The 72089-nt window shown below is 38.0% G+C and overlaps 1 protein-coding gene across 1 annotated transcript; it reads right to left on the minus strand.

Annotated features, from left to right (window-relative positions):
* Positions 1-314: 314 nt before the first annotated feature.
* Positions 315-52332, minus strand: LOC127412174 (extracellular tyrosine-protein kinase PKDCC-like). Its single transcript, XM_051648328.1, has 7 exons — positions 51298-52332; positions 32905-33027; positions 17150-17424; positions 16954-17033; positions 15570-15677; positions 5884-6057; positions 315-1745 (listed from the first exon to the last, which is right to left on the minus strand). The coding sequence occupies exons 1-7, from the start codon at positions 52051-52053 to the stop codon at positions 1651-1653; spliced, it is 1611 nt and encodes a 536-aa protein (XP_051504288.1). The 5' UTR covers positions 52054-52332; the 3' UTR covers positions 315-1650.
* Positions 52333-72089: the final 19757 nt, after the last annotated feature.

Raw genomic sequence — 72089 nt, forward strand, 5'->3', positions numbered from 1 at the left:
AACAACAGACACCAAAAGAGCAAGCTTCTTTCTCTCACAAATGTATAGGCTTCTGCTCATCTTCTCTTGCTTTACATTTTAATGCAAGTGCATCTCTGCTGAGGGTTGGTCAATTACCAAACATCATCTTGTCCCCTATATATTTTCCTTATTTGTGTCAGTGACCCAGCAGCAGTCATGATGCTGGGAGAGCTAAATTCAGTGGCCTTCAAGAGGGAGTTAGCAAAACAACTGCAATCGCTTACAGCAACTTAAATAACGGGCAAAATGTTGATTTTTAACACTTATTAAAGATGCACAAATCTCACACAAGAATGACTAAGACACATTTTCTGTTTTCAGTCACATGACTTTATATTAACATATAAAAATATCAATCTCATCAGCACCATTACAATTATATATACACAACACAAGCATAAGATGCATAAGAAAACTTAAAATTTTTATCTCAGTGCTTTCTCTGAAAGCAGAAATATCTTGAACTCCTTCACCTGTCAAGTAATAATTTGATGTGACATTTCCTTGGGAAACTTTATCACACAACAAAGGGATTGCTTGACTAACCACCAACATCCACCATCTGAAATTGAAGTATCACAATTAACCCTCTCAAATTTGTTGTTACCAGGTCGAAATCGAAATTTGCAGATTTTGTGGAATGGATTTAAACATAGTGAAATTTGTTAAATGGAGCTGACAGTCTGATAGTGACAATAAAATTAGCCTAATTAAAAATAATTACTAATAATGGATTTCTGCCGAGCTTTCTGTAGAATTATGCGGCCCCAGATTTCGTATGGGTCTGGTCATTACATTCTGTCATTAAAAACATTGAAAAATAAAACAGAACAGAACATAAAAAGGTTTAATGACAAGAACAGAGGTAAGAAAACAAATGTTTCTTTGATTGTAATAGCACAGATACAGATATTGCTGATCTTTTTGAAATGTTTCAGCAAACTAAATTCTTCATTAAGAAGAAAAAAATATATAATTCGAAAGAAGAGGCATTTACATATGTTAAACCAATAAATTACATGTTTAAGCTGGTCTGAGTTAACTTTTGGGCACATCAGTTGATAGAAGAATTTGTTGCATGTGAGCAAATATTTTGCGACATTTCCAAAAATCAAAGCAAAAGCTTTTAAAAGCTCAAACAAATAGACCCTGTTTCATGTGGGGTAAAAAGTGCTGAATATCATGGAGAATAAAGGAGGAGTCTGTGGGCAGGGACAGAAAGAGGGAATGAATGAAAGATTGACAGAAAGAGTGAAAGAGAGATATTGACAGAAGATTTCATTAAATACACACGTGTGCTCTTAAACCCTTAGACTATCTTGTGTCTTGTGATGACAAGCACAAAATACCACTCTCTGCATCTCTGCCAGGTATACATTCACAGTCTCAGGGAGGGAACTGAATGTCCATCCCCAGCTTCAGAGAGGCAGTATTGCACTTTGGTTGGGCCGTAGTTCACAGCTAACATCCACCTGAGTGAGTCAACAAGAGAAAATCAAACTTCCTGAAAGGTGTTTTCTCTTGTGACCTTCTTCCCAGAATCCTGAGCGACAACATAAGTATCTTCAGAGGGAGCCAATCAGGAGATACTGATGATGTATGACTGCTGCTATATGCCGTTCTCTCTGTTCAGTGCTCAGGTGTCCCCTGTCGTATGTAGGTGAGTTTACCTGGAGCCGCTTTAATGCTGGCTGCACCGGTTTTGAAGAGTACGAGCAGATGATCTGCAAAGATCAAGAAAAGAGAAAACAGGTTGTGTAAGAGAGAATGGACATTACCCCATTTACACCAATGTTTGTATCATTAGCTATGTTTCCATCAATGTTTTTATGCGCATTTTGCGATATTGCATAAAAACTACTGGATGGAACACCAAGATGTGAATAAAATCTCCAAAATGCACATAAAAAATGTATACACTCGTTTGATGTGGATAAAGGTTTTATTCGATAAGAAGAAATGTGCATAAACTATGATGGAAACACATTTACCGAATAAACTCCAATTAACTAGGAATACAAGTTAAGCATCAAAAAAGTAATGTGACTGAATATCTCGTTCATAACTGGACTAAACAGCGGACCAATCATTGCACCTGAAATGCTGCTCTGGTCACCCTGAAATAACGATGCCTGGAAAATCTAAAGCCTGCATAGAGTTTGCAGAGCAAATAAGTCAAATACAAACTTGAACTGTGCCAAAGAGCAGATTTACACTTAAAAAAAAAATATTATAGATCCACACAGCAAAGACATAAGGGAGGAACGCACACACATAGTGCTCCCAGAACTGTGTGACATGCTGTCGCTCCCAGACACAGATGCAGTTCTTTTCAATGTTTTGTCTATGTGCTCTAAACCGCAAGTTTTTTATTAATAAAAGAATCACAGTGGCTACAATTTCTCCGGAAGTGGGGATTTTGTTCTTTTGAACATATGGGATTGAAACGCAGCTTTATTCGGACATTGTTTTTGCTATATTATGTTTTTTCGCATTAAAATAAATTCACAAGTTGGATGGAAACATAGCTATTGAATCTGAAACTCAACTATAATATGAATAAATTGACCACAAAGTTTTGTTTTACTTTTAGTTTTTGATAAGTTTATTATACATTTCAAAAGCTTTATGGATAAACTTTATTATTACTATTACTATAATTACTATTGTTTTTCTAAGGATTATTAGGGCCCAAGCACTGAAAGTACAGGGGCATGCAGGGGGTGCTCTGTAGTGCCACCTAGAAGATGGGCATGTTCGGAGGGCTCTGTAGAACATCCCTTTTGAGCTACTGTCACCAAACTCTGTACACATTTAGATCTCATCAAGCCGGACAACTTTAGCACTGACAGTCATAAGCTCTGCCCAACAGGAAGTCAGCCATTCAGCCATATTTAGGCACACATCAGAGTCGTCGGCCATTAGGGCTGGGCAAAGTTGCAGGGGAGCTCTGTAGCACCCCCTTTAAAATGGGTGTGTAAGATGGCCTCTGTAGCACCCCCATTTTCACCTACAGTTACCATACTTGGTACATATATAGTTCTCACCAAGCTGGACAATTTTCATAATTATAGTAATTAGCTCTGCCCAACAAGATGTCGGCCATTTTGGATTTTCTGAAAATTGCAAGCTCTGAACTTTTAAATACTCCTCCTAGGTGACTAATGATACTGTCACCACATTTAGACAACATTAGAATAATGTTTAGAATAATGTCAAATGCCAAATGCATGTGTCCACCTTGCATTGTTTTCCAAAAGCCACCGGGTGGAAATGGACCAGTTGTGCTTGGGCCCGTCCACGCTGCTTGTAGCTATATTTAAACATGAAAATGCTACTAGAAAGTGATAACACTTCAAGGCCCTGAGGAATTTGATGTTGTAAACATATTTAAATGAAATCAGTTTACATACAATACAGCAACTTGCTGCCCATAAATACTACAACCTAACAATAAAACCTAAATATTCTGTAAATATAAAACACTGAAAAATAAACTAAAACTAACATTCCTAGACTGAAAACTAATGAAAACTAAACTAAATGGAAAGGAAAGAAATAAAAAAAATAAAGAAATAATAATAAATAAAAAAATAAGTTAAACATTCTCAAGTGTACAGTGCTAAATACAGATGTTTAAGTACTCAAAAAAATAAAAAAATAATAATAACTCTGGCTGAACTTGATTTTATCATGGACATTGGGTCCATGTGCTTGAAATGAGTTTTCTTAACTCAAAATTACTATGTAATCTCAACACAAACACTTTGTGTAGAAAGAGCCTAGCTGAATTGGGTAAACCCAACAAAATTATATGTGTTAATGTAACTCAAATAAATCTATTTTATTTATTTTGAACTAACAAGTAAAAGTGAATGTTAGCATGCTAAATACATGCTTTTTGGAAGCACTACAGAGTGTAGTTTAGTAACTATGCTATGGTTAGCACAGAATTTGCTAAATGAATTGAGCAATCAATTTCATGTATGACATCTACTGTACCTGTCCTCATCATTAGCTCAAGCTACACTATTTACCATAATGGTAATCCCACAAACTACAACATAGCAGAAACTCTTCTAAATCTCAACATAACAAAACATTAAACATTAACAAGTATCCCCCTTTATATTCATCTTGTACAAACACAGATAAAATTACATTTCATTTTAACATTTACTCTCCCTATCGAGTACCATTAACACCACAAAAAGTATGCATGTAGTCCCAACACAAATGGATTAAGTAAACTTTCATTTTACAAATTTAAATGGATAAAATGAAAATAAATTAAGTTGTGACAAAATTTTCTACAATTGTGTTGCTTTAGTTTAATTTGTTTTCTTTTTTTTTACATTTTAATTAAGAAAATTGAACAAGCAGCAAAAATCCTTTGTGTGTGTGTGTGTGTGTGTGTGTGTGTGTGTGTGTATGGCATTCTGAAGTGTCTCAGACAATGCCAATGTCAATCAACCATTGGTTTAAAAACAAGAGTTTTAAACCGGTTTTAAACTAGTTACGTGTGGCTTTAAAAGAAAATAACTGTCGGATTGAAAAATCTGGAAAAGCCAATACAAATATGCCATGGAACATTTTCAGTGTGTCTCACATCAACATGTAGTGACAGAGAACATGTGAAGCACTTACTACAGATACTTGACTAAAATAACAATGAGCATTCTGTATATTTGATACAATTTAAGTATATTTAGGCACAGCACAGCCTTTTTTGTTCTTTAAAACATGCAGTGACACACTAACAGTGGCCTAAGTGAAGAGACCCTCCCCTCGAAATCTTATCAAATTGGTCACAGGAGACGCATTTGAGCCACATGTTACTACCAGGTGTAAACGGCTGTCTCAGCTGTGATCAGTTGCGATCGGATAACCCAAGAGGGATAAACAGAGCCAAGGAAAGTAAAAGGAAGACAATACGAATAGGATATGAGTGAGAGATGGAGAATGTAAATCAGAGAATTAGAAAAACAGAGGGAGAACCAGAGAGAGGTGGAAAATATGAGGAGAAATGTGAGAGTACTGTGGGTCTGGACCCAGATTTTACATTGGACATCAAGTGGCAACCAAACACAGTGCAGAACTCATATTTAATGTAGTCTGGATCTTATTTTCTTTTACCTTGCATAGTTTTGTCCATGGTTGTTGAGGATGTGGATATGTCAAGCAACCCGTCCATTATTACATTATGTACGTAATTTGTCCAGCTTCTACTTAGTGAGAGATGAATTTGCACCAAAATGCAATAGGGTTTGGTTGAACGCACAGCCTTTAACATTAACAACACAAGATATGGGAATAATTTTGTTCTGACACTTAATAAATCTATTTATTATGCTATCCTAACTTTGCACGAATGTATGCATGGTTTCATTTGCATTTGCATTGTTGTTTTACTTCTCTGCATCAGAACAGACCTAAGAATAATTTTGGGTTGCGACGCAGAAATTAAATGCATCTGGTAAAACAACATTACACACACATTCACATAAATCCATTCACAGATTTCCCTACAATAACAACACACCATACTACATTGTATGCTGAGCAAAATTAGCATTATTATGAGTTGAAATTATGTGAATAACACGTGTCCTAACCAGGTGCAAAGCAACAAGTGATATTCTTCCATGTTAAAATTGTAATCTTAATCAGTTGGAATTATTTTTATTGAACACTGAGTTTCATAGTTGTATTTTCATAGAGCTCATTATTTATATTATTTTCATGGAGTGAAATCTCATTTGTACAAATTCCTGCTCCACATAGCTCTACATTAAACACCAAATATGTTCTGACTGGCTGTAATTTTGTCTTGTTGTACTGAATTTCACCTCGAACCATTACCTGTCCAAGTGCTCTGATTGGTCATGACAAAGGCCCGGCACTGGGCGTGGCTCTCACACACGTCAATAGCTTCATCGACGCTAAAGACTGACAGCATGCATCCATCGTGCTGATAGGATGGCCAGCAGCGGTAGTTCTCCGCGGCTATTGAGGCACCTGACACACATTCATACTCTGTCAAAAGAGAGAAAGATGAATTAGATACTGGAAAGATGTTTGATTAGCATATGAACACTAATTAAAATACTAAAATTGTAATTAATCTATTTTGATGATAATGTATCAGTAAATACCCTATTTATAAATGGGCAAATAATAAACCTAACCAATAGATATATAAAAAAAAAAATGATACTGAGAAGCTACACTTAAATCAAAACATTGCACCCATTTAAATTAAATGTTTTATTTAATTGAATTTCTTTGGTGCTACAGTTGAACCAAAAACACAATGCACAAATTTAATTTAATTTAATTAAATTTAATTTAATTTAATTTTATAAGTTCAGTTCATTTAATTCTTCTTTTATTTCTTTGGTGCTGCAATTAAACTTAAAACACAATGCACCTAATTTAATTTAATTTAAATGTGTCCTCCCTTATATTGTGCTTCCTCAGAAACTCACTCTTAACACATTTTAAATGCCACTCAACGTGACCCTGGACACAATACATGCCTCCGTCACCGAGCAACCACAGCCAGAAGGAGGCCGAGAGAAAGAGACGAGCATATACAAAGAGAGAAATAAATAAAAGGTGATGTGAGGAGTGACGGCCAAAAGAAAACTAAACTAACAACGTCCCTCCCATGCCTTCATCTGTCCACGCCCATACATTCATCAACCATGGCCTCTCTCTTTCTCTCACTTGTCATTGTCTTTAACAATGTACAATAACTACAGGAAACTGGTACACATGCCTAACGAGGAACATATCAAAAACAAATGTTATGTAAAGGTAGAGTTAATGTTGTGAACATTCTTAAAATAATGGAACATCCTTATGTTTTTGGGTGAATCTCACAAAAAATTTCCATGTCAAAGCTTATTTCATGAATAATGAATTATGTAAACTATAAAGTATTTATTCATCATGATAGTATTGTATTATATTACAATATTACAACATTGTATTACAGTAATGAGGATCAAACTGCATTATGGTAAGGAGAGAAAAAAGTGCTTAATTGTCATGAAAATATTGTCACAGTGTAAAAAAACCTTAATGGCCCTAAATTTATTTTCTTTACTTTACTTTTTTATTTCTTTATTTTCTTTATTTTTTACTTAACTATTTTCTTTATGCAAAATGTATATATATATATATATATATATATATATATATATATATATATATATATATATATATATGTGTGTGTGTGTGTATATACATATGTAATCCTCATTACTGTAATACAATGTTGTAATATTGTAATATAATACAATACTATAATGATGAATAAATACTTTATAGTTTACATAATATATTAGTATTTTCACATTACAGTAATGAAAAATGTACATTATGGTAATGATATTGGGGGTGGAAATATTGAAAAATTTGGAGAGATTTTAAATTTCAATATGGCCAGGGCTTCCAAAGTGGCGCTAAAGAAATAGAAACCAAGTGAGTGATAAAATGTCCTGTTGCTCATCATGGTTGGAAAACATGGTTTTTGTTGCTTGTCACTTTACTGTGTTGTACCTGGTAAGGACATGGTGTGATGTTCAAATATCGTGAACAGTAGAGCATAGATGAAGCAGTATTCTATATATATTTAACTCACTATAGGAACTTTACCCACTATGTAACACAATTTTTGTTCCTGGGTAGTAAGTGTTATTTCCTAATTGCTTATGCCTCAAAAGTATAGAAAATGGCTATTATTCCCCACAAACTTTGCTTTTGTGACCAGGACAGTGATATTTTCAAATTTACCTATTTCCAATGAGAAAACGGGCAAATTTGTGTCTTTTCATTCAAATAAAGTCAGAAAAAAACAACATATGAATCCAAAATCCTTCTTTATCTGTGGTCCGATGAAGACACCGGCTTTGAACTTTGCCTCAGACAGCTTAGGGAAGAAGTCTTGAAGGTACTTGAAGGCTGCCGACTCCTTATCTAGAGCTCTGACAAATTGTTTCATAAGGCCCAATTTGATGTGCAGTGGTGACATCAGCACCTTCCGGGGGTCCACCAGTGGCTCCCAATTGACGTTGTTCCTCCCCACAGAGAACTCGGTGCGCTGTGGCCAGTCCCGCCTGTGGTAGTGCGCCTTGGTGTCCCTGTTGTCCCAAAGGCAAAGATAGCAGGGAAACTTGGTAAAACTGCTTTGGAGACCCATCAGGGATGCCACCATTTTGAAGTCTCCTATGACCTCCCAGCCGTACTCATCATACTTCAAGGCATCCAGCAAGGTCTTGATGCTGTTGTAATCCTCTTTGAGGTGCACCGAGTGAGCCAGGGGAAGAGACGGGTACTTGTTACCATTATGGACCAGCACGGCTTTGAATATTACTTTAGTATAAATACATGTTAATTTGGATTCATATGTTGTTTTTTATTCTGACTTTATGTGAACGAAAAGACACACATTTGCCCGTTTTCTCATTGGAAATAGATACATTTCAAAATATCACTGTCCTGGTCACAAAAGCAAAGTTTGTGGGGAATAATAGCCATTTTCTATACTTTTGAGGCATAAGCAATTAGGAAATAACACTTACTACCCAGGAACAAAAAAATAAAATATAAAATAAAAAATTTGTTACACAGTACTCACTGTCACTTTGTTTATGCACAAACATGAGTTCAGTACACTCTGAAATGTCAAGAGTAACTAACGAGAAGAGTTTTGAATGAACAGACCACTGTAACGCTGCCAACATTCTCTTCACAGCAGCAAGAATGGCCAAACCGGTCTTTTATTAAGTGTATTTTTTATCATAAAAAGCACAACTGTCTGTTTCTCATCATGTTTCATGTTGTATCAACTTAACATTACAAGATGGGATTTGTATTAACAAAATACTGTTCATAATAATGAATGGATGACACAACAGTATTGAAAGTCAGATGTGCTCTCATAGATCAATGAAAGTATATACACTATATTGCCAAAAGTATTCGCTCACCCATCCAAATAATTGAATTCAGGTGTTCCAATCATTTCCATGGCCACAGGTGTATAAAATGAAGCACCTAGGCATGCAGACTGCTTCTACAAACATTTGTGAAAGAATGGGCCGCTCTCAGGAGCTCAGTGAATTCCAGCGTGGTACTGTGATAGGATGCCACCTGTGCAACAAGTCCAGTCGTGAAATTTCCTCGCTACTAAATATTCCACAGTCAACTGTCAGTGGTATTATAACAAAGTGGAAGCGATTGGGAATGACAGCAACTCAGCCACGAAGTGGTAGTCCACGTAAAATGACAGAGCGGGGTCAGTGGATGCTGAGGCGCATAGTGTGCAGAGGTCGCCAACTTTCTGCAGAGTCAATCGCTACAGACCTCCAAAGTTCATGTGGCCTTCAGATTAGCTCAAGAACAGTGCGTAGAGAGCTTCATGGAATGGGTTTCCATGGCCGAGCAGCTGCATCCAAGCCATACATCACCAAGTGCAATGCAAAGCGTCGGATGCAGTGGTGTAAAGCACGCCGCCACTGGACTCTAGAGCAGTGGAGACGCGTTCTCTGGAGTGACGAATCACGCTTCTCCATCTGGTAATCTGATAGATGAGTCTGGGTTTGGCGGTTGCCAAGAGAACGGTACTTGTCTGACTGCATTGTGCCAACTGTGAAGTTTGGTGGAGGGGGATTATGGTGTGGGGTTGTTTTTGAGGAGCTGGGCTTGGCCCCTTAGTTCCAGTGAAAGGAACTCTGAATGCTTCAGCATACCAAGAGATTTTGGACAATTCCATGCTCCCAACTTTGTGGGAACAGTTTGGGGATGGCCCCTTCCTGTTCCAACATGACTGCGCACCAGTGCACAAAGCAAGGTCCATAAAGACATGGATGAGCGAGTTTGGTGTGGAAGATCTTGACTGGCCTGCACAGAGTCCTGACCTCAACCCGATAGAGCACCTTTGGGATGAATTAGAGCGAAGACTGCGAGCCAGGCCTTCTCGTCCAACATCAGTGTCTGACCTCACAAATGCGCTTCTGGAAGAATGGTCAAAAATTCCCATAAACACATTCCTAAACCTTGTGGAAAGCCTTCCCAGAAGAGTTGAAGCTGTTATAGCTGCAAAGGGTGGGTCGACGTCATATTAAACCCTATGGATTAAGAATGGGATGTCACTTAAATTCATATGCGTCTAAAGGCAGATGAGCGAATACTTTTGGCAATATAGTGTATGTAGCTGTCTGTATGAATTCAACAGCTGCGAGTAACTAAATTTGATCCAACCAGGAGTGTAGGAACAATCTGAAAAGGGAAAGGAGCAGCAACACTTAGCTTTGCTCATGGAAATTATCAATGCATTGTGACATTTGTTCTGTACTCCTAACTAATCTGCTGAAAGGCAGACTTTGGTATAGGCACTAAAACTAAAAAAAATATCTAGATAAACTTGTCGTTGTTGAATGACTAGTCAACCATCTTAACCCATTCCCAGTGTTGGGTAAGTTACTCTAAAAAAGTAATTCATTACTAATTACTAATCACATCTTCTACAGTGTAATTAGATTACTGTACTAATTACTCAGTCTGAAAAGTAATTGCATTACTTATTACTAATTACTCTGTAAAACCCTTATCAACCTTGACCAGATGAAAAATACAAGGATAGATATGAAACTGTTCTTTTAATTCTTTCAAATAAATCATATAAAATCAAATAATTTATTCATGAATTGGCCAAAGAATTTAAGGGGGCAGCGTTAAATTAGAAAACATACATTTTAACATTAGACATTAAATTTTGATATTAAATTCACTATTGTTTTAAATAGAATTATTCTATAGTCTATTCAGTATTTAACGCAATTACATCAGAAGTAACTGTAATTAAATTACTGAAAAAAATTAAGAGTAATCACTTTACTTTTTTAATGAAAAAGTAATTTAATTACAGTAATTAATTACTTAGTAATGCATTACACCCAACACTGCCCATTCCTAATTGTGACAAGACCCAGCAAGCAAACCTGTTTTGTTAACTCATTTAAGCTTTTTAAACTGAACTGATGACAGTTTTTTCATGATAATGTACATCTGATCAAACCATTGAAGGACAGTTTTGTTTACACTGGCTGAGCAAACACCAACTGCTGGTCAACCACACTTTGAAATCCAGTCAGTCTGCATTTGCACAATCCATGTGCAGCACATTTACTGTGTGTTGTTTGGAAACAGAATTGCAATGGCCACTTTGTCATGGGGCACATGCCTTTGGTGATCCTGGCAAAAATACTAACATTGTGGTCATGTATTTGTATGCGTTCATGAAAAACGATCCCACTGTGTCCACCTCCAAGACTTGTGGACAGGATATATCAGTAGAAAGCTATCAAATTGGCACCGCCGCATCACTGTAAGGTTTGTAGCTGGTTCTAGGTAGTGTTTTGAATGGTTTGGAGAGATTCTCTTGATTTTTATGCTCTGTGCGTCTTTGAGAAGGGTGTAACCAATGTCTAAAATTAACATGCAGGGTCAAAAATTACTCTGCATGTAAAAAAATCAAACCAAACCAAACCAAACCAAACAAAACACAAAAAGAAAAGAAAAACAAAAAAACAAAACAAAACAAATAAAAAATGTCCCATCTTGTTTATCACAAGTTTATTTATAGTGCCTTTTTTTCCCTCCAGAACTCCATGTGGCAACACATAAGTAAAATATTTCACACATTAAGCCACCAAAATAAGGTACCAAATTACGAAGCATCGTCACATTTTTGTGACAGGTGCAGTTTCACAGAGAGACAGAGACTGTGATGCTCAGTATTTCCATTGTCATAGAGACAAAAATATATAATTTAATAAAGATAATGCAAAGCACAGTTTCATGGCCTTTAATAAATATTTATGGCAAGTACATTTTCTAATTTCACTCACCACTGGCAGGTGTGGCAAAACTTTTGGACACTGAATGTAACATAAATTCAAAGCTGCTAGATTAGTCTAAAAGTCCTCATTCACAGCAATGTGACAATGGTCCTAATAAAAGGAGAGTGGCCTTTTGAAGTCCCATAATAACTGTGTACTACAAATGTCCCAGCTACTCAACCATAAATGTCAGAATTTCTGAGTTTCCCTCTCTCTATTCCCTCTTCCCTCTCTCTCTTCAAGGATATGGCTGGATGGTCTCTACTGATGTAATTCACTATTTCTTTTGGAAAGATTAGCGAGCTCTGAATGGAGGCCACTGGGCAGGCTGCCTCCGATGAGGTCGTTATGATGAGTTTAGTGTCAGGAGCGTGGTGTGTAGGGGGGGAATCACTTGACAGAAAACTAGGTAGAGCTAGAAGCTATTAAATAAGAGCAACTATTAGATACTTTATTGCCCTAATTAATGCTTTATGGAGCTCTCGCTTTCAGTTAATGTTTCTGTTAGACACAGGAGCAATGAGAGAGAGGAGGATGTAGTCAGCCAGAGACATGCTGGGTTTTTAATAAACTCAGAGCATGTTAGGCAGGAGCAAATTCTGTAGGGAAGCCCTGTCTGTATCCATGCATACTCAGAGTGCTGATAGGCTGCCAAAGGACCCTGGTTTACAAGAATGCCTAAAATGCCTAGCAGTGCATAGTAAAGATAATTCGTAATACTACATACTTATTTCAATAAGAGAGATTTAGAAAGGCTGTTCACATCCAATGTAAATTGCTGATATGTAATGTATTTATACACATATTAAATAAATATTTAACTATTGTTTAATGGCAAATATCATATATAAAGTATATGATGAAATATAAAGGCCTATACAATTTAATGATGCCAAATACAATGTACACAAAATTGCTAAATTTAAATTAACACGCATATTTGGTGTAAAGGTGTGTGTGTATATACACTGATGAGCCAAAACATTATGACCACTCATAGCTAAGCAAATAACGATGATCATCTCCTAACAAGGCCACATGTCAAGGTCTGGGTAGATTAGATGGTAAGCAAAAAATTAGTTCTCGTAGTCAACGAGTTGAATGCAGGAAAAATCGGCAGGAGTTAAGACCTGAGCAACTTTGACAAAGGCCAGATTGTTATGGCCAGATGACTGGGTCAGAGCATCTCCGAAACGGCAAGGCTTGTGGGGTGCTCCCGGTCAGCAGTGGTGAGTACCTACCGACAGTGGTCCCAGGAGGGACAAACGACAAACTGGCGACAGGGTGTTGGGCACCCAAGGCTCATCAATGCGCGAGGGCAACGAAGGCTATCCCGTCTTGTCCGAACTGACAGAAGTCTACTGTGGTACAAGTCACAGAAAATTTTAATGATGGTTACGGGAGGAATGTGTCACAACACAGTGCATCTCACCCTGCTGCATATGGGGCTGTGTAGCCACAGACCGGTCAGAGTGCCCATGATGACCCCTGTCCATCGTTGAAAGCGCCTACATTGGGCACGCGAGCATCGGAACTGGACCTTGGAGCAGTGGAAGAAAGTCACCTGGTCCGATGAGTCCTGTTTTCTTCTACATCACGTGGATGGCTGATGGCACCAGGATGCACTGTGAGAAGACAACAAGCCGGTGGAGGGAGTGTGATGCTCTGGGCAATGTTCTGCTGGGAAACTCTGGGTCCGGCCATTCATGTGGATGTCAATTTGACACGTGCCATCTACCTAAACATCGTTGCAGACCAAGTACACCCCTTCGTGGCAATGGTATTCCCTGATGGCAGTGGCCTCTTTCAGCAGGATAATGCGCCCTGCCACACAACACACGTTGTTCGGGGATGTTTTTAGGATCATTATGAAGAGTTCAAGGTGTTGCCCTGGTCTCCAAATTCCCCAGATTTCAATCTGATTGAGCATTTAAGGGATGTGCTAGACCAACAAGTCAGATCCACGGCGCTCCACCTCGCAACTTACAGGACTTGCTCTGCTGCTAATGTCTTGGTGCCAGATACCACAGGACACCTTCAGGGGTCTTGTAGAGTCCATGCCTCGGCAGGTCAGCACTGTTTTCATGGCCAGCAGAAGACCAACAGAATATTAGACAGGTGGTCATGACTCATCAGTGGACCGGATTTTTTCCATTTTGTCTGGCAAACTTTATATCATTCCCAGACACGTTGACCGGCACCAATTTTTTTTAGCGGAAGCTCTGGTTTGTATTCGTATGTTTGTGTGTGTGTGTGTATATATATATATTACAGTAACAAAAATCATATAATTTCTCACCTTGGCTAATTTATTTCTCTTTATTTTTTTATGACTATTTTCTTCGATTTTTCATGGCACGGAAGCGTTCTGGTGCCAAAGTGAAATCAAATGGGTCCAGCGCTTCTCTTTAGAAACATTTTTTTTATATATTATTTCACAGACAGAGACCTTATTTATGTGTGCAATTGCGTCATTTGAATGTAACCTCTACCTAACGTACGTCTGCTTTATGTTAATATTTTTACCGGACATTGTGTCCAACAATTTTTTACTTTATCGGACATTGGGAAGTTTTAACGGTCAAAAACTGGTATTTACCGGCTAACGGCAACCCTGATACTATAATTACAATAAATCAGCCTGACAGCATAAGGCTAATACATTTACAATCAGTGCTGAGAGACTGTGAGAGACTTAGAGACTGTTTTCAGCTGAAGAAACCAGTAAGAATGGAAAGAGTTAAATGGCCCTGGAGAAGATGGCCCTCACTTGCTTAATGCTCTCATCCATCAACAAGTGTCTGTGTCTGCTTTACACCACCAATGGAGCATGGAAAGGAAGAAAGGAAAACAGAGAGAGAAAGAGAGAGTAAGAGGCAGACAAGCTGCAAAAATCAGAACGGGAGAACAAGAACTTGCAAATTGGGAGTTTGAAGAGGAAAAAAAAATGCAGGTGTTCAAATGATAGAATAAAGACAAATGGAAAAAAAATAGGGGTGGATAAAGGAGGAAAGCAGCAGAGTTGTTTCTCAGTGTGAAATGGCTGTTTTGTCAGTCAAGCCTGTGAGCAGCCCCTCTCCTCACCAGTTATTTAAACTCTAATCTTCTTAATCTCCGCTCATTTGTCCTTAAATGCACACAAACTCTCTCTCTCCCTTTGTCTACACACTCTGAAAAACTGTTTCATACTGTGGAGATTTGTGGCAACCTGTTTATTGCCAAAATTCTGACTCTTGCTGCCTTTAAGTTATGTTGAAATGATTGTATTTACAAGATGAGCGCACATGAACATAACCACAATGTTGTAATTACCAGTGGGAAACTCTGGATTTTCCTTGTGCTGCGCATGGGGTGTGTTAATGAAAGAATCATGGAGTTAAAAAAAAATCAGTGTTGGTCAATAAATAATGCAGTATTCTAATATGCAATAAAAAAATAAAAAATAAATAAAATAACCACACACAAAGTACACAAATATTAGATGGAATTTAAATGAATGTAAATAAATATTATTAAATTTAGTTAGTCAATTAGCTTGGTAGCATGCCAATTCTAACTCACATTTCGTGCTTGGCGGGTATTAATTTTAGACACTGGTCGAAGGTAAAAGGTGTGTCTGTATTTGTCTGGGTCACTCACCTGTCTTGTGTGTCTGTGTGTTATTCTTGAGGTAATGTCCATTCCTGTACATATCCAACACCTTTTCGAGGTGAACCAGAGTCTCATCTGTGTCCCAGATAAGCTCTCCTGATACACATGTAAACAACAACAATAAACATTTAAAATTCTCCATAGTAAGTCAATTTCATGCCTCCTAAAATGGCCACTGCATGATACTGAAAATGGTATTTCGTGACACAGGTCTTGTGAAAACATAGAAAGAGATAGGATCAAGGCTGAGCCCACCCACACTACCCGCAGCTTCATGGACTGTTGTGTCCCAGAAAAACTGATTTCAAATGCTTTCTGACATGCTATTACACTGATGAACATGCTGATAGAGTGCCCAAACCAAGGAATTAAGGGCAGAGACAGAAGACATGCAGAAGGGAGAGAAAGATAAATTTTGGGATGTGAAGAGGAGGATTTTTTTGTGAAGGAGAAGAAGGCTGAAAAAGGAAGTGAAGATTAGGACAAGTAATTTGTGGGTGGTTTGGTATCTGGGAAGGGAGCCGGTTTCAGCAATGTGGTATCCTTGCTGGGAAAGCCAGCTAAAACAATTTTATGGCAGTAACTTGTTTGTATGGTTTCTAACTGGTTTACGCAGACTAAGCTGACCAGGTAGACAGTCCTTTCTATAGCTGGTCTAGATGGTTGTTCAGCTGAAATACTTGCTGGTGGATCTGGTTTTGACCGGGTAGACCATCTATTATCTAGCTGGTCTAGATGGTCGATAAGCTGAACCACAAGCAGATGGACCTGGTTTTGACTAGTTAGACAATATTTGGTCTAGACAATTGATCAGCTAAACTATCAGCTGCTGGTACTGGTTTTGATGGGGTAGACCATCTTTGGTCTTCCAGCTGCTCTAGATGGTTGATCAGTTGAACTACCAGATGGTGGACCTGGTTTTGACTAGTTGGACAATATTTCACCTAGCTGGTCTAGACAGTGGATCAGCTGAACTATCAGCTTCTGGTACTAGTTTTGACCATATAGATCATCTATCATCTAGATAACTGAACAGCTGAACTGCCCACTGGTGGACCAGGTTTAGACCAGGTAGACAATCTTTGGTTTAGCTGGTCTAGATTGTTGTTCCACTGAACTACCATTTGGTGGTCCAGGTTTTAAACAGGGTAGAACATCTTTGGTCTAGATGGTTGATCAGCTTGACTACCAGCTGGTGGATTTGTTTTTGACAGGGTAGAACATATTTGGTCCAAGTTGGCCTAGATGGTTGCTGTTAGACCACCTTGGACAACCAAAAAACATCTACGAAAACCAGCTTGATCACCTCAAGCTAATAGGCCTAGTTTTTCCAGCAGGGATGAGAGATCTTGAAAAGCAGAGCCACACTTACCTGTAGAATTAACGATTTTGTCCAGAATGGGTCTCAGTGCTGAGGGGGCACTGTGAGGTAACAAGTAGGTGAAGAAAAATCTAAAAGAATGGAAAAGCCAGGTCAATACTTAAATCTCCCTTTCAAAACCCCAAAATACACAAATGAAGCACAAGTTAGCTCAGATGTCTGAAATCTCAGTCCATGAATCGCTCACCTGTAAGCATTGTAGAGGTTTCTCTTTTCATTGATACCCAGACAACGGCAGTTGTGGCAGGGGAGGGTGAAGTTGCGGGCAGGGAACTCCATGAGACAATCTAAGGGAGAAGAGGGCGAGCAGGGTGTCTCCTCAACACTGGCGTCATCCAGGTCGGTCACTTTCAACACTCCCGCAACCAGGACGAACTGCCGTGGCCTGAAGTCCAGCAGGGTGACAGACCCAAGTGGAGAGTGGGCCAAGTAGTGTAACAGCCGCATCAGACTCAAACAGATCTATAGATCCACATGGAAGCATGAAAGTGTAATGTAAATATGGAAAGCAAATCTTCTCTTTTTCAATGCAAACCAAACAATGCCCATCTTTCATCTTTTCACAAATAAACATTTCATTGTGGGCTTTGTTTAAAAGTCTTTCTCTGAATTTTGTCTTTATGCCATCACAAGCTGATTTTGATTTAACAGTTATTTAAATATAAGATAAAATTCATAGGAATCAATTCACACATATGATGTTTTTGAATAAAATCATTTTAGGATGTAGAAAATAAAGGGGCTGAAGAAGCTGTGCAACCGGACAAATCCAGAAATATGGTGTCCGTCAACTGAATGCATGTTGCAATGGACTGCATCGGGGGCTTAAAGTATAAATAGATTTGCTGATTGTAAAGGTGACCATCTAGTTTTGACCTCCTGTTATGCAATTTGAATTGTTTTTGTTTTTACAAACTGTCCTGGGTAAGGACATTATCCCAACCCTTGGCCTCTGACTTTACTGTGTCCAGGTTCAAGATTTAATGGCCAGTGCAGAGCTTTCTTTAGTAGAAATGCATGCAACTGCTCCAGATTGGGCATTGACACTGTTACCCTGTCAGTGGTAAAGCCAGGTTCGGAATTTGATCGCTTTGTGTGACATGTTTACCGAAGACCGATTAATTGCCTTTGTGAGGAATATTAGACTCTGATGAAGTTATGACTCTGACTGAGTTCTGATTTTGCATCACAGTCATGCAGTGCGAATGCTCCTTGGACAGCCAGATAAGATAAAACACTGTCAATGCTGTCAATCAACATAATTTGGCCCAAAGTCTTAGCTCAGATATGTATCGTACAGTCAGACATAATGTCACGGTCCAGTGTGCCATGGCTTTTACCCAAGATCTTACTGGGACTGTTTCGTACAGTCTGACAAGCAACAATTTTAAAGGGGTCATGAATTGGAAAATCAAACTTACCATGATATCTTGACATATAAGAGTTCATAGCACTATAAAAACATACTGTAAATTTCAGAACCGAAAACTTCTTCGTTAGTCCAAAAAAAGGCTTTACTGAAACCAAGGTGCCAAAATGGCTTGTTCTCTACTTCCTCCTCACTAATACGTCATAGTGAGGTATTATATCAGCACAGGCCAGCCTCTGCATAAACAGATCAATGCCTTCTTTATCGTCGACACTGCTTAGACCTGCCCACCGGTCTTGTGGTTAGAGTAGAGCGGTGAGATTATTTCTGGAGCAACAGGAGGTGTCACGATGGCCACAAAGATGTCAAGACATTGCAGTGCCAGGTTGTGGGAAACTAGATCTCTTCTATTTGCTATGCAAGTATCCCAACATTAAGAAAGAGTGGCTGACGTTTATTTTTAATGAAGTCCCGGATCGCGTCGTCAAAAACTCGTTTGTTTGTTCGCTTAATTTTGCTGATGATTCTTTCACAAACAAGACACAGTTCGAAGCAGGGTTTGCAGAGACTTAAATTAAAAGTTGATGCAGTGCCAACTATATTGGACCCGACAGTGATGTCGCAACAAACAAGTGTGAGTATCCATGTTAATTGTTTTGCTTCGTATGTTACAGATTGTTAGATGTGTACTGAGTATTTGATTTGATCCTAGTGATTTTAGACACTAGTGTATTAGTTTTAATGCACAGGGATCTCTAAGCAGCATATATTTTCTTGTTCTGTTGGCATGATGGCATAACTGCCACAGATGAACCTAAAGAGTATTGATATCAATATATTTAGACAATCTCTTTCAGTTTTAATGAAAACAAGGCTCATTGTAATGAACAACGTATGCGTTTGTCCTACACTGAATATATTATGAAAGATGAATATATGACGAACGACAGTGCGACAAACACCGGTGAATGTACCCTGTATACGTTTACATGTTGCACAGTAAGTGTATCCTTTCACAGTTATAAATGTGATAGCACCATGTATTTACACTTTATTTGGTACTGTCATGCATTACTCAGCATTTGTAAAACACAGAAATGTTTCACCATTGGAAAATGCCCCAACTATGTAACAAGATACACACCATAGTGTCGCGTCTTGGTTTAAACAAGAATAAAAGTAATACCTATTACACAAATAGACAAGTAAATTACAGTGATTACTTACCACGCTGTCACAGACTGTGTTTGTTGAGGGGGTTAATTCGGGATCAGACTCTGGCTCAAACATGTATGGATCAATTCCTCCGGTTGTCATTTTTTTAACCATCCGAAGTTTTCAAAACAACCCCACACGCGCGTAATAGCGGGGGTGTTTACACTTATCCACATGCAAAGATGTTACCCAATCACAGCAGTGGGCGTTTACACTGAAGTCTTCTAGAACACATGCCCCCAAAAATGGAGCATTTGAATCAGAGGCACAAAAACTAGATAGAAAATTACCAATTATTCCTAAATTATGACTACTTTTAATGAAAAAAATCACACTAACATTATAAGTGGACCTCAAGGAACATAAAATAAAATAAAAATCCAATTCATGACACCTTTAAAGGACCGTACAAATCACAAAATGTGCACCTGGCTTTAGTGCTCCAACTTTCCAGGTTGGGGGCATGTCAATTAAAGAATTATGGCGACTAGTTTCACTAGTGCTAAAAAGCTTCCAGGGTTTCCTAAGAACTGAAAATGAAAAACTAAAAAATAGGTGGCATGTGTCTTGGAAGCACCCCCTTGCTTCAATCTCCACTTCCTGACTTATGGGGCCACTTGAGTGTGTGAGTGCTGTTGTGTGTGTGCATGTTTAAGAGTGTGCGAGTGTGTTCCTTGAGGATTAGCCCACTTATTGTGAATGAGGGTTCGAGGGGTGCTGCTGAAGCTCTTGCAGCTGGTGAAAGTGTGAAAGGACATCTCCAATTCAGGCAACACCTCCATCTACCATGTTCTTCAGGCCAGAGTTCAGAGGATTAGACGGCCGTAGGGAAAGAAGAGGAGGATAGAGACACAAAGAGGAGAAAGATGGGTGAAAGAAGGAAAGGAGAGCATAAAAGAGAAGCAAACATAGAGGAGATGAGGGGGTGGAGGAGACACTGCCTATGCCTTTCACAACAGACAAAAGCTGCTTTTAATACACTCCGGATTAGCAACTACTGGGAAAGGTCAGCCCCCGCTTACTGTGTGACTGCGTGTGGGTTTTTCTCACTCGACATAGCAGGCAACCAGTTGCTTTGGTAAAACCATTGAGAAAGTGATTGTAAGAGAAGGTGAGGCTATCCAAAATAACAGATTTGTTTTTCAAAAATGCATTTTTACCATGCAAAAAATGTTGGGGTAAATTAAATAATGCCACTAACTTTATTCTCAATTATTCATTCCTCAGAGCAGATTTAAAAAGTAAACAACAAAACATATATTCACCGATCAGCCACAACATAAAAACCACCTACCTAATATTGTGTAGGTCCCCCTCATGCCGCCAAAACAGTGCCAACCCACATCTCAGAATAGCATTCTGAGATGCTATACTTCTCACCACAATTGTACAGAATGGTTATCTGAGTTACCGTAGACTTTGTCAGTTCGAACTAGTCTGACCATTCTCTGTTGACCTCTCTCATCAACAAGGTATTTCTGTCCACAGAACTGCCACTCACTGGATATTTTCTGTTTTTGACACCATTCTGAGTAAATTCTAGAGACTGTTGTGTGTGAAAATCCCAGGAGATCAGTAGTTACAGAAATATTCAAATCAGCCCATCTGGCACCAACAATCATGCCATGGTCCAAATCACTGAGATCACATTTTTTCCTCATTCTGATGGCCTATGTGAACATTAACTGAAGCTCCTGACATGAAACTGCATTATTTTATGCACTGCACTGCTGCCACACTATTGGCTGATTGAATAATCGCATAGATGATAGTTGGTGCCAGATGGGCTGGTTTGTGTATTTCTGTAACTGCTGATCTTACATAAAGAATATAAACGTAAACACTTACGTTTATATTTACACACACCTGTAAGTTGCGAGGTGGAGACGCTGTAGATCGAACTTGTTGGTCCAGCACATCTCACAGATGTGCAATAGGATTGAGATCTGGGGAATTTGGAGACCAGGGCAACAACTCTTTATCATGTTCCTAAAAACATTCCCAAATAATGTGTGCAGTGTGGCAGGGTGCATTATCCTGCTGAAAGAGGCCACTGCCATCAGGGAATACCATTGCCATGAAGGGGTGTACCTGGTCTGCAATGATGTTTAGGAGGTCAAATTGACATCCACATGAATGACTGGACCCAGGGTTTCCCAGCAGAACATTGCCAAGAGCATCACACTCCCTCCACCAGCTTGTCATCTTCCCACAGTGCATCCTGGTGCCATCACTTCCCCAGGTAAATGGAGCACATGCACATGGCCGTCCACATGATGTAAAAAAAAAAAAACAGGACTCATTGGACCAGGCGACCTTCTTTTACTGTTCCAAGGTCCAGTTCTGATGCTTGCATGCCCATTGTAGGCACTTTCGATGGTGGACAGGGGTCATCATGGGCACTCTGACCGGTCTGTGGCTACACAGCCCCATACGCAGCAGGGTGCGATGCACTGTGTGTTGTGACACATTCCTCTCATATCCATCATTAAACTTTTCTGTGACTTGTGCCACAGTAGAACTTTTGTCGGTTCGGACCAGACAGGATAGCCTTCATTGAACTCGCATATAGATTAGTCTTGGGTGCCCAACACCCTGTCACCTGTTTGTGATTTATCCCTCCTCGGACCACTGTCAGTAGGTACTCACCACTGCTGACCGGGAGCACCCCACGAGCCTTGCCAATTTAGAGATGCTCTGACCCAGTCGAGCATCTCCGACCTATTCTGACATTTTGTTGGACATTTTAGTCGGAGGCGCAGCTGTGTTGTTTAAGCATGCTATGAGATGTAGGCAAGGGAAGTGAGCCAGCATGCTGGTCAAGCTCCGACAGCATGGCTTTTGAACAGCGCTGCTGAGTATTCATCTAGGGAATCTCCACTCTCTTCCTAACACAACGAACGAACTACATCTCCTCACTCGTACAAACAATGACTTGTCAAACTCTGCTGCCTTGTGCTTCACAGAAACCTGGCTGAATGAAGCCATTCCAGACAGCGCGATACATCTGCTGGGCTTTCATCTGTTCAGAGCGGATCACATCGCGGAGTTAACAGGGAAAACTAGAGGCAGCGGAACATGCTTTTACATCAATGAAAGTTGGAGTACAGATGTAACAACATTAAAGAAGATGTGCTGTCCTAATTTGGAAGTGCTCTTTATCAACTTTCTATTTGCCGCGGGAGTTTTCCTCGTTTATTCTGGAGCGTTTATATACCTCCACACACGTGCGTGAATGCAGTGCTGCAACAGCTGGCTGATGAGATCACAAACATGGAACAACAATACGCGGACTCACTTATTATTATTCTGGGAGATTTTAATAAAGCTAACCTCACCCGTGAACTGCCAAAATACCGACAGCATATTACATGCCTGTAACAAGGAAGGACACCTGGAACTGGATTCTTCAAACACAGGTAAGGAACTTTTAATTGTCCACTTCACTGGTTTACAGCTTCACAATAACACATCAGCTTCACACTAACACATCAGCTTCACAGTAAAGCTCTCAACCCAGTCTCTCTCTCTCGATCTGGCATGGTCCTTTTATGCCGCTCTCCCCAATCTCACTACAATTAGAGACAGGTGTTAGTCATAATTTGGCTCATGTGTATGCACCCTTACCACTCTCTCTCTCCCGACGGACGCTCGACCACGCTCCCGCTGCCACAATGCCCCACCAGAGACAGAAATACATTGGATCATTGCTACACAACAATAAAGGATGCATATCGCTCTGTCCCTAGAGCAGCTTTGGGACTCTCTGATCACTGTCTGGTACACCTTTTTCCAACCTACAGGCAGAAACTAAATTCAGCTAAACCTGTAGTAAAGACTGTAAAGAGATGGACCAATGAAGCAGAGCTGGAACTACAAGCCTGCTTTGACTGTACTGATTGGAGTGTATTTGAGGTTGCAGACACCAATCTGGACGAGCTCACAGATACTGTAACATCATTGTAACAGATGTTCATATTTGGATCAAAAGGAGGAAGCGGGAGATGGCTTTGTCTGTTTATATTTATCCAACATACCCTACCTCTTCTGTCATACATTCCCTTGCATCTGTATATAACAGATTTGTATTTGTACATACGTATGTATATATATATATATATATATATATATATATATATATATATATATATATATATATATATAATAATTGTGTATTTCTATATATACTTATATTTTCTATTCACTCTTTATTTTTATTCTATTTTTTTTTTTTTTTTTTTTTGTATTATTATTATTATCTCTATCTTGTTGTTGTATTGTTTGCACACTGGAAGCTTCTGTCACCAAGACAAATTCCTTGTATGTGTAAGCATACTTGGCAGTAAAGCTCATTCTGATTCTGATATATATTTTTTTCAGTGAAATATTTACTTACAAATAAGTGCTGCTTTTCCTTCTTATGTTTTTGAGTCAATTATATGCATTAGGGTGCATTTAAGTATTTTAGTGAATTTAGTGTAAATTTATGTGAAGTTTAATGCACTCAACCTACTTGACATGAACATAAATCCGCGATCGGCCCATCGTGCCTAGATTTAGGGTCGATCTTTTTTGCAGCACGCAGGGAATCACACATACACAGCTACTCTAATGAATGAGCGCTTGCTCAGGCCTTGATTCATGACAGAGTGGCCTTTGGTGTTGTTGGCAGTTCTAAGCATTCATGAATTGAAACTTTCAGACATGCTGCAATTTAGATGAACATGACGGTTTGTTTTTAAAAATGTGTAAGAATTACACGTGTATGAATATTAAGTTGCTCATTTTCTAGAGTCGTTATGGTAGTCATCCTGACTCACTGCACAGTGAGCAGGAAGAGGATAAAGAGGCTGCTAATGGTATAAAAATGAATTAAACAACAAATAAATGCAAATACATGATACATGATGTAAAGTGAGTCATGACAATCAGACGTTGTGTTGAGCAATAGAGACTGTTTGTGCACTTTTAGCTTCACTCTCTTTAACATGAGTGCTCTCATGTCAATCAAACATGCGGCTCTCCAGGTGCTCTCTATAATCACATCAGTCACTCATCTCAGCGCTATTCTGTGAGGATCCCAATTTAAATCAGATTAATATTAGTCACAATACCACTAATAACAGATGTAAGTATTTAACCTTCAATAACGACACTGCGTCTTCACACACTTTCTTAATTCGTGATTTGTGTGACAACAAGATGCCAAAGACAGTAAACAATCATAGATATTAATGATTTCTCTGGAGCAGTTTTAAAGCTTGTAATGGATATATTTTTCTTATTTTTCTCTGCTGTGTGTGATGCTCTCGTGGTTTTTGGTTGCCAGTATGTCACAATGACCTTTTGATATTGACAACAGAACTATTAATAACTGTTTTCAATACAAATAAATGATAGCAATTCACAATTAATGTAATTTTAATGTAATTTTGGTAACACTTAATAAAAAGGTTTCATTTCTTTAACATTAGTTAATGCATTTGGTAACATGAACAAACAATGAACAATGTATATTTTAAAGCATGTATTAATCAATGTAGTTAATAAAAATACAATTGTTCATTGTTAGTTCATGTTAGTTCATAGTGCATTAATGTTACTAATACAACTTTTGATTTTAAAAATGTATTAGTATATGTTGTAACTAACATTAAGTTCATTAGTTCATGTTAACTACAGTAATGTTGTTAAATAATATTAACAAATTGAACCTTTCTGTAAAGTGTTACTGTAATTTTACTGTGTGGGGCATAAACATAACTGCAGCATATAACTTGCAAAAGTGTGGCAAAGGGCACTTTAAAAAAAAATCAGTATCAGCCGATCTTAAGTGTTAAAAAAATCGGAGATCGTATCGGCCTCAAATTTCCTGATCGGTGCACCACTAGTGCTTAATATGCAGTTGTTGCCTCTAATTTCACATAGCTACAGATATTTTTTCATTTAAGGCCAGTTCGGCTTGTAAAAGAGCAAATAAACATATTTTTGATGAACTCTTTCATTCTTTCTTGTCTTTTGCTTAAACAAAGAAAAAAATTGGTGCATCCTTAAGTTTAACTATATTAAAGTATGACTTATTAAGCTAAAGTTTCATCCAACACCGATCCATATATACAACTTTCCCTGTACATAAATATGAAAGCATGCGAATGTTATGAATGCATGCGAATGTTATGAATGCATGCGAATGTTTGCTTTCTTGTCTCGTGTTTGGTTTAGCTGGTAAGGAGGCAGTAGTGTGTGTGTGCAGGCGTGTCTTCGCTCCTGGGCCCGTGGAGAGAGGAGCTGGTGTTGTGTATACGACATAAAAGCGTTCGTCAGCACGCAGAGGAAATGGCTCTAGACCTAAATGAGCTGTTTGGAAGTCAGCGGATTCTACAGCCTCCCCAGAGTCTATTAGTGCCTTATACACAATTCACATGTTGCTAAAGCATTGCTTGAGTGATTTTTCTTTGTTCCACATGCACACAGAGAAAGAGTCAAGCAGTGCAAATGGAGTGTGATTGCAAAGGAAGGTCTTAAAGAGACAGGATGAATGAATATTTATAAACCTGGGGAATGAACTTAACTCCTTGGCTTTGTTAAGACAGGCAGCAACTATGATATTATGAAAAACTTTGTGTTCAGTGTAAACAAGCAATTCTCATAAGAAGTCCAAATATAGCTAAAATACAAAGAACTGAATGATGAAATGAAATAAGAAGCAATAACTAGCATACAAAAAACAAAACACAAAGGGGGGAAATTTACTAAGAATGAATTATACCAGGTAAAAACACTGGTTATTTGCACATGCTGTCTGCGCTGATATAGCACAATCTATAATGAGCCTAATTTACATAGAAAGGAGGCGTGTTTGCGTGGAAAAGAATGAAAATGACTTAATTTAAATACTCAAGGTGAAATTCCTTTGATATCACTGAAATATAATGAAATCACTCCAGAAATTGAGCCTAACAAATAAATATTAGCAGAATACTGAGGTATGAGTTATGGAAACTTGCAGCCTGCCACAAAACGGAACTGGTAGTGTTGAAAGTGTTATGTCATGCCAGGTAGCCAGACACACAGTGAAATCTTATTGGTCTAAAATCCTTCTCCACATAAAAGCACATTAAACATCAAATATGTTCTGATTGGCTGTGACTATATCACATCGCTCAACATTTTCACGTTTATCAGACATTTAGATCCCACTGTACATCCATCTAAATGACTTTAAATATGAGTGTGTACAGTAATACATACAAATCTCACCATTTAAGGTAAACGTTCTCAGATTATCCACAGCGTATGTTTTAAACAGCTGTCTGTTATCAGACAAAAAGCTCATGCACTGGGGATTCATTCTGTTTAGTTTTCTCTGCACAGAATGCGCTCTGGCCAAAGGAAGTTAAAGTAAATAATTATGGGGGGTTGATAGTGATCAGCAGGGTTTATCAAGCAAGAGCCATTCTGCAGTAAAAGTGAAAAGTAAAAGTGGCAAATTCAGTTAATAGCTGCAACTTTTGCACACAGTATATCAGCACAAAAATCTGTGCCTTATTCGCTAATCAACCCACAATCCAGTCTAACCATATGCTATCTGCGCTGGTATAATGCTGTGCCATGCATATTTAAATTTTGGGTTAGGGTTAACCCTAACCCTAACATAACCCTAACCTAACCTATCCCTTGTCATTAGCCACTTTCACACATAAAGCATTTTCCAGAAAATTACTGCAATTTTCAGGTTAGAGGTCATGTGTGAACACAACCCTTTTGAAAATAGGTAAATATTATCCGGCAAATTCCCTTAATGAGAACTTGTATCATTAGTACCTATAATTGTCCATTTTGATTGTATTTGTGGACAGCACAGGTGGTACAATTACCAGTAAAGGCAAGCCAACGATTATCCTGAAATTTACCTGGCTGCATGTGTCTATTGTCATTCCGTCAGCTCAAACAGGCCTCAATATTAAAGATTGTGTTTTATTCAAACTCTGCACTATTTGCCTGGTGAAATTAACATTGCACTGTTACCACATGTGGAAAGAAGGCAATAAACAGAATTTAGTTTAAAAAAGGCACCTCTGGGCAATTTCTAGTGATTATGGCAAGTAATTAATTTAGTAACTGAATCAAAGATGGAAAAGAATGTCATAATCGGGTAAGTATCCATACGCGTGGCATGTTGATGAACGAATTCAGGTTCACAAATTTCTATGGCATGTTTGTATCTTTACCTGATTTGCATAATTCCTTTGGTGAATCCATTGCAAAAAAACAATGCAGACAGAATGAGCAAATAAACATCGCTATCAGTGGGCACAATTCATTCATAAAGAATTCCCCCCTAACATTTTCAGCGGCTCCTCCCTTCTCTGCACTGGTGCACTGCAGAGAACGCCCCTGGGCGCGTCGGCAGAAAAAAAGAGAGTATATTTTCTGAAAGAGCTTTTTCCTCTAAAAGAGTAAATTTCTCTAAAAGAGCGGCACACACGGAACGTCTTTTTAAAGATGCGTCTTTTTAAAGATGCCTTTCCAATTGTGTGTTATTTCTGGTTGCGGTCGTTATCTCTCAACTTTGGATTGTCATGATCGCTGTCTTTCGTGTCTGGGCGCGACCCACACGGAGGCAGTGTTTGTGGATGGTTCATGTTCTCACTGCGAGAACATGACCATGGCAACGTTGCGGTCGCGGCTTGCTTTCATAAGAAAAGTCACAGGCTGATGCAGAAATGACGGACATGCTTTCCCGGGCGGCCGCGAGTATCGGGTTAGAGTGGAACACTCCTCTCTCCCCTGAACCCTCGCGGCTTGATGATTGGTTCCTGGGCTCGCGGCGCCGCTCAAAGCAGCCACGCCCCGTTCCAGTGCCTTTCTTCCCGGAAGTGCACAAGGAGCTGACGAAATCGTGGGAGGCACCTTTTACTGCCCAGCCCCGATTCCGCAGTTACCCCGCCCTCACTACCCTCGATGGCGGGGCGGCCAGGGCCTATACGGCGATTCCCCCGGTGGATAAATAGACCTGGCGCGGATGCCCTAAGCTCCCGTCCAAGCCCTGTAGGCTCACGTCGTCCCTGACGGCTAAAGCCTACAGCACTGCTGGACAAGCCACCTCTGCCCTGCATGCCATGGCTCTCCTACAGGTCCACCAAGCCAAGGCATTGAAAGAACTGCACGAGGGTAGTTCCACCCCAGATTTGATGCAGAAACTGCACTCGACGACCGACCTCGCTCTCCGAGCGACGAAGGTCACGGCGCGGTCTCTCGGGCAGACGATGGCCACATTAGTGGTCCAGGAGCGCCACCTTTGGCTCAACCTGGTAGAGATGGATGTGGCCGACATGACACGGTTTCTTGCTGCCCCCATTTCTCAGGCTGGCCTATTCGGCAACACCGTCGAGGACTTTGCCCAGCAGTTCTCGGTGGTGAAGCAGCAGACGGAGGCTATCCGGCACATCCTGCCCCGGAGCGGCTCAAGATCCCGCACCCCGTCTGCTCATCACCAAGGGCGTCCCCCTGCGGTGACTGCACCGGCTCCGCCGCAGCAAGCAGACGCCACCCAGTCGGCCGCTAAGAACCCACGGAGGTCATCAAAGCGCCCCTGAGACGGGCGACCCAGGGACGACGAAACCCACTCACCTGGAGCTGGTAAGAATACCACTCCATCCTCCAGTGGAGGGCTGGGTGGAAAATCTTTTGTTGCCTTTTTGTTTGATTTCGCTGCATGCCCAAGTGGCTGCGGTACCCAACAGTTCAGCAAAAGAGCGGTTTCCTTCCTCCCTGGGTCACATACCCAGTGTGCACAGTCGTCATCACGACTACCGTCCACGGGTTTTTCCTTGCAGGATTGGTGCTCCAGCGGTGGTCTTCCCGCCCCTGAGCGCCCAGCTGTGGCACACAGCCGCCCCCGATGTGGCAGTCTCCACGGGTTACGAGGACAGACCTCTTCCTCCCCCATCCCAGGCTGTTCCGGGGATGGTCACAAGGAGCCAGGTAAGTGCTTCGATGTCCCTAGACTCAGCACGGCCATGACGTGGTGTGGCACCTCGAGCTCCGCCCCGCCGCGAGGCCCCACCTGCCGGTACGTCCGATGACGTTGTCCCCTTGGTCCCCCTTGCATAGAACTTGGATGCATGGCTTGCGCTTTCCAATCCATCGCGATGGCTGATCCTGACTGTCCGACTTGGCTACGCGATTCAGTTCGCCAGGCGCCCGCCCAGGTTCAGCGGTATCCACTTCACCTTGGTCGCAAGGAAATCGCTACCCTCCTATGGAAGGGCACAATACCTGTCCCTCCGGCCGAGATGAAGAAGGGGTTTTACCGCCCCCGGTAGGGCTAGGAGCCCATTCTACCAGGGGTGTAGGATAGCCGGCTTGGTGTATCGCTTGCACATAGCGCCTTCCACCTCCTTTTGAGCTGAAGACGTGCGTCATTAATTCCCAGTAGTGTTCACAAACTTTGTTCCCTGGTTGACTTCCTCCGAGCCCTGTGGCAGTCGAGTTTTCGGAGAGATTCGCTGCCGGCCCAGTACACGTGCTAACTAAGAGTCCTGTTCTGGGGAACGAGAAGTTGTGTCGATGTAGTGACACTAGGGGTCACTCTTGGGAGCCCGAGACACCTCTGGTCTTTGATAAAAGGCCAATGAAAATTGGCGAGTGGTATGTGCATGCCACTCCCCCGGACATACGGGTATAAAAGGAGCTGGTATGCAACCACTCATTCAGGTTTTATGCTGAGGAGCCGAGACAAGGCCATTTCAGCGGGTAGTTCAGCGTTGTGGCAGGAGGGACACAACGTCTCGTTCCCTCCATCAGGGAACGGAGGTTACACAAGTAACCATGACGTTCCCTATCTGTCACTCACTCGACATTGTGTCGATGTAGTGATACTATACGAAACGCCACAACTGGCTGAACTGTGTTACGTGAACTGGTGGTGTGTGGTGGGCAGACCACTGTGTGCCTCATAGCCAGCACACCAGGTTGACACGTAACCTCCCCTGACATAGTTATGAGTGTCGAATGGCCCTTTGGGGACAAGTCGACTGCCCAAAAGATAGAGACAGGCTAACCCAGTCGTGGCCTCTTTTCCCCTTCTTTTTTCCACTCCCAAAAAAAGAAGGGGGATTATCCGACTGGGCCGCCAGTTCTAATCGGGGGGTGTCCCTCCCAAGGGGAAGACACCGTGGAGACCACACCTCGCCCAAAGAGGTGGGGGGATATTTAAGTGGAAAAATACGTCACATGGTCTTCAAGGCAGATCCTACCCAACGGGGGAGGAGTTACTACAAACATGGAGACTGGGGCAGAGGGGCTCTGCCCAAGGAAGACACAGTTTGCCAACAGGGAAAGGAATTAGCGGAAGATATATATCACATGGGGTTAGCCTTACAGGGAACCGACACATGCGGAGCACCTACCCTCCATCAGGGAACGGAGGTTACACAAGTAACCATGACGTTTTCCCTTAAGTCCTCGTGATGCACCATCCCACTGAAATCAAATTATTTGCAGAGTTATCTGACACACCATAAACTCTTTTTGGATCTTTTTTTTTATTACAGTGAAGAGGGAACATTAAGAAAGGTCCACCACCACTCAACGTGTCCAGAGTACATGCTCTAACCACTGCTCCGCAGCTTAAAATGTTTACAGTGCATTATGTAATGGTTAATTACATGAATTGAATTTCATGCATTTCAGAAAATATGTATTCTGTAAATATATACAATATGTCTTGTACAAAGGAGTTAACATGGTCAGTGTCACAAATTTGCTTACATTTGAATTAGTGACCTAAATAGTGGAGAATCTTCTTTGTTCATCATATTTCTTCATGTTACATCATAACTGTTTTAACATTTCTTAATTTAAAACTTTATGTATTTCCTAGTTTAAATGAAAAATATTCCAGATTTGGTCAAATATGGTCTCAGACTTTTGGACCCCACTCTATATATAATATGTTACCAACGTCAACAATTATGACTTTTCCTAATAGGGTTACTCTGTTACCAAAATTTTAATGTTGGTACAATACCAGCCCTGCTCCCTCAGTAACGATACAAAATCGATACTTTGGCAACAAATAAAAAAAGAAAAAACCTCAGATTACTGATGAAATCACACAGAAAAGGACTGCATAAAGTCTTACAAATTGCAAATTCTGCATTTTCCATTTAAATTTTTCTGGATTCCATGTTTTATGTTTTAATTAAATGTTATTTTCAAAACAGTGTTTAATCAAATAAATGCATAAAGCTTTAACCAAATAATAGAATAATAATAGAATAATTAATTTTCAACAAAAAATAATCTTTTTTTATGGGTCAAATAAAATGCTGCACAACAAGAGTTTCACAGTAAACTATATTAAAACATCTGATTAACTGGCACAAGGCTGCTACAGCTAAATCACAGTGTGCTGATATTCAGAATATTCATACTGTTTTTGTGATATTGCTTTCATGCAAAAATAATGATAATAATAATAATAATTAAACTATTTATTATTAAATGATTGTTATTAGTAGTATTATTGCTATTACTTTGAATATTACATTTTTCTATACAATAGTAATATTTTTCTGCCGTAATGTTCTCAATTTCACGCATCCATTTAAACAGAACTTTTTTTTGGCAGGACTTTTATTTTGATGGCCCTTTGAGTTCCTCCGGTGTGGTCCTTTTTAATAAGGTCCGCATTCTATATAAAATGCTGAAAACGTTGCGAGCTAAGATCTCAGAGCAGCACCGGAGGAGTTTGTGTGAGGGTTCACAGCTGCTCATACACTAAACACACCACATTATGTACATCACGTGTGATCTGTTTGTGTATGTGTGTGTGAAGTATGACAGAGAGCAGAGTGGTACCTCTCATTCATTCAGTGCATGTAGACTGCATACTACTTAATTAAAATACATCCTTCCACTGTTTAATGATCACAGATGGCTATATCAATATTTTAATTTGATTAATTGTCAAATTGTCATTGATTTCATCAAAAATGTGACATCACGTAAAATTTTGCTAATAGCACCACACTGTAGTATGGTACCAAAAGTGCTACAAGATGATATCCTACCATTTAAATTTTTTTTGGTATTGCGATATTTTGTTAGTACCGGTATAACACTCAGCCCTATTTCCTTGCCATAACTCCACCTGATCAAGTCAGTTTAACAATAATCTTTAATTCTGTTATTATAGTAAAGTTACAAAAATCACTGATTCAATTTGTTCAGGGTTCTAAGCTTTAATAAGACTAATTTACCCGTCCATGTTCCTCCCTCTATAGCTATAGACAGACATTATAGATGGAATGTGTGATATAACCTCTGCAGTCGCAGCCACAGTGACTCACCCTGAATCTTTCCTCCCAGGGCGTCTGCAGCAACTGAATCATCTCCAGCGGGCTGCCCAGCTCCGTGATCGCTGTCACAGTGTCCTGTATATCATTGCTGTCCTGGTAGCAGTAGCCGTACAACTGCAGAGGAGAGTAAAGACCATCTGTCAGCACTTTGCTTTTGGCAGATAACAGCATTGTGTTGAATTTCACTGTTTTGACCTAAAGGGGAAAACTTCAGGTCTTGGTTGGAGGAGAAGCCAAGCTGAGCAAAGTATTCATAAGCCAAGAAAAGACTTGTGATAAATGGAAATTATTATCAGTTCAAGAGATGTCATAGGCAAAACTAGATTTTTGGATTTTCTGATTGAAATGTAAGTGGAACTTTCCCTTGAAAAAGTCACTTCCACAATGATACGGTGATGTGATTGCTTGCCAGGATGCTGCTATTTGGTTTCTAGGTTGTTGCTAATGTGTCCTGGGTGGTTGCAAAGTGGCCTAAGTCAAAAGAGCCTACCCCAAATCTCTATATTCGGGTCCCTTCTTCAATGTAAGTCTATGGGAAGTTTTCCACTCATTTTATCATCCGCCAGGCAAAAATCGTAAGTCCAGTCGCTTGGAAAAGTCAAGAACCATGAAGATATACTGCAGCTTGTAATCAGGAAAAGTTGCATTGGCATTTGCTTGTTTGTTTTGGAGGGGGGAGGTCTATATGTTATGGCCGCTGCTATCAGACTTATCAGTTTTCCTCAATGTTGCCGTGATGGCTCTGAGCAGCGCCGAGTTTGGCTCTTTGCTTACAGAAACATTTTTTTAAGCTAATTCAAGCCAAAGAAGCTAGTTAAAATGAAACAGCATGAAATTTAATCTAAAAAGAAAATAACCTATGGCTGCGTGACCAGCTGTACCACTAGACACAGCACCCAGAATCAAAGGAAAAACGCTGGTCTCTAATACCAGGAGGTCGGATGGAGAAAAAGTGCCGCTATATTACTCCACAACCAATTGGCCATTTCAGTTCACATACAGTTTATCTGAGCTATAACTATAACCTTCAAAGTGTGTAAGTTCATAATTTGTATACCGGTAGTATGAAAGGGCTGATCTATTTCAGATGGGATATTACTTAATTTAGTCATGTCAATCACACTTGCTAATAATGCCTGACACCTCAGTCTGATACAATGGTAGTGCTAAAATTTGCCGGCAACATGGCATTGGATGTAAGGTTGCTTAGCAAAGTTCACATACACTGGTAGTAAGGGTGCTTTCACACTAGCACTTTTGGTGTGCACCCAGGGTCAAATGTCATCAAAGTTCAGTTTGTTTGGATAATGTGAACGCTGTTTTATTAACTCTGGTGCGCACCCGGGAACCGCACCCGAGTTCGCTTGAAAAGGTGGTCTGGGGTACGGTTCATTTGAACTCTGGTACGATTCGCTGCTGATATGAACACAATCATACCAAATCGCAGAAGCGGACCACTTGTGATGACTTATAATTTGCATCTTTGCAGGATCGCGATCGCACTAATTATGGTATAATGCATTTCTCATACCTGCTTGTGATCTACACCGCCTTCAGAGAGCAGCTCACATTCTACACATCTCTTCCAACACATCCGCGGTCTTGTGGCAGACAAATGCTAATATTCATCACATCACTGCACATTCAGTGCATCCGCAGGAGACAAACACAAGTGCTATTGTTTTCATGGCAAGTTTTCATGGTAAATCCAAAGAGACAAACTTTAATACTTCACTTAGCAGCAAATTAACTAGATATCTGTTATGAGAACTGTATATTGCACTTTTTTTTTCAGAATTACAGAACTGTGCAAAAGATTTACACACTTGTGAAAAACGTTCAAAGTGAGGATTTCTTAAAAAAATTATGACATAAATAGTTTTCATTAATCAGTTAAAACCATACAGAGTCCAGTAAACAGAAAAAGAGCTAAATCAATATTTGGTGTGAACACTTTTGCCTTTAAAACAGCACCAATTCTCCTACTTACACCTGGACACAGTTTTTCTTGGTTGTTGGCAGATAGGATGTTCCAAGTTTCTTGGAGAATTCACCACAGTTCTTTTATTTATTTAAGCTGTCTCAATTACTTCTGTCTCTTTGTGTAATCCCAGACTGACCCGATGTTCAGTGGGGGGCTCTGTGAGGGCCATGCCATCTGTTGCAGGGCTCCCTGTTCTTCTATTCTATTTTATTCTATTCTATTCTATTTGCAAAAGGAATGTTTGGGAGTATAAAATGTATAATTCCTATTGACAAACTAAAGTAGCAGATATAAATAACCATCTTAAGACAAATGTTTTTGGGAAACATCTTATGTGCCTAAGACTTTTGCACAGTACTGTATGTCTGTGAAATAAAGAGTACTTGTTAATTCTGGATGAACAGAAAGTCAACACATATTTTAGCTACTTTTCCTGTGTTTTCTGCACAATCGTTCAAGACCACCAGCCATTATTTATTTCATTTTTTCACACAGTCTGTTTTTGTAGTACAATCAATTTCAGATAAACCCACTCCTAAATGGCATATAAAAACAAAATGAACTGTGGTTTGTTGCTTAATGTCATTCATATGCAATCTTCTTGTCTAAGTGGGTGGATCTTGGCCTGGATAAGCTGCAATGTGGACCACACCTTATGCCGTTTAGTCAAACGTCTGGCTATGCAATTACTCTACCCCTTGGTGGATAGAGACACTGGAAAATAACTTTGAAACCTGTGATGCTGGCTCTTTAGGCGTTCAATCTTGGCAGCTGATTTAGTTGGCAATAAACAAAATCTGCCAAATGCTCAAATTCAGGATCGGTTTTGGCCTGTAGTCCACAATGAATAAATCAGGAATGTGATGCCTGATAGGTCTGAGATACCATCTCATTGGGCTATCTCAATCAATTTCAAATTTAGGGTAAGAAACTCTGGATCTTGATAACTGTCCCTGTGGGAGGATCCTGAACACATTTAGCCTCTGATATGAAGCAGAAACTGGGACAATCTGAATTGAGATCTGTGTTTATGGGTGCAGACAGACTTGTAGTGCAAAAGCTTTCCCAGGAGCTGGCGAATGAGCAAAGGCCCTATCTCAGATTAAACACACTCTAATTACTATTATCAGTATGATTAATCTAAAATGTGAGAGTGTGTGTTTGTGCATGTGCTCACAATGTTTGTTTGTACTCATTTAATATTCTTGTGTGTGTTGCAGATTCTATGGCTGCTTGCAGGGAATAAGACAAACGTGTACATGGAGTAATGCTGTTGTCTGTTTAGCCGCATGGCGCCGTTTTGACTGACACAAGCTCAAAGGTCAACTTGCCTGTCCAGTCCAGTTACTATGAAGGTTTTGTTACTGTCCAGAGCTGATTTGTAGCAGACCCTTAAACACTTTTTTATCACCAAATGCACAATATATAATTTTATCATACACAACAAAAATATGTTAAATGCAGCTATATAAATACAGTTGAAGTCAGAAGTTTACATACACTTTAGCCAAATACATTTAAACTCAGTTTTTCACAATTCCTGACATTTAATTATAGAAAACATTCCCTGTCTTAGGTCAGTTAGGATCACTACTTTATTTTAAGAATGTGAAATGTCAGAATAATAGTAGAGAGAATTATTTATTTCAGCTTTTATTTCTTTCATTACATTCCCAGTGGGTCAGAAGTTTACATATAATTTGTTAGTATTTGTTAGCATTGCCTTTAAATTGTATAACTTGGGTCAAATATTTTGGATAGCCTTCCACAAGCTTCTCAAAATAAGTTGCTGGAATTCTGGCCCATTCCTTCAGACAGAACTGGTGTAACTGAGTCAGGTTTGTAGGCCTCCTTGCTCACATATGCTTTTTCAGTTCTGCCCACAAATTTTCTATCTGATTGAGGTCAGGGCTTTGTGCACCAGTCCCTCCTGCAGCAAAACACCCCCACAACATGATCCTGCCACCCACATGCTTCACAGTTGGGATGGTGTTCTTTGGCTTGCAAGCCTCACCCTTTTTCCTCCAAACATTTCCTCCATTTGGTCATTATGGCCAAAAAGTATTTTTTCATCAGACCAGAGGAAATTTCTCCAAAAAGTAAGATCTTTGTCCCCATGTGCACTTGCAAACTATAATCTGGCTTTTTTATGGCAGTTTTGGAGCATTGGCTTTTCCTTGCTGAGTAGCATTTCAATTTATGTTGATATAGGACTCGTTTTACTGTGGATATAGATACTTATCTACATGTTTCCTCCAGCATCTTCACAAGGTCCTTTGCTGTTGTTCTGGGATTGATTCGCACTTTTCACACCAAACTACATTCATCTCTAGGAGACACAGTGCATCTCCTTCCTGAGCGGTGTGATGGCTGCATGGTCCCATGGTGTTTATACTTGCATACTGTTGTTTTTACAGATGAACGTGGTACCTTCAGGCATTTGGAAATTGCTCCCAAGAATGAATCAGACTTGTGGGGGTCCACAATTTTTTTTCTGGGGTCTTGGCTGATTTCTTTTGATTTTTCCATGATGTCAAGCAAAGAGGCACTGAGTTTGAAGGTAGGCCTTAAAATACATCCATAGGTACACCTCAAATTCAGTACAACTCCTATCAGAAGCTAATTGGCTAATTGTCTAAAGGCTTGACATCATTTTCTGGAATTGTCCAAGCTGCTTAAAGGCACAGTTAACTTAAGTGTATGTAAACTTCTGACCCACTGGAATTGTGATATAGTCAATTAAAAGTGAAACAATTTGTCTGTAAACAACTGTTGGAAAAATTATTGTGTCATGCACAAAGTAGATGTCGAAACGACTTGCCAAATCTAGTTTGCTAAAATTAAATCTGTGGAGTGGTTAAAAAATGTGTTTTGATGACTTCAAACTAAGTGTATGTAAACTTCTGATTTCAACTGTATCAATGTCATTTTGTTCATCAAAAACTGCCAAAACACTTGACAGGGTTTCCACTCTCATGGAAAATCTGGAAACATGGAAAGTATGATTAACGGGCCTTGAAAAGGCATGAAAACTAATAAAAACCTAAAAAACAAAAACAAATTATGGACATTTCTATAGTGAATATGCATTTTTCTAGTTAAGCTTTTCTGGGAACCCTGATTTGAGTTTTTGGTCAGGACTTCCAGTTTTTAGGTCTGACTGAAATTCAAAGCTCTTGAAATCCAAAACAAAGGAGCTTTATTTTGTTTTTTTCTTGTTTAGATTTGCACAGAGCTTGGTATTAAAAAGCTGGGTTGAAGTTTGTTTATTTGTTTGCTTTGCAGAGTGAATTTGGGCTTTACAAGAAGATCCCTTGGAAGCTTCTTCTCAGTTTTTAGGAAAAAGTGAGCAAACGGGATCATTAAGGGACGGGTGAGCAAGAGCAGCCAGCAGACTCTTATTCTGATCAGCACCTGGAAAAATCCTTTGGAAGAAATTCGCCATTTTCGCTGCTGCAATACCAAGTTATTTTCAGACATGTACTATGGTAACATTATTTGAATTAAATGTTAAAAAAATGTAACAGAATTTATAAAATTTCATTTCTAAAATGAAAATGAAAATCGACCTCTTCTTAGTACAAAATACTAAATTTGATAAAAAAGTATGTAAAAAGAAGTATACAAAAATGTAATTAAGCATTTGATACAATATACTTATTATGTGCATTTGTGATGTTACATTGTAATTACATTTAAAGTACCTGCATTTAATTACATCTGTTACACTTTTAACCTTACCCCTAAACCTAACCCTACTCCAACCCTACCCTAATCCCTAACCTTAACCCTTCTACTAAACCTACCCATACCTTAACCTCAATAGCAACAAATGTGAATCTTGTGAGATTTTTGCAGAACAGCACAGTTACACAATATTTACATTGTATTGTATGTATTTTAATGTTAGTACATAGTAGATAAAGACACCTAATTTAAATTGGCACCCAAAGTATTTTGCCTTGATACCCAAAGCATGGAGAAAATTATTTTAAAGAAAGTTCTGTCAATAAGAGAGGTGTTTTGAGTGAAGTGCTAACTACTTTTATCTAAGTCAGCGCTTTTTCTTAAAATGTCCTCACTAATGCCATGTGTGCTCATATTTCAAAGACCTTCACAAAAGCATTTCTGTGTTAAATGTCATTAATGTGCAAACACACTAATGCACACTCTCTCGCAACCCTACCAAGATAGTTTAATGAGGACACACTGGCAATATATCAAAACGGTCATGGAGACGGCCGTGTTTGCCCAGAGATGAAATAGTATTGGGCAGTGGAAGTCCACAGGAACAAGAGCTGCTCAGTAACACTGTTCATACAGCCCGTATTATAGCTGGTATCAGATTAAAACGTGTGTGTGTGTGTGTGTGTCTGAGAGGGAAAGTAAAAGTATAAAGTGAGTAGACGGTTAAGGGAATGAGCTTTACCACATTGTTTTAATCAAAGTTCCTGACAGAAGGCCATTGGAAAAACTTCTGAGTCATTTTCCCTCACCTTTAAAATTGATCAGTGAACATTAAACAGATTTGAGACTTATTACAAACCAAACAGAGAAATGTGAAATTGTTAAATCTTACTGCCAAAGTGTTCAAAGGCTTTAGAAGTTTTCACTTTCTTTGCCTGCTGTGTTTGACGTGACTCAGCCGTTATTAATACTGATGAGTTGGGGATTTTTCAAGGCTGCAGTTATTAAAACCTCAAATCTAAATTCCAACAAACTAAAACAATGACATAATTCCAATAAAATGTTTTACCTTGAACTGTTTAAACAGCACTGTTAAACGCTACTTTGAAACTGGAGCTTTCCAAGCTACAAGTTACTCATCATTTAAAGTAGTTAAATTACAGTAAAACTAATCTTCTTTTATGAATCAAAAGTAGTAGTGTAGCTACACTACATGTTACTATCAAAAAGTAGCTAGTCTGAAGCTATTTGAGAAGGTTTTAAATCTTGTTAAATATGTCTATCCAATGACAATTTATAATTTAATCAGAGCCATATTTTTTTTTTTTGACACAAAAACATTAATAGTATTTGAATGAATGAATCTAAATGAGTGTAATACCCATTTAAAACTACAAAACTACCTAAGTTTAAGTTAAGAAAAGTAATGAAAAGTAGCAGTAAATGAAAATATGTAATTAACCCTATAAGCTCTGAAGGTCTTTTTAAAAATGTTCTGTTTCGGTTTCATACCTCAAATTAAAACTTAAAAAATAAATAAATAAATAAAACAAGGAGGTTCAAGTGTTTGGTATCATTGTAAAGAAAATTTTTCAAATGTTTCAACCATATAGATTATGATACATTCTGAGACCCTCGGCATAAGAAACACACACAAAAAAACTTGAGCAAAAAAATTCCTTTTTTTTTATTTTTCCGATTTGACATTATATATCTCTGGGTATAAATAAGGGGGCTCTTTGTGTTCCCAATCATGTCAACGGTATCTGAGAAAAAAAAATGTGTTGCTATGACAAAGCAATCAGTTATAGCATTACAAAAATAATTTATTATAGTGTCCAAAAATGTCTCCAAGTGTCCAAATGCCTCTCCAAACAAATAAAACAAATAATAATTATACATAAGAACTAATTACACATGCAAGCTCAAAAATGACTAAAGGTTTGCATAGCATGCAGACATGATTTTAGTAATGAGATTTCACAGAATGAGTTTCATTCTGTGCTACTTGAGTCATCATTGAGTCTGTGTCATTTACTTGGCGCCATCTGATCTATGCATCCGATTACCTTGTGTAAGGGCTCGTCTGAAAGATAAACACCTCCTCCAAGTAATGGTATGTGATATTTTTATGTTCTGTTTATTTTTCATCAAATTATAAGTGAAAACATGGCATATAAGTAGTGGTGCACCGATCAGGAAATTTGAGGCCGATACCGATCACTGATTTTTTTTAACACTAAGATCGGCCAATACGATACATATTTTGTTTTTTAAAAGTGCCCTTAGCCACACTTTTGCAAGTTATATTCTGCAGTTATGTTTATGCCCCACACAGTAAAATTACATTAATTGTGAATTGCTAACATTTATTTGTATTGAAAACAGTTATGAATAGTTCTGTTGTCAATATCAAAGGTCATTGTGATATACTGGCAACCAGTAAAAACCATGAGGGCATCACACACAGCAGAGATACATTCAGAAATAAGAAAGTTGCCTATTACTAGCTCAAAAACTGCTCCTGTGAGGAATCATTAGTATTTATGATTTGTTTACCACCTTTGGCGTTTTGTTGCAATACAAATCACTAATTATTAAGCAAATGCATGAAGACGCAGTGCCGTTATTTCAGGTTAAACAGTTATATCTGTTATTAGTGACATTGAGATTTAAATTGAGATCTTCAATTGAATTGGGAATAGCGCTGAGATGAGTGACTGATGAGATATTGTGAGCACCTGGAGAGCGTGCTTGTTTGATTGACACCGAAAGCGCTCTTGTTGAAGGGGGAAAAGCTAATAGCGCTCATGATCGCTCAAACAGTCTCTATCACTCCACACACCATCTGATTGTCCCGACTCACGTTCCATCACGTATACTCAGATTTGTATTTGCATGTTTATTTGTTGTTTAATTCGTTTTTATGCCCGTTTGCAGTCTCTTTATCCTCTCCGTGCTCCCTATGCAGCGAGTCAGAATAACTACTGTACTGACTAGAAATTGGGCAGCTTAATATTCATGCATGTGTTATTCTTACATATTTTAAAACAAACCGGCATATTTATCTAAATTACAGCATGTCTGAAAGTTTAAATGTGAATGCTTAGAATTGCCAACAACTCACGCTCCAGTGGCCACGGTGTATGATTCAAGTGCTAAGCAAGCGCTCATTCATTAGAGTAGCGGTGTGTACGTGCTGCAAAAAAGATCGGCCCTGAATCTAGGCACGATCAGCCGATCACTGATCATGGATTTAAGATGAAAATCAGCCGATTTAGATCAGTGGCCAATCAATCCGTGCACCCCTAACTATAAGCAACACCTGTTCACATGAAACATAAATATCAAAGCCATATACTTAGCTATTACTCACTATAATTTTGTCTGTGAGTAAAAAAAAAAAGTGTGGTTGTATTCTACTCTTTCAGAGCTTTCCAACAACATGGCTATTTGATGAGTTTTATGTTTGTACTGTTAATAATGCTATAATACTGTATGTACAGTGCAATTTTTTTTTATATAAATTATAAAAACGAAACACTTCTGATTTGTCTGCAAATTTCAAAGCACTTGTTCAGTTTTAGTCATAATGGCTGCATGCATTGGAAAGTAGAGTTTCTAAGCTTTCAACCAATACCTATTTTGTGTTGGTCAAGACTGTAGTTATTAATATTCTGACTTTTTTTTCTAGCAGGCCCACCAGCTTGGCCATCCGAGAGTTAAATTATAGTCCTAAAATGCATACAGTATAGATATAGATAGATATAGACAGTATATATTTATACTAATTGGACCTAATAAAACAACAACAACAACAAAAAACACTATAGACAGCAGCATTAAATTGCATTTTTCATTAAACAATAGACTTAAATGCATAGAATCAGTGAATCGTGTTTTGAAGCAGTTAATTTACATAAATTGTCCAAACAAATTAATTCACTAGAATCTCTACATAAAAGAGAGAGAATAGGAAATTTGATTATTTTGTCTTTGTGAGAGTAAAAAAATAATTGTGATTATTGCATGTGCACATAAACAATGTGTGATGAAAGAAAGCAATGCAGTGTTTTGTCACACTACACTACTACATTCTGTACTTGTTGTTAAAAGTACATAGTTGCTGGGAAAGCTGCACTATTTTGAAGTAATATGACTGAAAAATGTAGTTAAATTTGTAGCATCACTATTTGTAATTAATTACTCCCCAACACTGTTACACAGTTTAGTGTAGTATTTTCTGAATCATGAAACTCTTGATTCTGCACTTTGTAAATCACATGAATCCTTTTAGGAAAGAGATTGCATGGTGGCGAGAGATAAGATGATTTTCTCATCAACCTGTTTCTCCTTACTAAAATAAACAGAGAGAGCAGAGTGATGCAGAATTGAGGACAGAGCGTTCTGAGCAATTGCAAGGGAATTTATCCCAATCCTGTGAAGAGCTCGGCTCATTTCCTCCCAAAATCCTCCTGTTTTTAATCCTTTCTCAATCATTAATGCAGCATTTCCAATCTTTTTCATGGTCAGCAACTCTCCACCGTCACACTCCTTTGGGTTTCATTCCTCAAACACACAATGGAATAAACATATCTATCCAATCATGTAAGCCTTGCTGAAAAGAAATCAAATGCAAACATGTCGGAGCTGTGGCATTGTGGTATGTGCTCTGACAATTACTCATACTCATGCGGGTGGCGTGAGTTCAAATTTGGTTTGTGACATTTATCTATTCCATTTCTACTGTTCTCTCTAATAGAAGTTGCCATATGATATGCTGTTGTTTTTTCTGTGGAAATTACAAAAACCCTTTAAGTATCTCTAGAGATATGACACATCTGATGTTTGTTCAGCTCCAAAAATGACAAAAAAGCACTTTAAAAGTAATCCATACAACTCATGTGCTATATTCCTAGTTTTCTGAAGATATATGACAGTACTGTGTGAGGAAAACACAGAAATTTAAGTAATCTTTCACTAAAAACCTTCCGCTCCGCTAAAGCTCTGAAATCTCATTCGCATTTCAAAGTTCAGATCCATAAATGGTCATTGACACCAAGACAGAATTATTGCATGTGCTGTAACTAGGGATGTGAGATATAAGCAAAAATTTGTATCATGATATTCGTGAAATATTTTGTTGATAACGATTTATATCCCAACAAACCATTTTTGGCAACACTTTACAATAAGGTTTCTTACATTAACATTAGTTAATTTATTAGGTATCATGAACTAACAATGAATAATATATATTTTTTACAGCATTTATTAATCTTTGTAAATGTTAGTGTAACATGGTTAACATTGGCAAGGAGGAGGCAGGAACCAGACAAAGCATCAAAGTAATATTTTAATAAAAACAAAAAACATAAACACACACACACGGCAGCTGCATGTGGCTCTCTCTCTTTCTCTCAAACTGCCACATCCGGCTCAGCCTTATCCCTCTCCTTGGCTGATTAGCCCTAATGGTGGCCGGCTGTGCACAATCACGGCCTGGCCCTGCCCTCCTCCTCGTCACAGTTAATAAAAGTACAATTGTTCATTGTTAGTTCATGTTAGTTCATAGTGCATTCACTAATGTTTACATATACAACTTTTGATTTAAAAAATGTATTACTATATGTTAAAATTAATACTATCCCTTAAACACATAATTCGGGTCTTTCGGGTATCTCATATATTTTTTGGAGTTGTGCCCACACTTCTTTAGAATTTATCAATCTCTCTCTTATAAATGGTGTAACACAAACACACACACACACACACACACACACACACACACAAAAGAATTACAATGGTTTAACTGGCGGGTCTAAAGGGGGGCGCTATATCGTGAAAAACGGTTAAACTTACCACTTACTCAGGCATATGAACCATCATTTGAAAGCTTGGAATCTGAACTTTTCAGAGAATACCATGACTTTTGCATTTATGTTACATAAAATAACAAAATAAGGCCTGAAAATATTCACGTTGCAAATCAACACCATAACAGGGTAGAAATATTTATATGAATATAAAAATCTTTCACATAGCACTTAAATGGACAAGTCATATAAAAAATGAAAACTCTCATTCTCAGGAATGTGTCTATACAGTTTTTGTTGCCCTAATACCACAGTTCGAAAGATTTTCAAAAGAATCACAAAGTGACATATGATTTCTGTAATTCATCAATTACAATTGTCTCTTTTATGCATCGGTCACTACTGCTGTAAGCCCCAAGCAGCCAAAAACATTATATCTGCTCTTACCTTAGGCAGCTTTCTAAAATATTTGCCATTTTTACTTGTCTGTGAGATTGCTTGGCTGAATTATCCAATGTTATATCTTAGATGTCCTGAACAAAATATGCTATCCAGCAGGAAAAACATGCTAAACAAATCATTCAAAAAATATGTAATCGACTACTGATGATAAAATGTTGTAAATAATCGCAAAGGGGAGGATCTCGGCTTTCTAATGACACCTAGATTGAGTTTGTAGTCCACTCAGAGGCCGAGATATTCAATGAAACAATGAGGTGGTGCGTGAACTGAAAATTAGACTGAATGTCTATGGATGAGCACATCTGTGAGGGCTAAAATGCTTAAGAGCACCACCAACATTTCAAATCTGAGAAAATACTTATATGAATCTTATGTGTAGATTATGTGTTATGTGTAGCTCAATATGTGTTTTTGACAGCCAGTTGCGTCTCAGGAAATTTCAATGTGAAAGTAATGAATCCTCTTCTAGATTTGTCCTGATTTGTTGCATTTTCTCTTTGATATGTGAAAAATAAAACATCTAAATATATCTAAATATATCTTATTCTATTATTTTCTAATTTTCTTGAAAATATTGTGGAAATTCGACACTATCAGGGCATTTTATAGATCCACTTGGGATAGATATAAAGTAAGTGCCTGATCTCTAAAGACCCAAATATGTAACAGTGTTTGGTGAAATTCCCATTCATTTAAGGGTTAACCAAGTTTAATAGTTAAAAGTATTGTTTATTGTTAGTTCATGCTAACTAATGTTGTTAACTAATGTTAACAAATGGAACCTTATTGTAAAGTGTTACCCAATTTTTTTTTTATGGAAAGTGATTCAAGAACTTTATATATACACAATTTTTTTTAAAAACAATGTTCATAGCAATGGCATACCTGTCAAAAAAAGGGTTCTTTTAAAAATAATGCAAAAGTAACTAATAATGGATGACAGATAATATGATTTAAATATAATTATTATTTGTTGCACAACCTATGATTAGAAAATGCATTCTGCACCACGTGGCGCTGCATTTTGCATGAAAGCAATAGAAACAAAACTTCCAAAGTTTCCACCAGCTGACACATTTATACTGGTATATCAATTTAACCGGTATATTGCCCACCTCCAGGTGTTAAAACCAAACATAACACAGCAGCTTGAGTATGTCAAATGGAGAACAACATTTTAAAGTTACAATGAAAGGGAATAATTGGCTTAAGTCCCTCAAACAAATCAATTGTATGGCTTTCAGAAAACTTGGACTTTTGTGGTGCTTTCTGTCCTTTTTGGAGTTTGAAAAATTTGGTCTCTACAAACTGTTGTTGTACAGAAAAGAGCTGCATAATTATTATTTAGAAACTGTCCTTTTGTCTTCCACGAAAAAAAAAAAAACATCACATAGGTTTGAAATTACATGATGGTGAGTAAATAATGATAGAGTTTTCATTTTGGATGAACTATTCCTTGAAATGTAGATATGAAATGATTGCTGTAGATCTCTGGTTTATTGGTGATATGTACTGTGCACCAAAAAGTAGTATCTCAGGCACATCAAGTTTTTCCTTTACCCCTTTCCTTCCGGGCAATCTAATAGGTTTAACTGTGTTTAACTGTGTCTAGCACTTAAATTTACAAATCTGTACTCTGCCTCTCTCTCTCTCTCTCTCTCTCTCTCTCTCTCTCTCTCATTTTAGAAATGATCCTTGAGGCCTCTGTGTCCAAGACACCCAGCCTTCACATGTTACATGCCCACATTAGCAGGTTACTGATTACCCCTCAGTGTGTGTGTATTTTGGGACTTCACTGAGGATCTGAGAAGTTAACAGATTGACATGCTAATGTAAACATAATCCCAGTGCAAGACCACCCTAATCAGGCCCCCGAGCTGTGTTGCAGATTCCCTGACACACCATCTGAAATGCCTTTCCTTATACAAGCACTCTTAAGAACCAGGAGAAACTTACAGGAATAGTTCACAGAAAAATTCAGATTTTTTCATCTTAACTCCAATTCCAACCTTGTTTTCTTCCTTCAAAGAAGTACAATAGAGATGTTAGGCAGAATGTCCTAGTTGATCTTTTCCACAAAATGAAAATGGATAGTGATTTATAATGCCAAGCTCAGAAAATGAAAAAAACGAAAAAAACAACAAACAAGAAAACACCACAAATGCAGTCCATATGACTTGTGCGCTATATTCTAAACCTTCTGAAGCAATATAATAGCTTTGTTTAAGGAACAGACCAAAATGTAAGTTCACAAATGTCAGTCGAGCTTGTGTTCAGTAAAAAAAAATGGAGCCTTTAGAAATGTCGCAGCAAGTCTGACATCACTGATGCCAAACGTTTGGTTATCGCATGTAATGTGATCGATTGCAAGGCAGCAAGTTTACAATTATGTGACCCAATTCAGAGAACAAAATTTTTTGTTTCTCACACATAACTATAGTATGGCTTCAAAACACTTTTATATAAAGCACGAGTCATATGGACTTCTTTTATGCAATTTTTTATTATGTTGTTTTTGGACCCTGGCAGCAAAAATCACCATTCACATTCATCTCTTTTTGTGTTGCATGGGGAACAAATTAGGGTTGAGTAAATAATGACTTTGTAATTGTTGGGTAAACTATTTCTTTTTCACTCAAATACAGACACAAACACAAAAAAGAGATGTTCAGCGTTCACTACACACTATTTAAGAAGTAGCCTGTGGTATCTCACTCTCTGAAGTCCTCAAATGAATCCTGTCTGCACCAGTGCTGACATGGCAAAGGCCCTGCCTAAGATGCATTTGTACAAGTTTAAGGCCACTCTCACTATCTACATGGATCCAGCTCCACCACCACCAATCATGCCTGTTTATATAACAGGTGTTGCCCTCGCTTGTAAGAGGAAGACGGGATCTGCTTGATAGACGTGTTAGTTAAAGACTTCATCTCCCTTTACCCTGGAAAGCTGAGTAGAAATTTCCCTGCAGTCTGACCTCCCTTTTTCAGGCGAACGGCAGGCAGACCTGTGTAGATCTATTCTGCGTGCACTCTCTGTGAACCCAGCCTGGTGCTAATCAGCCCGCCGTATCATATCTTCTCACCTCTGACCTCACAACTTATAAAATAAGAGCCACGTATTTGTGTCTGATGTGGCGGCTGCCAAAACAAACAAAGAGCAACACGTCTGGGCCTGATTGGTCAGGTGTGAGGATGAAGATTTAACCAAAGGAATAAATGTCAGACTGCACAGTCTGTTTATTAACACTTGCATGTGGAGAAAATCTGTGCATGTTTCATCATTTGCTTTTCGCTGATGGTTTATAGAGAGAGGTATTATTTGAGTAATTTTGCTGATTTATTTAAGTTTTAAGCACTGGGGCCTAATCACAACCAAATGCCTGCGCTGATGGTCTTGGCAGTGGTACTGTACATTTAAAGTTATACGTGGCACTACATTACTACAGAATGAGGCACACATTGGAGCAGACACACATATTCAGGTCAACTTTTGATTCCTATAGTTTTAAGACCTTAAAACTACCTCAGACCTCACACAGATTAATAGCAGTAAAAGATCTGAAATGCAATGCAGATAATGGGGAAATGGGAAATGAGTATGTCTAAACACAACTAAAAATTGTGTATCCATAGAGAACTTAAGAGTCTTAGAGAAATTTCGATTTGAACCCTGTAGTGAATGTCTAAATCTGATGTGATTATGTCAAACAGCTGTATCTGGACAAAGTACTTTTAGCAGAAAGGTATATATATATATATATATATATATATATATATATATATACACACACACACACACACACACACAAGCAGAAATTGGGTAAATAAACAGCATAAATAAATAAAAAATAAATGAATCGATACGTAAATGAAATCATGATACTTTTTCATGAATTTCAAGTAAGCATTATAAGAATGTGGATTTTATGTGCATTAACATATATGCATTGCATCCCTCTTCAGTCACAGTCTCAGCCTGCATATATTTTATTAGAGAATTAACATTTTTGTCAAATTATTTACTGCATAAGTTTACATTTTCTTAATGAAAAGAGAATTATTTTCTAAAGGAATTAAAATAGGAGAATGTGGTAAATAGGAGAAGAAAGTATGCCTAAATAAATTATATTTATTCTCTTAAAGAATAAGTTTATCATGACTTTGCAATGGGTGCTAATATGCTCCTTGTAAAATATTAAATATTTTCCATATTAGTTAAGTGTGCTTAATTAAAATCAACACCTTTATACCCTGGGAGGCATAGCAGAATTGTACATATATATATATATATATATATATATATATGTATATATATATATATATATATATATATATATATATATATATATATATATATATATATATATATATATATATATATATATATATATATATATATATATATATATAATTGTATTTTATTTTATTTATTTATTAATTTTTTATTAATAATGGTAAAAACTATAATAGTAGCTGACACTCTGAACGGTTTTACTTCAACAGTTTTGGTGGAGGGAGACAATATTTTTAATGTCACCACTTACAAAATTCACACAATAGTCCTCTCAAAGCAAAATGTGCTTAAAAATCAATATTTCCCATAGACTGCCACTGTATTCTAAAGTCACACATAATCTACTCCAAAACAAAATATGCTTACAAATCTAGATTTTTATCATCAGTGGCTTCATATTAAAATATGATCAAGGTGGAAAAAATAATAATAATAATAATAATAATAATAATAATATATATATATATATATATATATATATATATATATATATATATATATATATATATATATATATATATATATAATCAACCTCTCTGCTTGGGTATCTGAGGGTTAAATCAATAGGCTTTTAAGAGAAATAAAAATTCAAGACTAACTTGTGGCCACGTTTAATTTGGCTTGGCAATAAATACATGAATATTATGTTACTTGCACATTTTACAGTGTTTTATGACATTAAAAACAATGTTTTCAAAATCAGAAGGTCGTTTTTTACAACAACAACAACAACAAAAAAGAAAATAGGTTATTTGTGAGATTATATATATATATATATATATATATATATATATATATATATATATATATATATATATATAAACATGATTATAAATGTAAACCTCAAAAGACCTGATGACGTTTTATGACAGGTGTTTGCGATAGCTTTAGAGCATTGTGGCTTCATATAAGAAGTGAACTATGACGTTATTTTCCCATAAACTTTGTCTTTTGTTTGAGTTCATTAATTGGGGCCCCGCACCGTTGGTCCCCTGCTGTGAGCATTGGACATTAAATCAGGTCCCAATCTACATCTACTCAACCCTTCAATACGACCTCAACGGTTACAGCTTTTGTTTAAGCATGTCTGTAGACTACCCCGTTGTGAAATTAAATAAACTCTATGGCTATATTAAAAATTGTGGAATACGCGTTGAAATATAAGACAAATAAATATCATGTTTGTTAAATCAATAACATTTTGGATATTAGGAATAATAATCTCAATTTAACTCTCATTAGTTCAACTAATTTCTAAACGTGTTAACATTTGTATTTTTCCGAGGTTGGATCACAGAATTGCCTGAAGACATAAGCATAAGATAAACGAGGGCTGTTCAGAGAATTTCAGAGACGCGTTCCCTTTTGATTACAAGAGCTGATTACGACTTCAAAAATGAACCGCTCATGTCAAATAAATGGCACACAAGCCAAAACAGAGCCCTTCTGAAACTGAGGGACATTAATAGACTACACTTACCAAAAATTGGCATTTACGCGGACAATGCGCCAATTCCCCTTTTTGCGTCATTGTTGATTGCACGGGCTACTAAAACATCCCTTTCAAGGATTGCGTGTATATTAAATACTAAAACAAACACCATTGGCTTTGTGTTGTCATTAAACAAGCGGTGATGCGACACGTTTTATATTAGAAAATGCCCCTCTGTGCCTATCGGCATCCATTAACTTGGGTGTTGGTTTAGCTATAAATTTAGGGGATTTGCCCCCCTCTTTAGATAACCTTTTGCGATAAGTCGTTTTTAATGAACCCATGAATTGCCATCCTATGTAACCTATCAAACATTCCTAACTGACATATTACATGCCACTTTAATTAATTGCGCAACTAAAAATGCATATTGCATTTAAAGCCCATTATAAAGAATCTCATCATAATTATGCCAGATTAATTTAATGTTATTTATTAATGTCACTAAGTAAATAAACAATATATATATATATATATATATATATATATATATATATATATATATATATATATATATATATATATAATGCAATGTGTGGCAATTTTATCTAGATGTGTTTTTGCGTTAATCTAGAACCACCTTCAACTGGCGCTTTTTAAGTATATAAAAGCGTATTCAATTAGGCCAAAAATATAGTCAAAATTACCTTGAGAATATTTGGGTGCTGCAGTCTCTCCATCAGCGTCATTTCTTTGATAATTTTGAAGGATGCGAGTTTGTAACAGTCCCGAGAAGACGCGTATTTCTTCACACAATTCTCCATATCGTGACCCCCGAAATCTACTGATTTTAATGCGACGGAGAAGCTGCTGTTCAGTGCCGCCTTATACACCGCCTTTGTGTATCCTGAGCCCAAATACTGAACATTGGTAACGTTGTCAATGCTGCTGCAGCCGAGCATCGGTTCACGCGTAAACTCCCGGTGTGATTTTGCTGCTGTGGATGCAGCGGGAGTCGGTTGAGATCGATCGCTGGCGTGTTCATAATTATTGTTTTTCTCAATTGCTTTGTATGATTCCCAGTCGATGCGTTGCTCCAGGTCCATGAGTCGCCTGCGCTCCAGCGGTCGTGCGGCGTCCCCGGTGCCGAGCCAGTGCGCCCGTCTCTGGCGATACCGCAGAACCTCATCTAATCTCTCGCGTATCTGCAGCTGGAGCTCCGTTAGTCGCCCGACGGCCGCTGTGGAATCGTACTGTGCTTCAGCGGGTGGCGGGTCGTCGACGAGAAGCCGGGCAGAACCGTCCGCGCCGGGCTGCTGCTGCTGCTGCTGTTGTTCGTGGTGGTAGCGATGAACCCGCTCGCCGTGGTGCTCGAATCCCGGAATGAACAATAGATTCATCAGCGTGCCCATTAAAAAAGACAGGCAGAAGCCTGCCGCTACCATCATCTTTCTCCGCTTCATTTTGTTGGTTATTATTATTAGCAGAAAATAGATGTGTTCCCCCTTCCAGCCTCCGCCTACCAGCCTTGCAGCTGTAGGCAGTCTGGCCGCGCGCTGGTGTAGTATTGTGCAGCGTGAAGGTTTCAAGATCGCGAGGGAAGTCTATTATGATGCTGCGCAAGGGAAGGATAATGCCGTATGTTCACGTCTTCATCTTGCAGTTATGATTAATGCCGTCTAGCAGATTTAAGATCCACCCCATATAAGGCTGATCATGGTGACACTTGCCTCTTTGCGCTTTGCGTGTGCGCACAGTTAACTGGGGTCTCGAGCGCACACCCGCACTATGCCTCAGCGCGACTGGAACGAGACTGACGTCACTTTGATTGACAGACCACTGGGCCTGCTGCCATGAAAAGGCTGTAGTTCAGACAAATATTCTTGCGTGTTCGGTATGTGGACTGAAAGCCACGTCTTGAACTACATTACCCAAGGTACATTGCGCAAGCAGCATCGTAGATATGCAGGGCGGGTCTAGAAATTCATTGAACACACACACACACACACACACACACACACACTATATACAGTGTATATATATATATATATATATATATATATATATATATATATATATATATATATATATATATATATACAGTATATATATGTGTGTGTGTGTGTGTGTGTGTGTGTGTGTGTGTGTGTGTTTTATTAGCTATTCTGCTATAAATAAAAGCCATGTCCAACTATTGTTTTTCTAGAATTTCTAATTTAATGATCTCACAGAGGATAACTTTTTTTCAGAACAGTAGCCTAGGTCTTAATGATCACAGAGAAATCATACAGATTAGTTGTTGGCTAAACCGTATGAAATCCTACGAGTTGGGTCGTAGTCTCCATCTAAAACACGACAATTATTTTCTTCCGTCATACAAAACATACTCTTTATGCTTCAAATCACCAGACTCTATAATTAGGTTTAAATAGGGTTTGGATTAGGGTATAAAATTAATAAGTGTGTACACAATGTCCGACATACTTATTTCCGCATTAAGCAGCAGTCACACTACACTTCGCGCTCCATTCACTCCCATTCAAACGCATCCCCGAATGCAGCAGGCCGGAAACGCAAGCTTATGCGAAGAAATTTCATACTACGCTGCGTACCAAAGTTCAAGTTTGTTGAACTCTGAACCGTGCATTCGTACAACGAGAAGACATGTGACCAATAGAAGATCAAAATGTCACAGGTTGACCTCTTGGCTCAGTACCAAGTATACATATTTTAAAGCTACGCATTTTATTGTTGCAGGAAAGTGAGTAAACAATATATTTAATTTTTTTTAATATAATATGTTATTTGTTATATATTATTTACTTACACCAGAAGCCCTCCCGTGTGACATCATATCCTTCTCTGTTGTGTTGTACGAAAAAAATGTGCATGTTCAAAGCATAATGTGACCGCACCTTTAATCGTATGAAATCGTACGAGTTGGGTCATACAAATTCATAGGACTTTTGCAACAGCCAATCAGGTGACTCTCTCTAGTCTCCTTCTAAATGGGCGGTCACACTAAACTTCGCTCCATTCACTCCCATTCTGAACAGGGAGACTGGAAACACAAGGTCCTGCGAAGAAATTTTGTACAAGGCTGCGTACTAAAGTTCAAGCTTGGTGAACTCTGAACAGTGAATTCATACAACAAGAGGAGGCGTGACAAATAGAAGATCGAATGGTCACACCAATATAACAATATATTTTACACAATATAGGCCTACTGACAATATATTTTAACATTTTTAATATCATATTTTTTGTTATTTGGGATGTAATATTTACTTACACCAGAAGTCCTCCCGCGTGACATCATATCCTGGTCGGTTGCATTGTACAAAAAAAATAAATAAATAAATAAAAATAATAAAATAAAATCGCGTGCTTAAAGCTTAGTGTGACCGGCCTAAAAATGCAACAATTACTTTCTTCCATCATATAAATCATAGCCTACTCTTTACACTTCAAATCATCCTTACATACTCTACTCTATGGTTAGGTTTAGATATGGGGTCATGTACACAATGTCTGACGCAGAACTTTCGCTTACTTCCGGGTATTTGTGCCTCTAGAATTAGTACGAATTCACAGGAACAAACTGGTACGATTTCATTCATTTAGCCAACTCCCATAAATTACTACGACATCTTGTTAGTTTTTTAATTCAAGCCTTAAGGTTTTCACTAATCACATTATTTTGAGAAATACATTTAAAATGTCCCAATTAAAATGTCATCAAATGTCCTATCTGTTTCTTTCAGAATAGGCTTATACTGCATATCTTCATAATACATTTAGTTTCATGTCTATGTGTTCACTAAACGTTTAAAGCAAGCATTTAATTTGTTTTGTTTTTTCGCATTAGACTCGGCTGAGTTGTAAATAGTTCGTGAGGTCTGTTCCATTCTGAGCTGAAGTTTGCAAGTCCCTCTGCCTTTCGGAAAGAAAAAAGTGTATAATTATGTCTCTAAGGTCGGAGAAGTAAAAGTTTAAATGAAAAACAGACACGGGCTAAAGGGGGAGAGAAATTATAAACATGGAACTTGTAAGCTTTTTTTAAACCCGTCGAGCTGTAATTTACTCAGATTAATCCGTGTTTGTAAACTCTGAATAAATAAACTTCTAAAATACTAGACACGTAACCTCGTAAGTGGACCCGAAGTTCATCACAAGGTCATACAATATGCGATTTTGGATAAGAGCAGCCTTTATGATGCATTAACATGACAATTATTATGCAATTTTTATTATTATTATTATTATTATTATTTTTTTTTTTTTTTTTTTTTTTTTTTTTTCTTGTATACGGATCAAGCGAAATCAGGAATAGGGCCCAATGCCAGGGAGACACGCACGGCTTCCATCAAGGATGCATTAACATGCTGTTAGCAACTAATTAACAAATACAATCAACCTGGAAACTGCAGCAATAGCAGCAGATCAGCAGGGGCCCTGCTTCAAGGCAGTCAGGGGTAGGTTTCAATTCTGGCACATGCATCCACTCTTATTTATAGCACTAATTAAGCAAATGTAATTAGGTGATAGTCTAAATGTAATGTGAAAAATTTAAATGGAGGAAAATGGTGAGCGTTTGCGATGGGTCTGATAGTAATGGAAAAAAAAATGGGCCTTGAATTGCAATTTATTAAAGACGTTTATATTGTAGTAGGCTATAGCACAATATACAATGGATTATCACTGTATAACAACGTAATAATAAAATCAGATACTGAAAATAGGCTATCACACCTCTTAACTCAACATCTCGTCTTGGCAAGGAAAACTTAATTCATTATGGATAAGGCTATAGATAGAAAGGGAAACTTAGCTCCATCTTCTGGACGCTGTAATCATCATCATCATCATCATCATCATCATCATCATAACCATAATCATAATAATAATAACAACGTAAAAACAAGTTACTATTTGATCAAATCAAAATCAGAAAAACTTAATGTAGGTAGGCCTATATGCATTAGAATTTGACAATAATGCAATAGTGTACAAATTCATCTTGAGCAACTCTTCTTACGTGACAAGGGCATCATAACACATTATACAGCCTACTATATGCAGCACGCAGATAAAACAATCAATGAGCAGAGAAAATAGCTGATTTTTTTGTCAATTAATTGTTTACATTTAGACAATAGCCTATTAAAAAAACATAAAAGTGCTCATATACATCCAATTACGCTTCTCAAAAGTATGACTGTCACAGTAAATCTGCCTAATCGTGTTTAGACAATGTTGGTTTTGCTAATGAATGGTATTCAGGACATTTGGACTCAAGCAGAGAGAGAGAGAGAGAGAGAGAGAGAGAGAGAGAGAGAGAGAGAGAGAGAGAGAGAGAGAGAATGTTATCAACATGATAATGCCTCATTAATAAAAGGAGAGGTGGTCGAGTCATTATCACCCCCACTAAAACCCAGTATTTCCAAACGATAGATTTTCATTCTTGTAGGGTTTCCATGAAGCATTTTCTCAAGAATGTCAGAATTGACACAATGAAACACTATAGGCTAATCCTCTACTTTCATGAAGTCAAGTTTACAAACAGCATATCCTTCTTAACAGATCAGGAGAACATTTAATAGCCTGATCTGTTAACAGGAGGAATACAGAGTGTCGTGAGCAGAAACTGTATTTTACTCATCATCCATGTAGTCGATGTTGCTTTATTCGCGGTTATTCGCATTGCTAACCCCGCGGCGGTCTGCTCTGCAGGGCGGAGACCCGGCTCGCCTCCTGGGAGCTGACACGCATTAATCCGCCCTCAGAAAAGTTCATTTTCTTGGGGATTTCCCCGAGACAATAGAGCAGACTTTGTGCGCTCAAGAAACCACTATTTTAAGTGCTTCGGGTGGCTTTAAATCGTACGTTTGCATGTTCACGCAGTTTTGACTGACGTTTTTGTTATTAACTGGATTATTAGTGGGTTAATCCGACCCCTCGCATTCAGTTTTCCCTATAGAATCTTCTGCAAGCTACAGCAAACATTAAGGAGGGGTGGAACATCCCTGTGTTATTGCAAATGAAATAGGTGGTGAGGGAGGCATGTGTCAATCAAGTGTCAATCAAAAAGTCTAACTTAATCTTTCTGTTGCAACTTTATCTTCTTTCCCTGTCAGTTTTGTGATTTCTGTTTTTGAGCTCACTGAAATTACATTTAATTTCCAGGAATGACAGCTGCAGGCTATGCTGTATTGTTGTCCATTTGATAAATTATCTTTCATTTGATATTTGCTTTGATCCATTACAATTTTTTTTTTTTTTTAAAGAATCAGTTTTTAATCAGACATTGCTTCAGGTTGTACATTTGAATAGGTGATTCTAACAAAACCTGTCAAAAATGTCCTGGTCATATTTAACCTCAAATCATATTCAGTATACTGTATATGATTTGGACCATTATGATAAATGGACACTTAAACACTTAAACCTTCTATGTTTTACATGCAAAATATAATTTCTAATTTGTTTCTTTTGATTTATAAGTCAAATAGGATCAGTGCATTTTCTTGACAGGTTTTGTCAATTTTGAATCACCTGATTACAAAAGGTTACATTATCTTCAGATTAGTGAATTGGTTCCTGGATTCTTAAAAGCACCATATATATATATACACACACATTTTGTGAAAAAAAAAAAAAAAAAAAAGATTAGTAAATATAATTGTTAACCCATGAAAGCTTACTTGCATGTAACAAAGTGCCTTAAAGCAAAATAGAGATATAGAGAATACAAGTGTATCTTGCTGCGTAGCTGCATTTTGAGTTGAGCAGATTCTTGAGTCTTACTATGTTCATAATAAAAAAACAAAAAGTGCAGAATTGCAATATCTGAGCTGTGTCTTGTGAATATCCAGAGAACATGTCTGGCTTTTATCAACATCAACCTTCAGTTGTGCTTTTAGAAAACAGCCATGCATGTTTTTTTCACCTATAATTTTTTTTTAAATTTTTTATTTTTATCATTTAACGATTCATAGCTGTTTAAATCACAATGACTTAAGGTACTGTACATTTATACAGCTTTTTTTTTTTTCCCAGACGCGCAAACAAATTCCCATTTTTAGGATTGTACAGTGTGAATATTGGAACAGCATGTGTGTGTTTCTCCCACTCACAGCTTTGACTGTGTCTTATCAGGTTGATGATATCCTTGAGACACTAATGTCAGAAACTTATCTCTGCAGCTTGTGTTTTTCTCTAAACAGGGAGCTCGGCAGGTGCCCTGATGAAAGCCACAGAGACGGTCTGCAAGCGAAGCAACCCACAACATTAACCAGAACCAGAGTGATTCCCCAGCCATTTTCCAATGACCTGAATAGGGAAATGCTATAAGCCAAGAACCAGCATCTTCCCTTATGGACCTAACCCAGTTAAATCTATATATAATTTGTTAAAACTGAGGCCATGAAAGCTGTATGATCAATATGGATTATCTTGCAGTTGTGTGTGGGCTATTTTAATTTGCTTTCTGTAGGGTTGATTTAGAGGTGAAATGAGTCATATGTCAACATGATATTTATGAAGCTGCAAAACTGAGTCCTATGATATTTTTATGCTTTCAGGCCATATATATGGCAGCACTTTAAAATGGTGACCTCACCTCACAGTAGTTTAATGAGATAGAACTCCATGTGACCTACAAACACCATCAGTCTATTATATTCCCATTTAAACCACAGCAGTTAGAAATAAAGCAGCATTGTGTCAAGCATATATCACTATTAAGGCTTTGACAATATTTTAAGGAACAGTTGATCCAAAAGTGAAAATGATGTTATTATTTATTTACCCTCAAACCCTCAAAAATGGTGTTTGGTGTCAATGATGTCAAACATCAACGTGCCATTTTTTAATCTGAACAAGATCACAAATCAATATTTAGATATTTGATGGAGGGAATGATTATAGGCTAAAATCAATTTAGGTATTTTCCTCACACAAAGCTATTGTATGGCTTCAGAACACTTGTAATATAGCACACAAGTCATTTGTGACAACTTTTATGGTGAGTTTTATTTATTTATTTATTTACTTATTTATTTATTTTTGCCTTGTAGTACCTGATAGCCATGGTCACTATGAAATGTGGCCATTTCTGGGTGAACTATTCCTTTAACCATTTCAAGACAACATGTTATTAGTGAATTTTGTTCCATTACTCTCAACATTGCCCAAATAAGGCAGAATGAGGAGGAACCCCTCTCTAAGCATGTCTTTAAGAGTGAATGTAACAAGGGTTTTAAATGGGAAAGGAGGTGGCTGAACAGTCAAAGTAATTTATGATGTAAACTTAAACAAAAAGACACAAACACAAATGCACACACGGCAGCTGCATGTGGCTCTCTCTCTCTCTCTCTCGAACTGCCGCATCCGGCTGCATTTATCCCTCTCCTCGGATGATTAGCCCGATTGGGGGATGGGCGTGCATGGTCATGGTCCGGCCCCACCCTCCTCCTCTTCACAGTGAATTCAGATGTTTTTAATCAGGATTGTCTAATAAAGAGTTTAGCTCAGGTCACACGGGATTGCTTCACACTGGAAGTGGGGCAGAAAATTGGATGAAGCTCCCTTTCTGCTCCCCTTCACTCTACAGTTAAATGGGCATCATCCTGCCAGTCCCCGTGGTTTTTCAGTTGTATTCAGGGAGGGGACCACAATCTCTGAAGATCTTGGACATTTTCCTTTTCTCTTTCTTCACCGAGAGGCAAAGATGAATGGGTAACAGAATGCATTATACTAGTACTAGTATTATATTGTGTATGCAAAAATATTGCATCTACATTCAGCAGCATTATTGGTCTGTAAACTTTAGAACATTTGCAGTTGCAACATTGTTAAAATATTTCATTCTAACAAACAATTAATGCCTCTTTGCATTACAAGTAGCTGTTCTTTAATAGAGTGAAACTCTTGAAACCTGTCAAGAGTTTGGGTCAAAAAATTATAAAAAAAATAAAAAATTAATTCAATTTAAGGACCATTAAGATGTTTTGCATTGTGACATTACTTTTATGACAATTATGCACATTGCACCCACCCATTTCTCATACCATCTATCCATCTTCTAAAGCCACTTGTCCTATGCAGGGTCACGGTCAAGCTTGACCGAAGGCAGGGAAACACCCTGGACAGGTGGCCAGTCCATCACAGGGCTAATACACACCTACGGGCAATTTAGAATTTCTAATTCACTTAACCTGCATGTTTTTGGACTGTGGGGGAAACTGGAGTACCCGGAAGAAATCCACACTAACACAGGGACAACATGCAAACTCCACACAGAACGGCACTAGAACCAGGGACCGTCTTGCTGTGAGGTGACAGTGGACACCCACTGAGCCACCATGTCGCCCCCCATTTCTCATGCCGTTAAAAAAAAGAAAGAAAAAGAAACACATTCTAATTATTTTAAAGCAAAATAGTAAAAAAAATAATTTAATATGATTAAAATCATCAGTTTAAAAAACATACTAAACAATGTTTTTTATTTTAATGTAAAAATGCAGAAAGTTTTTTGTGAGGGTTAGGTTTAGGGGTTGGGTTAGGAGATAGAATCTATAGTTCATACAGTATAAAAATCATTATGTCTATGGAGAGTCCTCATAAGGATAGCTGCACCAACATGTGTGTATGTGTTTGTGTGTGTGTGTGCAAGTACATATATGAAAAACAAACTTTAAATGAATCAGAATTTAAAATAAATAAATAAATAAAACATCCAGACTTATTACGTGATGGAAATTTGGGATGGAAATGTACTTTATTGGCATGAAAATAGTCATAATGCAAACAATCTTAATGTTCTTGAAATAGGCTTTGTTTTCTTTATTCAAAATAATGATATGAACAGGATTCTTCTTCTTCTTCTTCTTCTTTTTATTTTATTTTTTTTTATCTATAGTGTCCAGTGTTATTGAAATTGCATTTAAATACATGAAAAGTATTTAAACATCATGATGGTATTTGTTGTACTGCATTTAATTTACGCAATTTATGCAAAAATCAAATAAAAATACAGTAATAGTATCTAAGGAAAGTCTTTACTGAAATTAATCAGAATAAAAAAAAAAATTAAAAAAAAAAATTAAAAAAAATAAAATAGCCAAAAAAATTAAGGTGATCAGAATTTGGGAGCGAAAAGTGCCAAATTGTTGTAAAAATATTGTCATAATGCAAACAATTTTCAAACAAAAATCTTACTGATATTTGCTTTCTTTATGCAGTTAAACAATTATTCTTTATGCAAATTCTTTTGTCTTTTTCTTCTTCTTCTTCTTCTTCTTCTTCTTCTTCTTCTTATTTTGGGGTGAAATGTGAGATTCACCCAATAACCGTTCAGGTCATAGTCAAACATCTGGCCCCTCTGAAACACTATCATCCCCCTATCATCAACAAAGAAGCTAGGACATTTTAAACTGCACAGCCATCTGGCCTCACCACTGACAGACCGCCATGTAGCCACTTTAGATGGCAGGATTATTGGGCTGTGACCGCCACAGCAGGATGCACAAGGGACTGGGGGGTCTGTGTCCCGCAGCCCAGGGAACTTGATCGGTGAGGGAATGACTGCAAAGACCTGCAGCCTACAGCGACAGAATGGGCGCCTGGTGAGGCAACAGCTTACAATGGGGCCTCTCAGCACCCAGACAGCAAGAGAGAGAGAGAGAATGAGGAGGAAAGAGAGAGGGAGGAGGGCGGGGAAGGTGGAGGATGGAGGTAAAGGAGTATTGCTGTCCTGCACAGATTTCCGGGTGTGCACCTGTAGGTCCTTACACAGGTTAGAAGTGTAAAAAACAGATAGAATGAAACAGCAGAACAGAACAGATTTCTCCTGGGATCTGTGTATTTGTTAGGGCAGCGGATATTCACTAAGGACATGTAGGAAGCACAATCTGCTCATTTGTGTGAATTGCTTCCATACAAACAAGGTTGAATACTCTACTTGAATCTCTACTTACACAAGAGCACATTTTGATAATGAGTTTTGTTTTACCAAGCTGCCAAAGATGTTGCCTTTGTGTCTCACATAATAGAAGCATTTTTTTTTTAGAAATTTAGGAGATTGATTAGAAAAGCTTGTTGCCAAGCAATAAGCTACTCATAATTTAAGTAAAGGGTGATGTATAGTCTGATGGTTGCAATGCAAAATAAAGCCTGACAGGATGATGAGGTTTTGAATTCAGGTCGTGTGTTGTAAGTTTTAATCAGTTTATTTTGTTATAATGACTGGCTGACTGTACTGAATTATCACGAATATTAAAAGGCTACTTATCAAATAAATGAATAAACAGACATTTTAAATTGACATTTAAGTTTAAAATATGTTATATAAAATGAATTATTATAAATTATTTTGAGAAAGGGTCCATGGAGTGACACGAGAGGCATGAAACTAGCCTGACTGATCACACTGTAAATTTGGCGACAGTCGGTAGAAAGTTCTTCAGCTGAAATCGTTCTGTTTACGGAAATACAAATCACTGGTGCCAAAAGCAGGTGTATTTTTAGTTGTAAATTATGCAATACAGTCAACAGGAATTAATGTTTTATTAACATTACGCCCTAATCCAAACCCCAACCCTTAACCTAACCTTCAGGGTTCATGAACATTTGGAAGCAACATGTCGATCTCCTGTGTCATCATGTTAAACTAGCACAGCAATGTAGGAAGTCAGTTTCCTGTGACAACTTTCAAATATACTCTGGAATACTCGGTTCTGATTGGTCAATGGCACAATCTAGCTGGTCAGATATTCTTGAACAACAACCACACATCCGGGTATTAAGTCATATCTGACCGGTCATTCAGGTATTGCGAGTCCTCTTTCCTGCTTATCAGATCACTGTGCAATCTCTACAAGTAAGCTAATGAAATCATTTAAAAATAACTCAAATCAATGTTTCATGTCCATTTATGTATTTATTTGGCAAGTATTCTTGTAATAGGCTGGATAATGAGTAGTCAGACAGCCAGTATTACTAAAAAACACCAACAGAACTCCGATGCAAACTGGAGGTGGAATTCAGCTGTTCAGCAATTTCTTTCTTCTCACATAATTACATAATTTCAATGCAAATCAAAATTTTATGTCCATTTATTTATTTATTTGTTTAGTAGCCGTGTAATAAGCGGGATAATGTACAATCAGTCGGAAGATATCGCAAATGTTTTTTTTTTGGTTTTTTTTGTGATAACATCCAGCTGACTGTACAATAATTCTTACATATGTATATATAGTCAATTATATAGCAGTCAGTACACAAAAAATATTAGACTGCAGAATGCTGTGATTGACCAATCATAATTAAGTATTTCAGAGAGCTGCATAAAAAAGTTATTCAACCTAAAGTACGGTGAAGCTACATATTTGAAATAGTTAGCAACTCTACACAATACACTACGTGTGCAAGTGTCTAAAATGCATGTGCACAATTCAGATAAATGATAAAGTTTACACTTTTTTATCTTAATGCTGTTGAACCGAATGTATAAAGCAAGCTGTCTGTTGAAATAACGAAAAATAACCACTACCCAGACAGCACACATACATTTCTGAGATGTCTGTTTAAGAAAGTTTCATCTGGAAAGCATCACATTCTAATTAAAATCAGCTAAACATTGAAAAAAGATCATATTTACAAACATTCTAAATCATAAACGTCTCAAAGACATCTGCTGAATGTCTTATTGACATCTGAGAGGAAACGTCTTATAGACGTGTTGCAGATGAGCAAACAACATAAAAAATACATCTTCCAGATGTAAATACACATCTAATAGATGTCTGGGTGATGTATGTGTGCTATCAGGAAAAATTAACAACAAAACTGAAAAAAGAGTGTGTATTATACATAAAGAGGTAGAAATGTACAATAGAAAAAAAAAATACAATTATAAAGAATAATGAAGAAATAAAACAAATCAGCTCTTGTTTCACTTTTAACTATTCTGATAGTAGTGTTGTAAAAAAAAAAAAAAAAAAAACTCCCTCAGTCACAAATGCACTAAGTTTAATCCATGAGAAAGCACCATAATATGAAATATAGCAATCTGGAGTGATATTTACACCACTAATAATGTTTTGGGGCACACTGTGTAACATCATTAAGAACTAACATGAACTAACAATGAACAATGGTATATTTATGAATTGAAAGTGGTGTGCATACACAGAGCAGATGAGTTTACCCGCAGACCGGTCTCGACCGTGCAACGCAGACCATTGTAAACACGTTCGTGAACCAGTGAACATTAGCGTGGATCATGAAACCCATTTGAACGAGGCACAGAATTGTTTGTGGCAAAACTCTAACTGTCTCTTCGATAAAACTTTTTTTATTTCGATGATCGGTGATTAAAATTTACAACTACAAATACAACTAGATTGTTGGCACCTCTCTGTGGACATTTCACCTGGGAACTGGAGCTCACACGTGATCACACGTTCAACAACACTTACAGCTTCTGCCCCTGGGCAGTGACTATGTCGCACATATTGGTTCAACAATATAAAGCTGTCGTTAATTACGTTATGCAGGGGGTGGAGTAATAACTTCTGTGGATATTAAATTATAATAGCTAATTTACACATACTCTAGAAAGCTGTTAAATGTGTGAAAGCTGCTGTAGACACGAAAGCTGCGTTCACTATGTAAATGCAACAGATGACTGTGCTGCAATAGTAGGGTTTCCATTTACATCATTCTTCGTTGTTCCCCCGACGCATATGCACACTCTTAGAAAACAAATAAGAACTTTAAAATGGACACAGTAGCCATGTTACTCCGAGAGAAATCGTGTATTTTAAAGCGCATTCTCTTAACAGCCTTTGATCCCTTAAGCGGCTGCATTCACATTTACGTGACGTTTCAGAATGCTGCTTTTGGCATAACACCGGAATAAGCAGTTTTCTTAAGTGCATGTAAACGTGGTTAAAATCTTGACAGAATAAAAGATATACATGGAATAAAAGATACAGAAGCCTCAGGAAAGTCAAATGATGTCCACACAGCAAACTAACAAGGAACTATGCTTCTGACCACAGGTGGAGAGCTGTAAACGGGTTTCGGGACACACCAAACCATTGAACTATGTTGGTAACGATGGAACTTGCGTCCATAGTTGGCTAACAATGATTTTGGGAAATGCACCCCTGACCTATTCAATTACTCTACAATTACCCAACACTGGAGTTTTCTACCTTTAACATAGTGCCACAGTTTAAAGTCCAAGCATGTTTTTACCATAGTATATGTACTTAAGGCATAACCTTTCCTGGAGTATTGTTTAAATGAAAGAAGGTAGACCGCATCAGGCCTTAATTCCATGGGTCTGGACCTCAATAAATTGGCTAACAATCTGATGTTATAATCCCTGTTCCCTTTAACATCTGGCTACAACATGCAGGAGTAAAGATGAGACAAAGTCAGCATACTGTCAAGCAACATATCATGAGCCCTTTCTTCGATTCTACCATGCCCACTGTTAAGCCATGCTAAGCACAGATTGATCATCCTACTCTGGACCCTATACATGGCTGGTGCCAGAGCTAAGGTCAGTTTACACAGACGGGCCGCTCTCTCTCTCTCTCTCTCTCTCTCTCTCTCTCTCTCTCTCTCTCTCTCTCTCTCTCTCTCTCTCTCTCTCTCTCTCTCTCTCTAAGTGCATGTGATATAGGCTCCCTGCTGGGAGGAACCCCACTACGAGATCAGGCGCCACAGACTGCATAGACCATGCACAGACAGCGCTTATGACACACATGTGCATGCTAATATAAATACATGCAAAGACACAGACGATAAGAATTCACAAAATGTACAATCATATGGACAAACACATATACATAAGCATGCACACAGCTAAATACAGCTATTTGCCTCACCAGGGATAAAATAAATAAATAATAATAAAAAAAAAAAAAAAAACATTTATGCAAATCTTTGTAAAGCTTTGGCTCTTTCAATGTACAAGTGAAACAAATACAGTAGACACTTGTACATTGCCAAAGCTTTACAAAGCAGCTGGTCTGAAATCTTGACCCATGCAAACAGAAGTGAGGCACAGATATTGGTGATGGTGGATATTGGTGATCAAGTGTTTGATGGTGGACACTACATATACCCTCTCAATCTGTTACAACACACATAAAATGTAAAATTTCTTTACATTAATTAACAAAATATTAAACCAAGTGGCATCTGCACACAAATGATGCTGGTTACCAAATTATGTTTTATCAGAATTAGCTTTCCTTTAAGCCCCTTGTGCAATACCCTTTTACCAACAGCCCCAAGGTAACAGTCAATAAAAAAGCATAATATTCTCACCGTTGTGACTATTAAGATCTTTATAACTAAAGTAAAAGTGAAAGCACAGACACGGTATAAGATATGTCCAGCGTGTGTCTGGCTAACAGACATAGATGGATGTGGCACAGCTGGGGAGGAGGGGAGGAGGCAGAGAGGATTTGGGATAGGTGGGTTAGTGGCTCTGTTAGACTCCATCAGGGGCTCAGTTACTGTGTCCCCTGCATTCAGGACTCAGAAGGGTGAAATTACATGCTCTGCCTATGACTGGGTGCAGTGCTTCTGTGCTAGGGGTGAGCTGTGATGGATAGCCTCTGACTCAGGGTCATGTCTGTCAGATGAATACCGCTATAGCATACATGTTACAATAGCATGCACTTTTCTATACATAGTCATTACATATACAGATGTGTAAACCTTCACTTCATACAGTAGACAAACACTTACAAATAGCTTGAGATTTGTAAGACAATAGGCTCTTTTCCATCACTGAGCCAAGCAGTTTTGAGCATGGTGAGTAACCGTTTTAAGTAGCATTTCCATTTGAGCATGGTTTGGTATAGTACGATTTAAAACCATTTCCAGCCTGGAAATGTTTCATTATTCCATTATTACTCGGAATTTGGTCATATTTTGTAATGTATGTATGTAGCGTAGGGTTGGGCGATAAAACAATATCGATAAATAGCAAAAAATAAAAATAAAATAATTATAATAATAATTTAATATCGATGAATAAAAATATAGGTGATAAACTTTTGAATAATTTCCTATATTTAGCCTATACTTAGGCGATCAGATAAGGTATGTCTGGCTAAAAACACAAGCAGTTTGGAAAAGTTATACAAACAACTAGCTAACTGAATCACAGTCATGAAACCACCCTGTTAGGAAGTATTAACAGGCTAGTGGCTACATAGCCCTGCTGTCATGGAAACTGGTAATGAGGTTCGGTAGTCGCTAGCTAGCTATCCGGCTAATATGACATCGTTTTGTACCAAACAAGACAGAACTGAGCAATACAGCTATCAACTGAACACAACAGCAACTCCGACATTAACACCATTGGTGTTTTTTTATGTAATATTTAGTTAAATGTTTTTTCATGATCATAGCGCTGTCACAGACAAGATAGTGATTCTTCTTCTTGTGATGTTTATTGGCAGTTGGCAATCCAGCTTATGGTGCATTACCGCCACCTACTGAGCTGGAGTGTGGAGCGTCACAAGAAAGTCTTCCAGTGGAGTCAAACGTCTGCTGAAGATGATGAAATTGGTGAAATTTCATCAAAAAGAAGTCACACACCTTATGTACGATTAAATCCAAAACTGAGTATATTTTAAAGGTAGCTTACCCTCTGGGGTTTACTTGTAAACAAACAGTTTATGTTTACATTCATTCTTGAGGTCTAACAAACATGTAAAATGCAGTTCCTCCCCCATTAATGGTATGAAATGTATATCGTGATAAATATCGATATTGAACTATATATAAAAAAATATTGTGATAATATCGCCCAACCCTAATGTAGCGTAAACTATTAATTCCAACTGACATAACCTGATTAAGCCAATATTCTGGTTACTAGAAACTGGAATCCAAGATAGGGGAATACACCTTAATAATCCGAATTTTATGCCAGGTTTAGTTTGTCTATTTTACACTAAAAACAAGACACATCTTGGCTTATTTATTTAGGATAACACTCTATTGTGGTCCTGTAACAACATTGATGGCACAGGGTACCCTGACAATCGCAACATCTGGCAAGTTAATGCATTATAAATACATAAATAAAAAAAATTAAGAAATAAAAAACAAAAAAAAAAAAACATGTACACACAGTGTTTAGTGAGAGATATTATTGATTTAAACACTAAAAGTGGTTGTTCTGTATATGTATTATTGTATTACAGTTGTAATAATAAAGTCTTAATTAACATGAGGGTTATTTAACATATTTATAAATTTATATGTCAAACTACATTGTATAAATGTTTGAGACAGGTCATTACCTGAATGAATGGCTCCTTTCCAGAATAAAATGAAATATGCAGAAAATCACAGTATTATAGTTCTTGTATAGTGACCGGGCAGAAAGTCTTGGAGAAGCTAGAGAAGAGAGGACACCAGCGGCAGTTTATGCAAGCTGCTGTATTCATGATGCTATGCCCTGCGGGCTTCCGTCGTGCCGCACACAGCATATTTTAGTTTATAAACAGATTTAGCGCTTATAACGTGCTGATTTCTTCTTCCCAAAAAAACCTCCCAAAAATTCAGAAATATTATGTATTTTTTTGTACTTTGTAATTGTGGTGAAAAATAACTGTACTGAAGTTGAATACTTCACTTTTAATCAACTCAAAAGTAAAAGTACTATTATTTATTTATACTTAAAGTAGAAAAATGTGAAAAATGTACTCAAGTACTGTAATGAAAGTAGCTGTAATTCGTTACTTTCCACCTCTGCATCAAACCCCTTTGGTTCTTACTTGTCTCATGACCAAACATCATGATGACAAACCTGGACCATAGTTGCCATTTTTGATTTGGGTACAGCATACTTAGCTCATCATTGTCAACATAAGTAAGTGATCGTATATCTTTAGGAGACTTGGAATATAGTGCATAAGTCATATCGACTACTTTTACTGTGGTTTTATGTTTTTGTTTTAATTATTATTATTAAATGGCAACAAAAAAAAAAAATGTTTAGAGTCGATTTAAAATGTTTCCTTGTGTATTCCACGGAATAAAGAAAGGCATACTGGTTTGCAGCAATATTAGTGTGAGTAAATAATGACAGAATTTTCATTTTTGGTTGAGCTATTCCTTTATAGGACCCATGACATTGCTTGATGAGTCCAGTTTCTTTCCTTTGTTGAAATATCTCCTTTTGAAAAAGGACACTAGGACAGACACATTAAAAAAAATTATAGATAGAATAGAATAATATGGAATATTATGAGCCAACAGCCTTTAGTTTACATCACAGCCAGGAACAATGATTTGCTGCTTGCTGTTGCTAGTCAGAGGCAGGAGGAATTATAGTAAGTGACTAAAAGCAACAAAACTCCAATTTTATTTAATGAGATCTTTAAACAGAAAATTATGTGAATATAAACACGGTCATTGTGTGTGAGGAACAGATTTAGCCCTTTAAGGCTGAGTATAAGACAAGAGATTTTTATGAATGTATTAAATGTATAATTTAAAGAACTATTGACTCTAGGCGCATATATCAAAGAACCTCGCTTATTATTTCTTAAGCTTATTTTGGTTAAACAGTATTACCAGTTGAGAATAAAAATTAAATAAATGGCATGTCCTAAGTTAAGTGAACAAATCGGTATTACAATTACGACATGTCAGTGTTAAGAAAATGTTGGTGAAAAACTTAAATTAAAGGTTCAAAGTGCCTATGTGGCTCAGCATGACAATACAAACTACCAGCTTCTGTATTGTATTCCATTCAAGTCAAGTAAACATTTCTGCTTTACTGTACTATAACTGGAATGGACCTAAAAGCCAAATAATAATTTATTAAATATTATAATGTTTACGCAGAAAGTGAAAATAAACATTTACATTCAATTTGTTAACAATTTCCTCAATTGCATTTCTGCTTACTTTTGCCTGCAAGATTTCATCTCGAGGTAAGTTTTTTTTTTTAGAAACCTGATGACATTGAGAGAAGTATTTTTACATTTTCTTCAGTATGTGTAGCATTCATGTAACTAATGGCTGAAGTATTACTAAAAGACTAGAGGCCATTCAGACTAACGCAGTGCAGCAAACCCAGATAGCACACGTACGTCTCTGAGATGTCTGTTTTAGATCTTTTCATCTGGAAAGCATCTAACATATGCTAAACATCTTAAAAAGATCAGATTTACAATCATTATAAATCATAAACTTCTCAAAGACATTTGCGAAATGTCTTACTGACATCCGAGACATACTTATTGACATACATCTTATAGACATACTGCAGAAGAGAAAACAATGTAAAATAGACATCTTCCAGATGTAAACACACTCATCAAATAGATCTCTGGGTGTTGTATGTGTGCTATCAGGGAAAAGAGTATAACACAGGTGTCTCGAGACATGTTTTTAACAGTTGATGTTCTTTTTAACTTAACAAAAGAACGTAAAAAAATTGGGCTGCTACTGCATGAGATGCCAAAAACACAGCGATACGTAATGCAAGGGTCATATGGAAAAATAACTGAAAAACGGCATGGGTGGATGCAACAATGGATTTGGTGTGAACAGCCCTTTATTAACAAGTCACAGCACCAATGGAAGTTTCTCAAAGTTACCTCTCAAAAAAGCAGTCTTTTGTTAAATGTAGGTAAATATCCACTTTATCCTATGATTAGTTTGTTTTCCAATTTCTAAAATATCCTGATGCTGTTTATTGAGTGAGAAGCAGCAAATTATTCAGTGAGATAGCAGTCCGAACTAATTGGACTGAATAGCCAAACGATTCAGACCTTTTTGCTAAACTGTTTGGCCAATTCGCTGAAAAGAAAAAAAACTGACTCAATCAAGTTATTTATTCGTGAATTGGGCATCACTAGTTCTGTGCTACACAGCAGATTGAAATGCGGGACAAAAGTCAAGATCTCTGATATTGTCAGTCAAAAATGTTTGTCAGATAAATCAAAGCTGTCACTGTATGTTTTTTAAAAGAGACTCAACTGGACTCTGGGTTAAGTCCGAGTCCACACTTGTTTGAGTACGAGTCAACACCGAGTCAAATTGCTCATGAGTCCATGACAAGACCAAAACCATGAAAATATGGTCTTGGACTCAGACTCGAGACCAAGTCCGGTCTCGAGTACTACAAAACTGCTGCGGACCACCTCGAACTTAAACGGCTGGAGTGCCAGATACCAACGGGTTATCCGGGCACTGGCATCCTTCATGCGGTGGAGCCATTGGAGTGGGGCATGTTCCGAACAGAGGGTGAATGCCCGTCCCAACAAATAGTAGCGGAGGGTGAAGACCACCCACTTGATTGCAAAGCACTCCTTCTCTATGGTGCCGTACTTAGTCTCTCTCATAGAGAGCTTCCGACTAATGTACAGCACCGGGCGCTCCTCCCCCTCCACCACCTGGGACAGCAGAGCACCCAGCCCCCTGTCCGATGCATCCGTCTGCAAAAAAAATGGGAGAGAGAAATCAGGGGAATGCAGAAGCGGCCCACCACAAAGTGCGGCTTTTACCTGTGTGAATGCTTGTTGGCATGGCTCCGTCCACTGGACCGGGTCTGGAGCTCCCTTTCTAGTGAGATCAGTCAGTGAGCTGGTGATGTCCAAATAATTGGCACAAACCTTCTATAATAGCCAGCCAGCCACAGGAACTGTCTCACCTCCTTTTTGGTCTTGAGTCTCGGGCAGGTCGCAATCACTGCGGTTTTATCAATTTGGGGCCACACCTGACCGTGGCCCAAGTGGAACCCCAGATACCATACCTTCACCCACCCAGTTGCACACTTCTTCGGGTTGCCGTGAGCCCCGCCCGTCGCAGCGACCTCAGGACAGTCCCCAGATGCTGCATGTGCCGCTGCCAATCATTCTTGTGCCTGTAGCAAATTCTCCTGTGATAGTCGTCCCTGTGTGCTCTCAGGCCAAGAACATATTTAATACAATTTTTGCTCTGTGAAGGTCCCTCCTCCCAATTTTCATCCATGACGCCTAACTCAAATGGAGAAAACCCTGTGGAGGCTTGTGGGACCTCTTGCACTGCAAATAACAGGGGTTCAAGCCACTTATCCCAGTTCCAAGCGTCTTTGTGCACGAACTTACGAATCATATTTTTTTAAGGTCTGATTAAATCGTTCGACCAAGTCGTCCGTTTGTGGATGGTATATGCTTGTCCAAATCGATTTAATCCCCAATCATTTGTACAGCTCGTGTAGTGTACATGACATAAAAGCAGTGCCCTGATCAGTGAGGATTTCTTTCGGAATCCCCACTCAGGAGATAATTCTGAAGATTGCCTCCGCAACACTACGTGCTGAGATGTTGCGCAGAGGTACTGCTTCTGGGTATCGCGTTGCATAATCCACCAGGACTAACACAAAGCGATGCCTGCATGCTGTCTGTTCTATTGGCCCGACGAGGTCTATACCAATTCTTCGAAAGGAATTTCGATCAGTGGG

This window comes from Myxocyprinus asiaticus, chromosome 21 (genome assembly GCF_019703515.2).
Source record: "Myxocyprinus asiaticus isolate MX2 ecotype Aquarium Trade chromosome 21, UBuf_Myxa_2, whole genome shotgun sequence".
NCBI classification, from domain to species: Eukaryota; Metazoa; Chordata; class Actinopteri; order Cypriniformes; family Catostomidae; genus Myxocyprinus; species Myxocyprinus asiaticus.

What these genes read in the sequence shown, in the direction of transcription:
- LOC127412174 (XM_051648328.1), bottom strand. Translation starts at nt 52,053, where the DNA reads ATGAAGCGGAGAAAGATGATGGTAGCGGCAGGCTTCTGCCTGTCTTTT. An exon ending in AGCACCCAAATATTCTCAAG is followed by an intron (nt 33,028 to 51,297) that starts GTAATTTTGACT and finishes TCTCCTCTGCAG; the next exon opens with TTGTACGGCTACTGCTACCA. An exon ending in CAATCAGAGCACTTGGACAG is followed by an intron (nt 1,746 to 5,883) that starts GTAATGGTTCGA and finishes TGATCTTTGCAG; the next exon opens with ATCATCTGCTCGTACTCTTC.